Genomic DNA, 72,089 nt, shown 5'->3' with positions numbered 1-72,089 from the left:
TGAAAACCAGTAGCCTCTTAGAACCGGTCCACTAGCACGGTCCACGCCAATCCCTCGCTGACACAGCGGATCCACAACCCGTAAGCCGAATCGTGACAGTAGATCCGGCCATGGATCCCGCTGAGGTGCCGCTGCCAAGTCTCGCTGACCTTACCACGGTGGTCGCTCAGCAATCGCAGCAAATTGCCCAACAAGGACAGCAGCTGTCGCAGTTGACCGCCACGTTACAGCAACTTCTGCCTCTGCTACAGCAACAACCATCTCCTCCGCCAGCTCCTGCACCTCCTCCGCAGCGAGTGGCCGCTCCTAGCCTCCGCTTGTCCCTGCCGGACAAATTTGATGGGGACTCCAGACTCTGCCGTGGATTTTTGTCTCAGTGTTCCCTGCATATGGAGATGTTGTCGGACTTTTTTCCTACAGAAAGGTCTAAGGTGGCGTTCGTAGTAAGCCTTCTTTCAGGAAAGGCCTTGTCTTGGGCCACATCGCTCTGGGACCGCAATGATCCTGCCACAGCCTCAGTCCAGTCCTTCTTCGCTGAAGTCCGAAGTGTCTTTGAGGAACCTGCCCGAGCCTCTTCTGCTGAGACTGCCTTGCTGAACCTGGTCCAGGGTAATTCTTCCGTTGGCGAGTACGCCATACAATTCCGTACTCTTGCTTCTGAACTATCCTGGAATAACGAGGCTCTCTGCGCGACCTTTAAAAAAGGCCTATCCAGTCGCATCAAGGATGTGCTGGCCGCACGAGAGATTCCTGCCAACCTCCAAGAACTCATCCATTTGGCTACCCGCATTGACATGCGTTTTTCTGAGCGACACCAAGAGCTCCGCCAGGAAAAAGACTTAGATCTCTGGGCACCTCTCCCACAGCATCCTTTGCAGTCTACGCCTGGGCCTCCCGCCGAGGAGGCCATGCAAGTGGATCGGTCTCGCCTGACCCAGGAAGAGAGGAATCGCCGTAGAGAAGAAAATCTCTGTCTGTACTGTGCCAGTACCGAGCATTTCTTGGTGGATTGCCCTATCCGTCCTCCACGCCTGGGAAACGCACGCACGCACCCAGCTCACGTGGGTGTGGCGTCTCTTGGTTCTAAGTCTGCTTCTCCACGTCTCACGGTGCCCGTGCGGATTTCTCCTTCAGCCAACTCCTCCCTCTCAGCCGTGGCCTGCTTGGACTCTGGTGCCTCTGGAAATTTTATATTGGAGTCCTTTGTGAATAAGTTCAGCATCCCGGTGACCCGTCTCGTCAAGCCGCTCTACATTTCTGCGGTCAACGGAGCCAGATTGGACTGCACCGTGCGTTACCGCACAGAACCCCTCCTGATGTCTATTGGACCCCACCTCGAGAGGATTGAGCTCTTCGTTCTCCCCGGCTGTACCTCTGAGGTCCTCCTCGGTCTGCCATGGCTCCGGCTTCATTCCCCCACCCTTGATTGGACCACCGGGGAGATCAAGAACTGGGACTCTGCCTGCCATGGGAAGTGCCTCTCCCCCCCTCCCAGTCCCGTCAGGCAAGCCTCTGTGCCTCCTCATGGCCCCCGTCCTGGTGTCACACTGCCCCGTGCCAGGCTTCGCCCTCTGCCCTCCCTTCCCATTCCCACTCCTGCTGTGCTGCCTCCCGTTGAGGAAAACCTCCATTCTTTCACGGTGTCCTCATCCCAGGGGAGGCAGTTACCGGACAAAGAAAGGGGGAGACCTAAGGGGGGGGGTACTGTTACGCCTAGCGCTCCGGGTCCCCGCTCCTCCCTGGAGCGCTCACGGCGTCTCTCTCCCCGCAGCGCCCCGGTCAGTCCCGCTGACCGGGAGCGCTGCACTGTCATGGCCGTCGGGATGCGATTCGCACAGCGGGACGCGCCCGCTCGCGAATCGCATCCCAGGTCACTTACCCGTCCCGGTCCCCTGCTGTCATGTGCTGGCGCGCGCGGCTCCGCTCTCTAGGGCGCGCGCGCGCCAGCTCTCTGAGACTTAAAGGGCCAGTGCACCAATGATTGGTGCCTGGCCCAATTAGCTTAATTGGCTTCCACCTGCTCCCAGACTATATCTGATCTCCTCCCATGCACTCCCTTGCCGGATCTTGTTGCCTTGTGCCAGTGAAAGCGTTTAGTGTGTCCAAAGCCTGTGTACCTGAACTTCTGCTATCCATCCTGACTACGAACCTTGCCGCCTGCCCCCGACCTTCTGCTACGTCTGACCTTGCCTCTGCCTTGTCCTTCTGTCCCACGCCTTCTCAGCAGTCAGCGAGGTTAAGCCGTTGCTAGTGGATACGACCTGGTTGCTACTGCCGCAGCAAGACCATCCCGCTTTGCGGCGGGCTCTGGTGAAAACCAGTAGCCTCTTAGAACCGGTCCACTAGCACGGTCCACGCCAATCCCTCGCTGACACAGCGGATCCACAACCCGTAAGCCGAATCGTGACAGTGCCAAACAGATTTAAGGCACTGCTCCCCAGTTACAAACATTCCTCTGTATCAGACCTTTTTTCACCCTCCTTTGTCACTGGGTACTATTATTGCCACCCACCACACCACTCTGTCACCGGGTCACTTTCAGGACTCCTGATGCTGCTGCTGCCACCTCCAGGCTGTCTCATTCTGCCACCATATGTTCTCCTCATGCTGCTGCCACCTCCAGGCTGTGCCATTCAGCCACTATATGGTCTTATTATGCTGCCGCCACCTCCACGCTGTGTCATTCAGCCACTATATGTTCACCTCATGCTGCTGCCAACTTCAGGCTGTGCCATTCAGCCACTATATGGTCTCCTTGTGCTTCTGCCAATTTCAGGCTGTGTCATTCTGCCAGATTATGGTCTTCTCATGCTGCTGCCACCTCTAGGCTCTGTCATTGTGCCACCATGTGTCTGCTTGTTAGATTGGGTTTTGTGGTCATACAGTATTAGTTCAAAGTAAACGCCGAGACATTAAACTTGGGAATCTAATATAACTCTTAAATTTAAAAAAATCTATGTAATCTTTTCAAGACTGAGGCTCTATGGTTGTTGCCGTCATATTACCTGTTGAATTGTCACAAGAATCCAATGAAACAGCTTGGAGGGATAACAATGAACCATAACTGATTAAATAAAGCATTCGTACTTTCACAGTCAGGGAGGCAGGGGATGGAACAGATGGTATCTCGCAAGCACGATGCTCACCAGAATGGGTAATCAATTTTTTAAAATAAATTGTATTTAAATTAAATTAAAATTACATAAAAAATCTGCCACATCCAGATGCTCTATGGCAGTGATTCTATTAGTGATGCCTGTAATCTGCATGTCATACTGAATAACAATATTATTTCACAAACACAGTACACTCCATATGCATGTTAAGACAAGGCAAAGTGTTCTACACCCCTATTGAGCCTCTCTGTAGGCCAGAAATAGCCGTTTTTAATAGCGATTCGCCGCAAATAAATTCGGACTAAACCAAATTTTTTCGGAAAATTCAGCGAATTGGCCGAATCCAATTTTTCAAAAATTCGCTCATCTCTAATTATATCCTATCCTATCATTATATACACAGATATTTATAATAAGCATATTTGCATTATCTGTAGCTCACTTCTGCTGTCAATGATTGGCAGTTGAGAGCAGTCCAATGTTTGCCAGTCTAGATGTCTAGAAAATGTTTTTAAAAATATAACCCCATAATGAAAAAAAAATAAAAAAACATATGTGAAGGGTGGTTAAAACATGTAAATTTGCCAGGTTGGAAAGTGGTTGAATATAGGTTAACTTAAAAAAATGTAATTGAAGTATACCTGTTAAAAACAAAAGTTAATAATTCCTTAGGCCCTTGTAGGTGTACAGCAATCAAGCTGTAATCTGGATCTCTTAATATTTTAAGAGTCCAGCTGTGTAGTTTGGACAGCACCCCAAAGGAGGGGTAAAATTGTGTAGTCTTACCACCTCCTGCCTTTTAGACTGGATACACTATAAAACTAAAACAGCCTGGCTAGGTAGTCTGGGTCTTTCCTTTTGCAGTAAATTTGTGCACTCTGTATCCTCTTCTATAACAGCAGTCTATTTATGTAATCGGGATCTCTCCCTATAACAACAATATGGCTATGTAGTCTGGACAGCCCACTATAACAGCAGTACAGTTGTAAAGTCTGTACTAGGGATGTCTCTATACCGAGTATATAGGACCGAGTACGAGTACCGATACTTCTTTTTAAGTACTCGCTGATACCAATCACCGATACTTTTTTATACGTCATGTGACAGTTTTTTTTTTTTACAGGAAAAAGTTTTTTTTTTTCTTTTTAGTTTTTATTAGCGGAAGGGCTTTTTCATATTTAAAAAAATATTTTATTTTATTGAAAAGGGGGGGATTCATACTTTTATTAGGGAAGGGGTTAATTGGCATTTATTTAGTTTTTAAAAATTCCTTTTTTTTTATGTTTTTGTCCCCATATGGCACTATTACATGCAATCAGATTCCATATACTGACGAATGATATGCCATGGCATAGCAATGATCAGTGTCATGGGCGCTCCTTTACTACTGCCTGCCATGGATGGCTGCAGTAAAGGAGTAACAATTGGACAGCACAGAGCAAGTAAGGGAACTCTGGCTGTACTCCCAGCTGATCGGGACACCGCGATTTCACTACGGTTATCCTGATCAGCATCCGTGAGCTAACTGGCAGTTAAATGGGTACTCCAGTGGAATTTTTTTTTTTTTATCTACTGGTGCCAGAAAGTTAAACGAATTAAAGATTTGTAAATGACTTCTATTAAAAAATCTTAATCCTTCCAGTACTTATAAGCTGCTGAATACTACAGAGTAAATTATTTTCTTTTTGGAACACAGAGCTGACATCACGAGCACAGTGCTCTCTGCTGACATCTCTGTCCATTTTAAGAACTGTCAAGAGTAGGAGAAAATCCCCATAGCAAACATATGCTGCTCTGGACAGTTCCTAAAATGGACAGAGATGTCAGCAGAGAGCACTGTGTTCCAAAAAGAAAAGAATTTCCTCTGTAGTATTCAGCAGCTAATAAGTACTGGAATGATTAAGATTTTTATCTTTTTCTTGCACCAGTTGATTTAAAAAAAAAAAAAAGTTTTCCTCCGGAGTACCCCTTTAACTTCAGGACTTTTAGATGCTGTGATCAACTTTGATTGCGGCATCTATAGGGTCAATGCCAGACATCCCCGCGATAAGTGATGTTCGGCATCAGCCACAGGTCCCGGCTATCATGCGTGCTGGGCACACTGCAATGTTCGGCACCTCCGTGATACCTGCCAGCTTTGGTCCTGCCGCGAGTACTGGATTAGGTATTGGAGACATTTGCACAAGTGCAAATACTCGTGCAAATGTCCGGTATCAGGACATACCTTTTCTGTACCCAGCTCATCACAGATCTGTGTATTATGGACCATGTTCTATAAGTACATTCTTTATGTAACAAAGGGCTTCGTTCTATAACGTGTGTCACCTCAGAGCTTGTAGAAAGGGAACTGTCAAGTTTTTTTTAATATCTATGAATGCTCACTTGTGAACTATAGCCATTAAATATAAGAAATGCATTTTTACATTTTAATGGTTAATAGAGCAATGTGTTCCAAACTCCTTCAAAGGATCGGCCTTTGTTACACAAGCTTTACTCTGTACATAATTTTCCCTTTACTAATGTGGCATGTTGATTCAACGTACAATATACTCTGCAAACAGAAGTTTTATTTGTTGCTAATGTCCATTTGCAGGAGATGTGAAGACAATAAAGAAAAATCTTAAATGATTTGAAACTTAAATAAATATTCTAAAATATGGAATGTAAAGTAATAAAATCCTATAAGATAGGTTATATTACATTCTACTGTGTGTTTTATGTGTTCTATTTATTGACTGTAAAATGAATCTACTGAAGGAATAAAATGTTAATATCAAAGTTCCCAGAGTAACGTGCAGAATTGTGATGAATCCTGCTTAAGTAAACTGTAAGGCTGTATTGAACATATTATCTTTTAATCCCTACTGAAGAAAGGGTTGTGCGTTATCCAGCGAAAGAACCCTGAAACGCGTCTAGGATATACATTTATGCACTATCGCACCGCATAACCATTTACTAGGTGTGAACCTGGCACCATTACCTGCGATCTATTGAAAGAGACCGCGATTGGCAACCATTCCAGCTTTATCTGTTCCGGATCTTCACTATGCCTGCCACAGCCTGAACCTGCTGGGAGAGATCCACCTATCCATCCTCCCAGGACTCCATCCATTTACAACGAGGGACGCCACACCATCCAGCGTTGCCCGCACTATAATAACACCAGCGCGGAGGTCACAAGAGGCGCTGTGCCAAGCGCATATCTGCAAAAGTCCATCTCTGCAGCAGTGACAGCGTTGCCCGCACCATAATTACATCAGCGCGGAGGTCGCAAGAGGCGCTGCGCCAAGCGCATACCCGCAAAAATCCATCCCTGCAGGAGCAACAGCCTTGCCAACGCTGTTGGTACGTGGTGAATGGAGAGGATATCGTATACAGAGTCCCACAAGAGCGGGTGAGATACAATATTACCAGCAGTGTTCTATTGGGCTCAACAAAGAGACTATAATACTTAGAGAAAGACACAAGTTACAATACTTATGTTACATCATTTGCTACAATATTTATTGCAAAGATTCTAATAACAGTCACATATAAGAGGACTTTCAATAACTCTTATAGACCGGAACTATTCAGCAAACTATACTTACATTATAAAGTTGCCAGATTACGGAACATTATTTATATATTTTTATTTATTTTATATACATATTTTTTGATATTTTTTGTTATTTTTATAGGTGATTATTACCACTAGAGCCCAGTGGTTTTTTCACCCCCTTTTATTACATATGTGCCAGAGTACTAAATAGTGCAATTTATTCTATTGATTTTATATATTTAATAGAATTGTTAACTAAAGCAAACCTATTTTATTTGAATATCATTATGTACCTTTTGGGGTAAAATCCTTGAGGATTGGTTATACATTTCTTCTTCTATATTTTATTCTCAGCCGTTGGGTTTCGGCTTATAACCAAATATATCCTCGGATTGTGGTTTGTGAGCTGCACACACATTGAATTTTTGTACTGAACATTAGGCCAATGTTTTTCTACTGGGGCTTTGCCAGTCAGAACATGGTGATACCTCAACTTTATATTTGGTCACAGTGAATGTAAAACTTTTCAAAGATGACCTCAGTTTATTTAAAAATTCATCTTATTGACCCAGTATAAAATTTTAAGAAATAACAAATGAGACATACCCTTGAAGGGGTTTTCTGGCCTTATTCGTCCCAGCCTGTCATATAAAATAACAAACAACTTAAATCTCTTGTAGCTCGTAGTTATGGGGGTGGCTGATCTGTGGCTGGTGACCTGCTTTCTCTTGAGCTGCAGAGCATAGCATCAACGGCCGGGGGAACTGACTGAGGTGAGACACTGCTGTGGCCAGTGATTGGCTGAGCAGTGCTGTGATGTCACACCTACAGCTCCAGTTGGCTTCATAAAGCAGACATTCAGCAGAGACCGGACGAAGACTGGAAGTCCTGATTCTGGGACTAGGAAGAAGCGGAGAAAGACAAGTTAAAGTGTTAAAGAAAATATGAAAATCCTGTTCACACAGACAGATCCGCAGTGTATTTTACGCTGTGGATCTGCTGACGATGGACCCTACAGTCTGCCTTCAAATGTGCCTGCTTGGAGCGGCAATCCGTAGCTACGAGCAGATACACTGCGATGTGTGAGTCACTGCACTCATGCACAATACACTTTCGCACATCACGGCTTCTCTAGGCCTAGCTCAGGGGCAGGGAGAGGGGCCATGATGTTTGCAAGTACATTTCTTCCAAACTGCATCCCCAGCTGTGCATCACCATTAACTAGGGGGTACCCCACAGTTTTGGTAGCACTGGGTTTGGGTTCCACAAACATTTTACAAAATTAGTACCTTTAAAATCATTCTATTTTGACCAACTATATCTTTCAAATTTTTCCGTACACGGGGCTTTACGAGGGCTCATTTTTTGCGATGTGATCCATTCTTTTTATTGGTATTACTTTTGCATATATGTAACTTTTTAATCGCTTTAAAAAAAATGGAATATAAGTTGACAAAAAAAGCAGCAATTTCGGACTTTTTTTTTACTTTTACGCCGCTCACCATAACGGATAATTAACATTATATTTTGATATTTTGGACATTTACGCATGCGGAGATACCAAATATGTTTATTTAGTTTTTTTTACACTTTTTCATTGGGGAGGGGCTTTTTCCCATTTTTTCTTTTTACAATTCTTTTCACACTTTTTATGTCCCCATATGTACAGAAATCCTTAGATTACATATGCATAGTACTGATCAGTATTATCGGCAATCTTGTTCTCTGGTTTGTTCGATGTCAGACCAGAGAAGAAGACTCTGGGATGATGGCCGGAGAAGGTGAGTGGACCTCCGGCCATCATGTTTAATGAGCGGTAGCGCCGCAGGCGATCCAATAATACATTCAAGCATCCGCAGTGCCGCAGATGCCGTGATCTGTATTGATCACGGCATCTGACGGATTAATGGGTCGAAATCAGGGCGATAGCTGCTGTCCGCCATTACCATCAGGTCCCTGGCAGCTGGGACCTGTCGTGCATGATGCGAGCACTGCTCCGGTGCTCACGTCATGTACAGGACATAAATGTATGTCCTAGTGAGTTAAGTACCAGGACACCAGGATGTACATTTATGTCCTGTGTCTTTAACCCCTTAAGGACCAAGCCCATTTTGACCTTAACCCCTTGGGGACGGAGCCCATTATGACCCTAAGGACGGGAGCATTTTTTGCAAATCTGACCACTGTCACTTTAAACATTAATAACTCTGGGAAGCTTTTACTTATAAATTTGATTCCAATATTGTTTTTTCGTGACATTTTCTACTTTATGTTAGTGGTAAATTTTCGGCGATACTTGCATCCTTTCTTGGTGAAAAATTCTAAAATTTCATGAAAAATTAGAAAATTTTGCATTTTTCTAACTTTGAAGCTCTCTGCTTATAAGGAATATGGATATTCCAAATAAATTATATATTGATTCACATATACAATATGTCTACTTTATGTTTGCATCATAAAATTGATGAGATTTTACTTTTGGAAGACACCAGAGGGCTTCAAAGTTCAGCAACAATTTTCCAATTTTTCGCAAATTTTTCAAAATCGGAATTTTTCAGGGACCAGTTCAGGTTTGAAGTGGATTTGAAGGGTCTTCTGGTTAGAAATACCTGATAAATGACCCCATTATAAAAACTGCACCCCTCAAAGTATTCAAAATGACATTCAGTCAGCGTTTTAACCCTTTAGGTGTTTCACAGGAATAGCAGCAAAGTGAAGGAGAAAATTCAAAATCTTCATTTTTTACACTGGCCTGTTTTTGTAGACCCAATTTTTGAATTTTTACAAGGGGTAAAAGGAAAAAAATCCTCTCAAAATTTGTAACCTAATTTCTCTCGAGTAAGAAAATACCTCATATGTGTATGTCAAGTGTTCGGCGGGTGCACTAGAGGGCTCAGAAGCGAAGGAGCAACAATGGGATTTAGGAGAGTGAGTTTTCTGAAATGGTTTTTGGGGGGGCATGTCCCATTTAGGAAGCCCCTATGGTGCCAGAACAGCAAAAAACCCCACATTGCACACTATTATGGAAACGACACCCCTTAAGGAACGTAACAAGGGGTACGGTGAGCCTTAACACCCCACAGGTGTTTGACAACTTTTTGTTAAAGTCGGATGTGTAAATGAAAAAAAAATATTTTTCCACTAAAATGCTGGTTTTTCCCCAAATTTTACTTCTTTACAAAGGGTAGTAGGAGAAAATGCCCCCCAAAATTTGTAACCCCATTTCTTCTGAGTATGGAAATACCCCATGTTTGGACGTCAAGTGCACTGCGAGCGAACTACAATGCTCAGATGAGAAGGAGCGCCATTGAGCTTTTAGATAGATAATTTGTTTGGAATGGAAGTCGGGGGCCATGTGCATTTACAAAGCCCCCCGTGGTGCCAGAACAGTGGACCCCCCACATATGACCCCATTTTGGAAACTATACCCCTCACAGAATGTAATAAGGGGTACAGTGAGCATTTACACCCCACTGGCGTTTGACAGATCTTTGGAACAGTGGGCTGTGCAAACAAAAACATTAAATTTTTCATTTTCACCTACCACTGTTCCAAAAATCTTTCAGACCCCTGTGGGGCGTAAATGCTCACTGTACCCCTTATTACATTACACGAGGGGTGTAGTTTCCAAAATGGGGTCACATGTGGGTATTTATTTTTTTGTATTTATGTCAGAACCACTGTAAAATCAGCCACCCCTGTGCAAATCACCAATTTAGGCCTCAAATGTACATAGAGCGCACTCACTCCTGAGCCTTGTTGTGCGCCCCCAGAGCATTTTACGCCCACATATGGGGTATTTCCGTACTCAGGAGAAATTGCGTTACAAATTTTGGGGGTCTTTTTTTCCTTTTACCTCTTGTGAAAATAAAAAGTAAAGGGCAACACCAGCATGTTAGTGTAAAAAAATTTTTTTTTTACACTAACAGGCTGGTGTAGACCCCAACTTTTCCTTTTCATAAGGGGTAAAAGGAGAAAAAGCCCCCCAAAATTTGTAGTGTAATTTCTCCCGAGTACAGCGATACCCCATATGTGACCCTAAACTGTTTCCTTGAAATACGACAGGGCTCCAAAGTGAGAGAGCGCCATGCGCATTTGAGGACTAAATTAGGGATTGCATAGGGGTGGACATAGGGGTATTCTACGCCAGTGATTCCCAAACAGGGTGCCTCCAGCTGTTGCTAAACTCCCAGCATGCCTGGACATTCAGATGCTGGGAGTTGTTGTTTTGCAACAGCTGGAGGCTCCGTTTTGGAAACACTGCTGTACAATACGTTTTTCATTTTTATTGGGGGGGACAGTGTAAGGGGGTGTTTATGTAGTGTTTTACTCTTTATTATGTGTTAGTATAGTGTAGTGTTTTTAGGGTACATTCACACTGGCGGGTTACGGTGAGTTTCCCGCTAGGAATTTGCGCTGCGGCGAAAAATTTGCCGCAGCTCATACTTGAAGCAGGAAACTTGCTGTAAACCCGCCAGTGTGAATGTACCCTGTACGTTCACATGGGGGGGGGGCAAACCTCCAGCTGTTTCAAAACTACAACTCCCAGCATGCACGGTCTGTCAGTACATGCTGGGAGTTGTAGTTTTGCAACAACTGGAGGCACACTGGTTGGAAAACCTTCAGTTAGGTTCTGTTACCTAACTCAGTATTTTCCAACCAGTGAGCCTCCAGCTGTTGCAAAACTACAACTGCCAGCATGCACGGTCTGTCAGTACATGCTGGGAGTTGTAGTTTTGAAACAGCTGGAGGCACACTGGTTGGAAAATACTGAGTTGGGTTCTGTTACCTAACTCACTATTTTCCAACCAGTGTGCCTCCAGCTGTTGCAAAACTACAATTCCCAGCATGTCTGATCACAGAAGGGCATGCTGGAAGATGTAGTTATGCAACAGCTGGAGGTACGCAACTACAACTCCCAGCATGCCGAGACAGCTGTTTTCTGTGTGGGCATGCTGGAATTTGTAGTTTTGCAACATCTGGAGTGCTACAATTTAGAGACCACTGAACAGTGATCTCCAAACTGTGGACCTCCAGATGTTGCAAAACTACAACTCCCAGCATGCCCAGACAGCAAACAGCTGTGTGGGCATGCTAGGAGTTGTAGTTTTGCAAGATCTAGAGGGCAGTATAGAGATCACTGTGCAGTGGTCTCTAAACTGCAGACCTCCAGCTGTTGCAAAACTACAAATTCCAGCATGCCCACGCAGCAAACAGCTGTCTGGGCATCCCGGGAGTTGTAGTTTTGCAACATCTGGAGGGCTACAGTCTAGAGACCACTATAGTGGTCTCAGACTGTAGCCCTCTAGATGTTGCTATGCAAATACTCACCGGCTTCCGTCGCATCCGGGAGCCGTCCTCTTCTGCCGCACGCCGCCGCAGATCTCCGTCGCTGCCCGCTCCGCTGCCTCCGGAGGGGTAAGTGGACTCCGGCGCCGCTCCTCTTCGTTTTCCCCGTTCTGCCCCGCCTATTGTGGGAGGGCAGGACTGGAAAAACGAAAGTAAACCCCTCCGCCCCAGATCTGCTATTTGTGGTCGCGTCTAGACCACCAATAGCAGAGATAGGAGGGGTGGCAACCCTGCCACCTCACTCCTATCGCTTTAGGGGGATCGTGGGTGTCTTAGACACCCGCGATCCTCCTTCTATTCCGGGTCACCGGGTCACTATAGACCCGTAATGACCCGGAATCGGCGCAAATCGCAAGTGTGAATTCACTTGCGATTTGCGCCGATCCCCGACATGGGGGGGTCTAATGACCCCCCTGGGCATTTGCACGGGGTGCCTGCTGATAGATATCTTCGCCCTTCGTCTCCAACAGGTTAAGGACCAGGCTAATTTTATTTTTGCATTTTCCTTTTTTCCTCCTCTTCTTCTAAAAATCGTAACTCTTTTATATTTTAATCCACAGACTAGTATGAGGACTTGTTTTTTGCGGGACCAGTTGTCCTGCATAATGACATCACTCATTTTTCCACAAAAATGTATGGCGCAACCAAAAAAATACTATTTGCGTGGGGAAATTGAAAAGAAAACCGCAATGTTTTCACACCGTACAATTTACGGTAAAAATTACATATGCATTTTATTCTTTGGATCAATACGATTAAAATGATACCCGTGATTATAAACTTTTCTATTATTGTTGCGTTTAAAATAGATCGCAAACTTTTTAACCAAATTCGTATGTTTAAAATCCTTCTATTTTGACGACCTATAACTTTTTCGTTTTTCTGTATAAGTGGAGGTATGAGGGCTATTTTTTTGTGCCATGATCTATTCTTTTTATTGATACCACATTTGTGTATATAATTAACATTATATTTTAATAGTTCGGACATTTATGCACAAATACCGTATATCTCGGCGTATAAGATGACTTTTTAACCCCGAATTTTCTTCTGAAAAGTCGGGGGTCGTCTTATACGCCGGGTATTGAGGTCCGGGATAGGAAAACTTCTGGGCCGCCTCCCGTGTGTGGCTGCAGGTGGGAGCCGGCCAGAGCAAGTAAAAACTAATACTGTATACTAAAAACCAGGGTGCCTCCAGCTGTTGTAAAACTACAACTCCCAGCAAAGGCTGTCCGGGCATGCTGGGAGTTGTAGTTTTACAACAGCTGGAGGCCCCCTGGTTTTTAGTATACAGTATTAGTTTTTACTTGCTCTGGCCGGCCCCGCCTGCAGCCACACACGGGAGCCGGCCCGGGCAGATAATCATAGGTATTCCTATGCCGGACATCCCTGTGTCCCGAAAAATGTTTTTGGGACATAAGGATGTCCGCGGGTCACTTACCATTCCCCGGCGTCCTCCTGCGATCCTCCTTCGGTCCTCCTGCGGTCCGGTCCTCTGTCTCTATGGTTGTACGCACGGGACGTCAGTGACGTCACGTGCCTACAACCATAGAGGCAGAGGAGCGCAGGACCAGGAGGACCGCAGGAGGACACGCGCCGACCGGGGCCTGGTGAGTGACCTGCCGTGCTATCTTAAGTGATCCGGTCACCGCTCCCCGGTCCCGACACCTACTGCTATGGTCCATAGGCCATAGCAGTAGATGGTGACCCGGGCCGGAGGAGCGGTGATCGGAACACTGTGGGGGCAGTACAGACATACAGCCTGCAGCCATACACTCTATATGGCTGGAAGCTGTATGTCTGTTGGGGGGAGCTGCCAATCTAATGTGGGGGGAGCTGCCTACTATTGTGGGGGAACTGCTGACCTAATGTGGGGGGAGCTGCCTACAAATGTGGGGGGAGCTGCCTACAAATGTGGGGGGAGCTGCCTACTATTGTGGGGGAGCTGCCTACAAATGTGGGGGGAGCTGCCTACTATTGTGGGGGTGCTGCCTACAAATGTGGGGGGAGCTGCCTACTATTGTGGGGGAACTGCTGACCAAATGTGGGGGGAGCTGCCTACAAATGGGGGGAGCTGCCTACAAATGTGGGGGAGCTGCCTACTATTGTGGGGGAACTGCTACTAATGTGGGTGAGCTGCCTACTAATGTCGGGTAACTGCTCACCTAATGTGGGTTAACTCCCGACCTATTGTGGGGGAGCTGCCTACTATTGTGGGGGAACTGCCGACCTAATGTGGGGGAACTGCCGACCTGATGTGGGGGAGCTGGCAATCTAATGTGGGAGAACTGGCAACCTAATGTGGGGGAACTGCCAACTTAATGTGGGGGGAACTATACTGCCTACCTAATGTGGGGGGAACTATACTGCCTACCTAATGTGGGGGGAACTATACTGCCTACCTAATGTGGGGGAACATGATGCCTACCTAATGTGGGGGGAACTACAAGGTACCGTACATCGTGGTAGGAGGGGTAATCTTATATGGCGAGTATATCCCAAACTATATTTTAACTGTAAAAGTTGGGGATCGTCTTATACGCCAAGTCGTCTTATACGCCAAGTCGTCTTATACGCCGGCATATACGGTATGTAATAACAAATATGTCTATTAATAATTTTAAAAAAATTACACTTTACGGGGTTAAAATGGGAAAAAAAGGACATTTTAAAACTTTTATTGGGGGAGGGGATTTTTCAATATTTTTTTTACTTTCTTTAAAAACTGTTTATACTTTTATTTTTACACTTTAATAGTCCCCATAGGGGACTATTTATAGCAATCCTTTGATTGCTAATACTATTCAGTGCTATGCATAGAGCATAGCACTGATCAGTGTTATCGGTCATCTTCTGCTCTGGTCTGCTTGATCTCAGACCAGAGCAGAAGACCCATGGAAGGCGGCGGAGGCAATTGAGGGGATCTCCGTGCACCATTCTGGATGATCGGATCGCCACGGCAGAGCTGCGGGCGATCCGATCATTCATATTTCTGACAGCACTCCCGCAGATGCCATGATCTGTATTGATCACGGCATCTGAGGGGTTAATGGCAGACATCCACGCGATCGCGGATGTCAGCCTTTACTGGCAGGTACCTGGCTGTGATCAGCAGCCGGGACCAGTCGCGCATGATCCGAGCATCGCTCCGATGCTCGCAGTCATGTACAGGATATAAATGTACGTCCTGGTGCACTAAGTACCGCAGCACCAGGATGTAAATTTACATCCTTGGTCGCTAAGGGGTTAAAAAATGCGTTTAGGATCAATTTGCAAAAATGTAGGACCTAAACAAATATTTGTGTAGTGTTCAAGTCATCAGAAATGGTTTTGCATTGGTAAATAATTAAAATATGAGGGCAAACATAGAGCACGAGTTTATTAACTTTATAGATATTATTGTACATCAGTACCATGGACAGCAATTGTTAAAGAAAATTATTAAGTAAAAAGGCCTAAATTTATTAACAGTATGATAGAAAAAGTGCCTTAAAGGGGTTATCCAGTGTTTTACTAAATCTAATATGGTGCTGGGGTACTGGATAAAAGAAAAAAACATATACTTGCCAAGCTACGGTTCACCACTGGTCCACTGCAGCTCCCATTTGCCTCTGTCTAGTTCCCATGTCTTCTCTTTTTCCTGCTTCTGGTATGAGAACTCATCGCAGGACCTGTCTGCCCAGCCAATCACTGGCTGAAATAGGACACTGCTGGACAGAGCTAAACAGGAGCTAGAGGGGACCAGTGGGGGAACATGGCTAGGTAAGTATCATATTTTTTAGATTTCCTCAGAGCTCTAGCACTATTATCCATTTTGTAACACTCCAAATGTTGTAACCCTTTCAATATTTTTACTTAGGGCCCTAAGCAGAACAATTACTTAGATCCATGATGACCAATCATCAAAAAATTATCCAGAACATATCAATGTCTCCACAATTCATTAAACAACTATTATATGCAATGTTATGGAGTTTGCAACCATTGTTGGGCCAGGTTCTAGTTCAGGAACTGATGAGCTTTACAATTCCATATAAAAACAGACAATTACTGAAATGGTAAAACAGATACAAAATATTTATTTACTTTTCAGGTTAATGTGACTGCATGGGGCCTTGTGTTTTTGCATGACATGTTGTACCTTATATGTGTTCCTTGTTTCGCTACTTATACATTAGCATTTCTTGGTAATCCTTTAAATTATGGAAAATATGCAGAGAAAAGTAAATTACAGAACAATCATTCATCATACATGATGTTGTTATTATTTCTTAATGTAACAGCTGTAATTTCAACTTTTATTTAATACATTCTATTTAAAATAACATTTATTTGTATGCTTATGATAAGAGCTAGAGATGAGCAAATTTTTTTTTAAACTTGATTCGGCCGATTCACCGAATTTTCCCCAAAAAATCTGTTCGGTCCGAATTATTTTGCGGCGAATCTGTATTAAAACGGCTATTTCTGGGCTGCAGAGAGCCTCAATAGGTGTGTAGAAAGCTTTGCCTTGCTGTAACATGCATAGGGAGTGTACTGTGTTAGTGAAATAATACTTTTATTCAGTATGACATGCAGATTAGAGGTGTCGCTATTAGAATCACTGTCGCAGAGTGACACAATGACAGAGCCTGGAGTTGGCATCAGTATGAGGAGAACATAAATTGGCTGAATGACACAGTGTGGAGGTGGTGGCAGCACGACAAAACCATATGGTGCCTGAATGACACAGCGTGAAGGTGGCTGCACCATGAGGAGACCATATAGTGGCTGAATGACATACAAACACTGCCATTTTCCAGGGTTTTTAGGTGGAAATAGGGAGATGTTCCTGTGTGGGGCCACCCTTTTTAAGCTGAGTAACACTTTTCTCGAAAAGGTTGGGGAACAATGTATTGTCCATTGTAGCAGGTGGGGGTAAAAACATCCCCTATAAGGCCCTACTCTCGCCCTATTAATTCCCTTCTTGGCAAGTGTTACTCGCCCTAAAAAGGGCAGCCCCACAGAGGAAAATCTCCCTAGTTCCACTTAAAAACCCTGAGAAATGGCAGTGTTTGAAGGTGGAAATAGGGAGAGGTTCCTGTAAGGGGGTGCCCTTTTTAGGGTGAGTAACACTTGCCAAGAAGGGAATTAATAATGCAAGAGTAGGGCCTTACAAGGTACATTTTTACCCCCACCAGTTACAATGGACCATACGTTGTTCGCTTCCACCTGGTGTACGTTGTTCCCTTCCACCTGGTGGTGTAGGTGGCACATGGTGTTTTTTGCACACCTTTCTTTTTCTTAGATATAAAAAAAAATTGGGGTCCATATATTTTATCCTAAGAAAAGTTAAGTTTTAGCTAATGCATATCCTCAATACTTACTTGTGGTCTGATGGGGAGGAATTTCTGTAACTGGGGAGCAGCACCTTAACTATGTTTTGCACTATCCATATTTGTTAATTTTTGGTGTGGCACCATGGTCAATCTACTCTGAGGCATCTTGCATTGGTGGGTGGAAATCCTGGCTGATCCATGCCTGATTCATCTTCACAAAGGTCAGTCTCTCCACATTTTTGGTGAATAGAGGAGTTATCCTTGGGGTTACTATGGCCCCGCCGCACTAAACACCTGCTCTGATGGCACACTATTGACCAGGCAGGACAGCGTTTCTAGAGCAAACTCTGCTAGTTGCGGCCACAAATCAAGTTTGGCCGCCCAGAAGCCCAGCGGATCTTCAAAGTGTGTTGGCAGCAGATGTGTGAGGACAAAATTACAGCGGCATGACGTAGGTTGCTGCTGAGGGGAAGATTGAGGGCTTCGGCCCCCGTATGGACCTGTGCATGCCGGCTTTGAGGAGGACCAGTGGGAAAGGAGATCTGGAGTCGGATCTGCTGGACCCTGTGTGTGGAATGCTGTGGTCACCCCTGGTGTGATTGTCCTGTCGGCCTGGTTTGGATTGAGGTGCTGGGAGGGAGGGGGATGAAGGCGGCTCAGCTTGCTCTCTGTGGACTTGAAGGGGGTGGCCTCAGCACCTACTAATCCCAAAAAGGCAAGGTATTGGAATCTTTATTTTAATAAAAGTCACCTCTGCTTATGGAATGTATTATGAGGGAAGGCTTGGGGGTCCCATATGGAACAGAGTGAACTGAATTATTTATTTTATGTTGTAGGCAGCGGAGGATGCTGAGGAGACTGTAATCCTATCCAGCTGGACTGGTGTACTACCTCTCTCCACCCTGCAATTTTATCAACATAATTCAAGATGAAGGGGGATTTTTCTCTGGTATGTGTTTGAGGCATATGTGGAAGGATGCTGAGTTGGCTCCAACTGACTATGAGGAATTATACCTTATCTTGCAGGCAGCAGAAGCTTCTGAGAAGAAAAGTGTGTTGCCAGGGTCATGTCAAGGCATGCCACCACCTGCTGGTTAAGGTCCTGCTCCAGGTCTACCTGCTGAGGAGTTGCTTCCCTATGCAGGTGAGGAAAGCTACTCATCAGCGACTGTAGACTCAGGCTGCTGCTGATGGAGCTGGTACTGCTCCTGCCACCCCACCAGCCATGGCAGTGGAAGGTGAGGGCAGAGGGCCCCCGAGTCAGACCTGTGAGAGAATGGACAGATAGGCATTGGCCAACTGACTTTGTAGGATGTCTCTGTAGAAGGTCAGTTTGTCCTCCCTCTCAGTGGGTGTAAAAAAGGCCCCCATTTTGTGCCGGTAGCGAAGGTCCAATAAGGTGGAGAGACAGAAGTCATACCACTGCCGAATGGTGACAATTCAACGGTCACTACGGAAGCAAGTGAGCATGCATCGTATTCATTTGGGCAAGTGACTCGGAGGGACTCCCTGCCTACATCTCCACTGCATACTGCCATGGTGTGTCTGGATGTCTGGGTCCTCTGTCTCACCTTCGTCATAACCCTCTAGCTCCTCTGGCTGCTTCTGCTCCTCCTCTCCTGTCAGATGACTATAAAAAAAACACCCATTTTGCAAAACCTAAACTATGCTCCACTGTCCCACTCCTCTTAAAGTTCAGCCCCCACAGGGCTCATGTGGCCCTGAGATGTAGGAGCCACGTCTCCAGTGCCCTGATCATCCATCATTTCCAACACATGCTGTAGTAAATGAAGTTGTGGAGTGATGTCGTTCATCCTGTAATCTTGGCGACTGACTAATAATGTGGCTTCCTCAAAGGGCCTGAGCAAACGGCAGGTGTCACGTATGAGCTGCCACTGGTTGACATTGAAGTTACACAGTGTAGTCCCCCTATCCACTTGGATCATCAAGAAATCGGTGATGTCTTTTCTCTGTTCATATAGTCAGTTCAACATAAGGAGGGTGGAATTCCAATGTGTGGAAACATCGCAAGTCAGACTATGTTGGGTTATACGGTTCTGAAGCTGCAGCTCAAGGAGGGTGTGCTTTGCGTGTACAAGTGGCTGAAGTGCATGCAAAGATTCCTTCCCATTGTCAGGATGTCTTGCAGATGGGGGGAACACTTCAGGAACCACTTGACAACAAGATTGAACACGTGTGCCATGCAGGGCGCATGGCTCAGGCCTCCTTGTCGCAGCGCAGAAAAGATGTTCTTCCCGTTGTTGGTCACCATGGTTCCCATTTCCAGTTTTCGTGGAATAAGCCATGATTGGATTTCTTGATAAATTACTTTTAGCAGTTACTCGCGTTTGACTCCGCTCGCTGAGACAAACCATGTGAAGAAAAGCGTGACACCGCCATGCCCGGCACACATGGTATGCTGGAGGGGCACTGCGACTTGTCCGTGAAATGGAGGCTGAGGAACGGTGGAGGATGAGGAGGCGGAGTCGCACACTGTCACAGGACCAACGGCCTGAGAGCGTGGAGGCGAAAGCGGCGTGACCTGTCCAAGTTGCTGTTGTGGCTGTGCAGGAACCACATTTAACCAGTGGGCATTAAAGGACATTTCTTGTCCCTGAAAGAAGTTACAGCTCCAGACGTCGGCACTGACATGCACTTTGGTACACATCGACAGGCTCAAGGATTTGCCCACCTTCTCTTCCACAAAATTGTGCATGGCTGGTACTGCCTTTTTCGCAAAGAAATGACGGCTTGGTACTCTCCTCGGCTCGGCACAGGCCAGCAGTTCAGAGTCCACCACTTGAAAAGGGAGGGACTGCAGCACCAGCAACTTGGACAGGAGCACATTCAGCTTTTGTGCCGTTGGAAGAGTGGGCGCATAATGTTGTCTCTTGGACATGGCTTTGCCTATGGATTGCTGGAGGAATGACTGACTCGAAGAAGGAGGAGCAGGAGCATCTGGAGCGACAGAAGATGGGTATGACAGACAGCTCATTTCGGCTGAGGTGGTGGGGCCTTGGATGGCCGAAACAGGGAGCGGCATGCCACTGGGTGATGCAGTAGGCTGGACCACTGCATCGGAGCCACGGTTCTCCCAGGCCGCTTTATGGATCTGCATATGTTGACGCAGGGCCGTGGTGCCAACATTGGGACCCTGGCAACGCTTCACCTTCTGCTGACACATATTGCATGTGGCCAGGTTAACATCCTCTGGATGTTTGATGATAAACTTCCACACCGCCGAGTAGCTGATTTCCCCCCCCCCCCCCACAGTCCGCACTGATTAACTGCTACTGCTGCCGACTCCTGGAACCCCTGTTCCACTACCTCCCGGGCAGGTAGGCTTCCGTGAAGCAGGTGGTCTACCCCGGGCACATTTGGCTCCAGACTTCCCACTTCTGCCACCTTGCTGGCTCAGCTGCTGCCTCACGGGCAACCTGCAACCCTCTTCTCCTGATGATGAGGAAGCCCCTTCTGCACCCGGCTCCCATATGGAATCAGCTTCATCATCATCGAGTTGTGTCTGCACGTCACTGATGTTCTCCTCAGGTTCCTCAACAGTGTCTGCTTCAGGAGCCTGAACGCTTGCAACACCACTTCCCACGCCACTCTCCTCATCACTACTTATCAGCCTAGCAGAGGAAGTGGCGGATGTCTCCTCCACTTCTTAGCTGGGTAGTAGCTGCTGACTGTCCTCTAGTAGATCGTCCTCTAGTGGAGCTGAATCTACAGCATACAATACTTCAGTGTGGGAGGGAACAGAATAGGACAGAGGCAATGGGAGGACAGGGACTGCTCCCGGTCCATGCCAACTGAGAGTTGTGTCTGAGAAACCCACCGACTGTTAACTGGGGGTGTCAGATGTCACTTTTGATGAAGTGGATGACCGTGTTAACCAATTGATGAGGGCAGATGGGTTGCTGTTTGAGACATGACCACTAGCTTATAACGAGAGCTCAGGCCTCTCGCTGCTGCTGCCACTAGCCCCTAGTCTGCTGTTACCTCTGCCTGCGCCTGAGGAATTTAGGCCTCTGCCACTCCTCTGTGCACGTCCTGGCACTTCTCTGCCTGACATAGTGCGTATATGAGGATAGGACAACACGCTCCACTATGCCTAAAACAATATTTGTCTACAACACCAGCAGGCAGGTACTTTTGGCTGGCCTTTCACAGTAACTAGGCCCTTAGGACTATAACAGGAACAAAATGGTACACCATGTAGATGTACGTACGTGGTATGCACTTTTGAGGGTACAATACACTCCTCTACACTTAAGACAGTATTTGTCTAGAGCAGCCGCAGGTGTGCACTTTTGGCTGGCCTTTCACAGTAACTAGGTTCCTAAGACCTTAACAGGAATAAAATGGTACACCACCTATGTACGCACAGGTTACACTTAATAGAGGACAATACACTCCGCTACGCAACCTGTATTAGGCACTAATAGCAGGTGATTATGGCTTTTAGTGCTCTGCTCACCCCAACTGACTGGCTAGTATTAGCTTTTCCGTTCTTGTACACACCAGTGCTGCAGCACACAACCGCTGTGTACTACACCCAAAATTTCACCCTCTCTCTCTATCAATCTCTCTCCCTTCCCTTTCAGTGCTTCTAGGCTGGACTTGGGCTTTAGGTGAATCGCTGCTGTAAAAAATGCTTTTCTGTGCAAGACACACTGCTCTCTGTCCCTCTCTCTCTCTCTCTCTCTCTCTCTCTCTCTCTGCAATAGAACGCTGGAATGGCTGGCCTGCAAGATGGCTGCCGATTATATAGGGCTCGGAGATCACAGGGGTGGCAGGCTACTGATAGGCTGTATGTCGGTCATCCTGCCTACCCGTGTTCCCACCTTCCCAGCGTTCCTCGCCCCATGACTTGACATGTGGAGCCGCCATCTTAGATGCCATGGAGCCTGGAGCGCACTAAATGGAGTTTAATGAAGAGATTTGTGCTATCGAATTGTGGCGATATTCGAATTTGTTGCAAAGCAAATTTTTCATAAAATTCGCAACAAATTCGGATTCGTCAGATTTCATTCGCTCATCCCTAATAAGAGCTTAATCTTGAAGATCTGAGGTTTCTTTGTCTATATGTGTCCACAAATATCTCTGTCCTCTGTTGTTTTAACTTAATGATGATAAACAAGAGTGTAGTGTACTGTAAATATCATTCTTGCCATATATTACCTTATGAAAGGGGCATTCAGAGATACTAAATGTATCCTCTATCTACAGATGGGAGGATGAGTATCAAATTGTAGAGTGTCCGACTGCTTGTACAAACCTACAGAAACTTCAGTTGCTGTCATATATAACCTACAGAAGACTCACACTCAGCATCAATACAAAACCACAAGAAATTAGTGGTCCAAAATAAAGATACACAACAGAAAAGCCCTTCCATTCAAATATAACTTTAATAAAAAACAAAATAAAAAAGCACTAACCCCAAGAAAAGAACAGATGGGGAGCATTCACATAAATACCAAGAACCTTGTAACATCTGCGCTCCGGCCAGACACGCTGACCATGAGCGCTCTCTTGTCATGTCTCTGCTGCTGGAGGGGCTGGAATTTGCATAGCGGGACGTGACCACATGCGAATCCCAGTCCGTCACCCATCCCCTTGGTCTTCGTATCCATGCAGCCCCGGCGCGGGTGCCCCCACCTCCTAGGGAGCGCGCGCCGAAGCTCTTGCATTTAAAGAGCCAGTACTCATTTAATTAAGTGTCTACACCTACACCCTGTCTTTAAGTATGAGCTCCTCCCTTTGTTCCCTGCTAGATCTTTGTTGCCTTTGTGCCCTAGAGAAAGCTACTATATTTCTGTGTTCCTGATATCTGTGTAACAGATCCTTTTTCTATCTTTAGGGGATCCGTGTTGTACTTTGAATACCCCAATAATGGACTAATTTGATGTAGATATTGAAAAGTATATATTTTTTTTACTTAAACAGTCTTTTCAGTGTTAATTTGTCTATGAGTTATTAAAGATTACTAAACTTTAGAAACTTTTGTGAAAAACATCCAGTGATTCAGGCACATACAGTAATAAAGCCGGCTCGCCTCATGTTTTTATGGGTACTGAATGTAAATAGTGCATTGTATTTTGGTGTGTATTTTTTGCTATACTGTTGGTGTTTTTTTTTTTTGTTTTTAAAGATCTGATGCATAATATTAATTGTGTGTGTGTTTGTGTGTAGCCTTCAAAGATTGTGAAATTACATATAATAAGGGGGAGTTAGTAACCTAGTATGAAGGAAAGTAATGAGGAGAGCAGTACCGGGAAAAGTAAGGCAATTCTTAATACAGGTGGTGATTTTAATTGTAACTATTTTAACCTAATCATCGTAACAGACACCTGCGGATCAGCAAGGTTAGGAGCAGACATATCACAGATGCCTCAGAGGTGACGAGAGACGAATATATTATTTTCCCACAGCCATGTTTTATAGGAGTTCCACTTGCTTAGCTAAGGGTAAAGTTCCTTAAGAGTATTTCTCACCAAATCATAAACCTTTGACTGCTAGTTTATGGGAGACCATTTAACCATAGACCGCTCTCATTCAGATGCAGAACATCCACTGGCCCATAAAGAACTACTTTGATTCAAAAAACACCATAACAGTTAGGATGGTCAAACATTCTTAATATTGGAGTAAATGGCAGGAAGTAAAGTTTTGCTCACACTTTCTTTTTGCTCTCTAGTAAATATAAACATGAGGTTTTATGTAATGAAGCTAAATAATTAACCAAAAAGGAAAAGAAAAAAAGACTGAAAAAAAAATAGTTGTTAATTTTAGGCAATGGTGGTGAGAACATTATCAGTTGATCTGTAATGTTAGATGCCGGGTGGAATGTACGACAAACACAATTTCTCATGAATTATACATAATAATGAAAATGATACTTAATAGAAGGCTGGAAAGAGGGCAGGTATTTTCATCACCTAGGGGTGAAAGACCTGCAAATTAACAACAAGACGGTTCATTGAAGCAGGTAATGGACTAGTGTGTGAACACAAGGAGTCTTTGTGGGAAGGATTGTGATTATTAATTTACTCCATGATAATTATTGCTAGTATGAACATTAAGTGGTGCTACAGTAACATTTCAATAGAACATTTCTTATGCTAACACACAGATAATTTTTTTCTGCTATGCAATGATAAATTGGTGACTAAAACTGTTACTGGGGTTCATGATAATATGATATTTTATAAAGCACACATAAAATGTTATCTATACTGAGCCTAGATAACTAACAATAACCCTGAACCTCTAGAACCCTGCAAGGACATGTAAGGAAAGGGCAGACTTTAAAGTTTATTCTCAAAAATAGCAACACATTTCTTATTACTCATATTGCATCTATTTTACAATACAGTGATCCCTCAACTTGCAATGGCCTCAAAATACAATATTTTCAACATACAATGGTCTTTTCTGGACCATTGTAACTTGAAACCAGACTCAACATACAATGTACAGACAGTCCAGATCTGCAAAACGTGTCAATGACTGGATGAACCAACCAATCAGGATGGGCATTTCACTGGTAAAACCCCTGTATTCCTGCATGCACTGACTGGCTGTCTGGTAGCGCCCCCTACAGTACAGGGAGGTACTACATGTTCTGTACTTCTCTTTACCTGTGCCAGGGATAGCTGCTTCAGGTGAGGGCGGCTCCATGTTACTTTTTTTTGGGACAGTGTGTGTACTGTACTGTACTCCTCACTTTTTCCTATTTTTGGATGACATTTTGGTTGTTTCAGAACCAAATACCAGGTTTCCATTGAGTTATAGTCTCAACATACAATGGTTTCAGCATACAATGGTTGCCCTGGAACCAATAAATATTGTAACTTGAGGGACTACTGTATCTAAAAAAAACTATACAATATTCGTTTAGCAAATCTCTGCAGACAGATTGTTGTGCATGGATGCACTGGGTCCAGCACAACAAGAGCTGCTCTTACAAAGCAGGTCTAAAGGCAGATAGAGGTGGATCCAGAGAAAGGTGATGCTCATATGCTCCTTTACATAGACAGGTTTTTGTTTTAATAAGTCTTCCCCAATTACTTATGACATAATGCTAAAATATGCACTGTATGCAAAATTTGGCTACATAAGTCTTTTTTTCACAGTGGGGCTCACAATATAATTACACCATTATATACAAACTAATACACATATGCTGGGTGCCAATGTCATGAAACACTGATGTCTTATGTATCAAAAAGGTTCAAGATAAAGTTGGCTGAATTCCTGGCTATAATGTACATAGGAATGTATTCTTTGGAGATTAGCCTTAGTTACCAATATTGTGTCACAACTGGGCAGGACCACCATATATGTAAATGAGCTCCAGTAAGTAAGGGTGGGCTGGCACTCATCTGTGCTCTATCTTGTCTGATAGTACTCCTATGTGCTCTCTCCTGTACTATCACCCTCAAAGTTTTTGAATCTGACAGTGCCCATTTAAGCCATGCGTCCTTAACACCCTAAGGACACAGGACATAAAAGTACACCCAGCGCTCAGAAGCAGAGTGCTTGTCATGACAGGATAGTCCCGGCTGCTATCAGCCCCATTTTACTGAGGACTTTAAAAGTGTTAATATATGACTACCCACTAACCACTTTAAAATGCTACGTTATTTTTTATATTTCTATTTGTTGCTAAGTTTAGCGGTTTTACAATTTACCTGCTTGGAGGTAGACCGCTCTGAGTATGCTGTTCTCTACTGAAATATGTTGTGCTGAATGTTTTGGATGCTTACTACTGTTTATTGGCCTCTACTACTTATGCGTTCTGCAAGACAAACTCATACTAGCACAATTTGTCTGTGTTTGTGTTGTCTTTATTAAAAACTCAATAAAAATATTTGCAAAAAAAGTTTAAATATATTATACATTTTAAAATAAACCCTCCATTAATAAATACTAAAATCCCCCCTTTTTTCATTAAATAAGTGAATGAAATAAAAAATAAACATAATAAGTATTGCTGTCTACTGAATTTTTCAACCTATTGAATTGTGTTTTTGTTTTTTTTGCAGTTTTTTTGTTTAATTTTTACTCCACATATAATCCACATATAATTTGTTGGGGGTGACATCATTAAAAAGTACAATTTGTCCCAAATAAAACAAGCCCTTATATGGCCCTTTAGATGGGAAATTGAGAGAGTTATGGCTTTTAAAAAAACAAGGGGGGAGGGGGAATGAAAAAAAACGAGAAATTATAAATGATAATTGATATTATTATTATTATTTATTTGTTAAAAGTTTAAAAATGTATCGTTCCATTTGTTCCCCTGTAGTTGTTTTTGAAAAACTGTTTATTGTCCAACTTGTAAAATAAATATAGAAAATGTATTTTCTTTTTTATTGTACATCAAAGTAAAAGCAGCATTTTTATATTACTGGAAGAAAAATGTGTACATGATTCAACACAAAGGCAGAAAACAGTTCAGCTCAGTGAAGACTTTCCACCTTTTAATGTTGGCAGGGTCACCATTTGCAAAGCTAAGCTTGGGTTATACACTGTGTAAAGTGCCAAGCGCACAGAATAAACTAGCCTTGGGTGTTTATAGTTATCTATTCTGTTGTCAGTAAATGAATCCAAGTGCTTTATGCTTGTTTCAGCATTCCTGATTCCTTATGCTTATGTTTTTTGAACTGGCTGAAATGCAAAGGTTATCTTAAGACCAGACAAGCATCCATTTTTCCAAACTTTAATTTCGGAATACTGAAGACTGCAGAGTCGGGGCTCGGCGTGACGATTTTCACTAGTCAGCAATGCGTTCTTAGATGAGTTTAAATTAAAAGTCATATACAGTAATAGTATGGCTTCATTGTGTGTGTTCTGTTATCACAGATAAGTTAAAAGATGTCATCAATATAAAGAAACATTGACACTACTGAGTACATGTCAAGTTAGCCACTCATTCTGAAATATTAATAAGTTTTTACTTTTGTTACCGAAATTACAAAAACATTTTTTCTCTAATATTATACACTTTACTCGATGTGCATAGAGAATGGCTACTTTTATAATACCTCACTATATTGTAAGCAGCTGTAATGGCTTCAAATGCCTCCAAAAACCATAGACAAATACGGACAACAGAACAGACCTAAACAAACAAATATCATGAACACTACAGCTGCTAAACAATACAGACTACATACCACATCCGCTAAAAATAGAGATTACACACCAGACCCCCCGGTTCCCTAAAAAAAAATCAGACCATGAGATAAACATAACCTCATAGTGGCATAAACTTTGTAGAGGGAATCCTTGAGTCATGTCCCTGAAGTAGTCTCTAAAAGCGACTCATAACAGCTTGCAGATAGCATTCTGAGGCAAATTTTACAGAAGAGTATTATGGCCAACAGTCCATGTTTTTTCTTACCTAAACTCAAAATATCATAAAATCCCTATATGCTGCTGTGAGTTTAGGTGATCAAACCACAGTTCAGGCTGGGTAACTTTGCCATAATACAGGTACATACATGTGCACCTACTGGACTTGTAGTAACCCCTTAAGGACTCAGGGTTTTTTCCATTTTTGCACTTTCGTTTTATTTCCTCCTCACCTTCTAAAACTCATAACGCTTTCAGATTTCCCCCTAGAGACCTATATGAGGGCTTTTTTAATGCGCAACCAATTTTACTTGGTACAGCTATTGAAAAAGAGACAGATGAACGTCTCGAAACGCGTCTAGCCTCTACACATACCAGCAATCTATTATACCATACTCACCACCATAGAAACCAGGATCTTAACAAACCAACTTGCAACTGCTGGAGGCCCCGAGTGAGCGGCCCACTGTTACATGCGCAGCAACACAGGACATCAGCACTGTTACGTACGCTTCTACACAGGACGCCAGCATCCACTGCCGACCTCCCTTACATCATCACTCCCACAGTCACCTGTTGAAGCCCGGACATTTCACATCGGCCAGACGCCAGCTGTGCCAGTCCGGCACCACAGGACCACGCGGAGAAGTGCGGCTTTCCCTCCAGATGGGCACATACAACTGTGCCGGATGCTAGCCAAGCCAGCTCGTGCTGTGCACCATTGCATATTGCTTACCCACTGTACTACCAATGATCATAGGAGTATAATTCCATTATATCACCAACGGTCGTAAAATACTATTACTGTACCACCAATGAGCATAGGAGTATAACTCCAATATACCACCAACGACGTACTACCAACTGCTGCTTATTTATTTTATATCCTGGACATATAACAATAAGCTGGTTTATGTTTATTACTATTTTTATTTCATTTTCATATTTTAACCTATATTTTACTTATATATCTGTATTAATTCCTGCCCCCTGCAAGGGCCCTGCGGGGGTAGGTGATTATAACTGTATTAATAATTGTTTTATGATCACACTGAATCTCCTACAATCTTTTTAATATCACATTTACATATATATAGAAACATTACATTTACACACACACATACACACTTCTATACACACATTAAAATCCATATAGACATCAGCACATATTTATATGGTCCATACATATTTATCCATATCACACAAACCCAATTCTAGCATTTAATACATTACATAAGCCCAGATTTGAGGACACACGTACACAGTATATACATTGTATATACACAATTTTCATATATTTATCCAGGTTGTACGGGCTACACAACCTTCACGCTAGTACTCGTCTGGCAAATATCCCATATAATCACTGTCTTGGTTGTAGCTACCTACTTTTTTCCAATTTTACTTTGTAATGACATCAATCATTTCACCACAAAATCTAAAGCAAAGCCCAAAAAAAAAAAAAAAAAAAAAAATGTGTATATATGTATATATATATATATATATAGATATATATATAGATATATGTGTATGTGTGTGTGTGTGTGTATGGAGCAGGGGTCTGCAACCTTTAAGACAAAAAGAGCCACTTGGACCCATTTCCGAAGAAAAAAAAAACTGGGAGCCGCAAAACCATTGCAACATTTAAAACAAATATAGCACTGCATATATTGTTTCTTACCTTAATGCTATATATACAGGATCATGCAGTCAGCTGTCAATCTGAAGAAAAAAAGGACTTTCACTTAACAATGTAAAATGTATTTTTGCTGGGGTGGGCTTTTTTTTTGGGCCCAGGCCTGGGGTGGGCTTTTTTTCGGCCCAGGCCTGGGGTGGGCTTTTTTGGGGCCCAGGTCTGGGGTGGGCTTTTTTGGGCCCAGGCCTGGGGTGGGCTTTTTTGGGCCCAGGCCTGGGGTGGGCTGGGGAGAGGGGGGTTAATGCACTGGGGAGAGTGGGGTTAATGCTGCCGCGGGGTGAGGGGTTAACGCTACCGCTGCCATGGGGTGAGGGGTCACATTGTCACATGACAGTGAGGATCCGCGCGGCCCCGGAAGAAGAGACTCCGCTCCGATGGCACCAGGGCAGGTAAGTAAACCGACGATGCAGTGACGGCGGCTCACAGGCTCAGATCATTCCGGGACACTGCATTGTCCTGGAATGAGGGTGACCGGGACAGACTCGCGGAGCCGCGGCAAAGGAGTAAAAGAGCCACATGCGTCTCCGGAGCTGCGGGTTGTCGACCCCTGGTATAGAGTATACAAAAAAAGAGGATTGCAGCAGCACACATTGGTTAAAAAATTGAGGCTCTTAGTGAAATTTTTGATCAAAACTTGTCCCCCATCCACCACGGGGAGGTGGCCTCATTTAGGATGGGACCCTAACACAAATTCTGAGCCTTACACTCCTATCCACTCACCTCTGTTGAGCATATAGCCTCTGACTGGGTGAAATGCTTGATCCATTAACAATTAATAAAATACCACCTGTGAAAAAGGGGGAGGGGTGAACAGCTAAAGAGGGTGCCATCCCCCCTGAGTTGTACAAACAAGCAAAAAGAAAAATAGCTAGCACAACAACCTAATACACGGGTGCACACTGCTGTGGCAAATACAGAGTATACAAAAAAAAAGAGGATTGCAGCAGCACACATTGGTCAAAAAATTGAGGCTCTTAGCGCACTTTTTGATCAAAACGTGTCCCCCATCCACCATGCGCAGGTGGCATCATTTAGGATGGAACCCTAACACAAATTCTGAGCCTCATATCCACTCACCTCTGTTGGGCATATAGCCTCTGACTGAGTGACATGCTGGATCCATTAACAATGTAAAATACCTCCTGTGAAAAGGGGGGAGGGGAGCACAGCTAAAGAGGGTGCCATTCCCCCTGAGTTTTGGGACAAAAAAAAAAAAAAAAGAGGCCATTTTGCAATTTTTGGCATCTTTTGTTTCTACGCATTTCATTTCTATACATTCTGTATATGGGGATGTATGAAGGCAAATTTTTAGTACTATAATCTGTAGTTTTTATTGGTACCATTTTTGTTTTGATGGGACCTTTTGATCACTTTTTATAAATTTTTAGGGTATACGAAGTGACCAAAAATACACAATATTGGACGTATTTTTTACATGTATGCCTTTGACCATACAATTTAATTAAAATTATATTTTAATAGTTCAGACATTTATGAATGTGGGGATACCACATGTTAATTTCATTTTTGTTTACATATTTTTTTATGGGAAAATGGAGGGGATTCAAACTTTTATTAGGGAAGGGGCTCATTCACATTTATTCTTTACACAATTTTTTGGTCTCCATAAGGGACTATTACATGTAATCCATAGATTGCATACACTGATCAATGGTATGCCATAGCATAGCATTGATCAGTGTTATCTCTGCTCAATTGCTCCAGCCTGCCATGGTTCGAGCTTCAGATCACCGATCGGACAGCGTGGAGGCAGGTAAGGGCCCTCCTGCCATCCTCTCACTTGACCAGGACTACACGGTTTTACTGTGGTGGTCACAATCAGCTCCGCTGAGCTGCCAGGACAGTTGTTTCACTTTTAAGGGGTTAATGCCAGGCATGACCGCGATCGGTGATGTCCGGCATTAGACACGGGTCCCGGTGGGACCACCCCACTATGATGAGCCCTCAGCTCCTAAACGTGATCACGCCCTGCGTCCTTAAGGAGTTAAACAGGCCTTAAAGGGGTACTTTGGCGCTTAGACATCTTATCCCCCTATCCAAAGGATTGGGGCTAAGATGCCTGATCGCGGGGGTCCCGCCGACTGATTTCAACTGGGGTGCTGCATGCAAGATCACGTTGGGCCCGAGCGGCGGGACCCCCGTGATCAGGCATCTTATCCCCTATCTCTTGGATAGGGGATAAGATGTCTAAGCGCCAGAGTACACCTTTAAGCATGGCCATACAAAACCAAGGTCAATAGACAAATACAGCTGAGGGCATGAAACCTCAGGCTTACTTGGTGAATGGTGTACATGTGAATACTTAAAAACTTGATATAGAAATATCCCTTTTTGCTAATCTCTGACTTGTTCTATGGCAGGATACTAAGAAAAATAATGTGCCGTTCTCCACAGATCAGTTCAGCTGACGCTGTACCGTTGCCATGACAATCGAACAACACCCAGAGAGTTCCATGCACCAGCCCTTACTTGATGAGTGTGACTCACGAATCCACAAAACTTGCTGGGTGTTACACGGTGCCTCAGCTACAGTACCCCACTGTGTCAGCTGCTTATCACTGCACCAATCTTTTCAGAATGGGAGAGCAGCTCTAGATTTACCTTCAAAGATATCAATGAAAAACATGATAATATTATGGTAGGTATAAATTAAAGGGGTACTCCAGCCCTAAGACATGTTGTCCTCTATCCAAAGGATAGGGGATAAGATGTCTGATCGCAGGGGTCCCGCCACTGGGGACCCCTGCAATCTCTCATCCAGCACCCACCTGTCTCAGCTGCACGAAGTGATGATCGCTCCATGTTTGAAGCCTCACGACCACGGGGCCGGAGTATTGTGACATCATGACCCCACCCCCTTGTGACGTCATGCCATGCTCCCCTCGATGCAAGTCTATGGAAGGGGGCGTGACGGCAGTCAGGCCCCCTCCCATAGACTTGCATTGAGGGGGCAGGGCGTGTCATCACAGGGGATCAGAGTCCTCAGGTCATGATACTCCAGCCCCGTGGTCGTGAAGCTTCAGACCTGGAGCGATCATCACTTTGTGCAGCTGAGACAGGTGTGTGCTGGATGAGAGATTGCAGGGGTCCCACCGCTGGATAGGGGATAACATGTCTCAGGGCCAGAGTACCCCTTTAAGTTTAGTTTTTCTTAAAATGCCAGCAATTCACCATTTTCACAACTGTGAGAGGGGTTACATTAAACACCAAGGCAGTACCTCATAGCTGTTGATCTATCCGATCCACAAATAGAAAGAAAAAAAATCTGGAAAAAATATATATAATTGTTGTTCCAAGCAGTTGTGTTCTTCCTTGTTCAGAGGAGATAACCTGAACAATAACCTTTGGGTTCCCTCAATTCCCTTATAATTCTCTATCAAGATAAAGACTATTACCATCAAATGTTGGGAGATTGCCATCCCCTGCCATGTTCTTAAATTCCTAATAGAAAAAGCAAAGGATGGAATAATGTATAGGTCACAACTCCAATTATATTTCAAAATGCTTTATTGAGGCATACAGTTAGTTACATTAAAACCTCTGTATACAGTATGGTCTACACTAAACCTCCTACCCTGTACAATTACCAGCCTCCTATATCTAACCAGCTAGCAATGCTCGATCACAATATTTTATTAAATACAGAAAGCCAGCAAGGTAGTATATGCAATAAAGTGCTACCAAACACAGCAAATACAACTGCAAAAATATTAGATAGTCAAAAACTCCGTTGCTTACAGTATTTCTACAACATAAAATATATATATATATATTTTAACATTATATAACCAACATGAAAAACCTGCTATTTTTAAAACTTTATGCATTTTTCTTCATGCGCATGAAGCTGAACGTGGCCTGCTGGGATTTTTGTAGTTTGCAGCCCAGCCAGAAAAAGGAAATAGAAGCTGCTGTACAAAAACAAACTGGTGGAAAAAAAGACCACAAAGAATAGAAAGAGAGTAGCCAAGACACCAAAAAAAAGAAGGAAACAACACAGAAAGGGTTAGTTAGGAACGCAAAAACACATTGACCACCGGAGTTCCCCTTTAAAGGGGTACTCCACCCATAGACATTTTATCCCCTATCCAAAGGATTTCGGCTGCGGCACATCAGACATTCCATGTACAGAGCGAACTCCGTGCCAGATGACTGGCGATGCGGGAAGGAGGCTCATGATGTCACAGCCATGCCCCCTCAATGCAGTTCTATGGGAGGGGGCATGACGGCCGTCACTCCCCCTCGCATAGACTTGCATTGAGGGGGCATGGCCGCGACGTCACGAGCCTCCGGCACTGCACCCAACGCTCTAAACGAATGCCGGGTGCAGCAGGGAGATCGTGGGGGTCCCCAGTGGCGGGATCCCAGCGGTCAAAGATCATATCCATTATCCTTTGTATAGGGGATAAGATGTCTAGGAGCGGAGTACCGCTTTAAGAGAATGATAGGCAATGGATCACAGGAAGGTACCCCCTTTGAACATTAAGCAGCACTAGGTGCATACATGCTGAGAGGTCGAAGATTTTTGAGCAAAAATGAAGATTTATTTGAAGCAGAATTGCTATTTCTGCATATAAATATTTCTGCACATAAATCTGCAACATTTGCCAACCACATGCGTGTGCAATGCCAGTCTTTGTTAATGAACCCAGAATATTTATTTGTCAATAAGGGTTTGCCAACAAAAAAGATGCCTGATCAAGTACAACCAATGTACCTTATTTTAATCCACAGGTAACAATTAAAACAAAGTTTTGCTAGCATCCCCTAAAATCCTAATGGGGGACATATTGAAAAACTACTTACATTTGTGTTACAGTAATATCAATCACATATTTTTTTTTCTCCTCACATTTTCCAAGGTCTCTTGTGCTGCTTTGAAAATATGTGAGAGTTGTTACAACTAGCGCTCCGGCCAGACACGCTGGCCGCAAGCACTCCCCTGCCCCTTCCTCCTCTGTCGCATGCGAACGCCGGGCCATTACTCACCTCCTTCTTCCTCCGCGTGTGTGAACACACCCTCTAGGGCATGCGCGCACCGGTTCTCCTTGATTTAAAGGGCCAGTATGCCCCTAATTGGCTACTGCTGCTCTCTGACAATATAAGTGTCAGCACTTCCTGTTTCCACTTGCCAGATCTTTGTGCTCACTTGCCTAAGAGAAAGCGTTTCCATTGTATATTGCCTTACTGTGTACCTGACCACTTTCTCTGTGACCTGACCTTGCTCCTGTGCCGTCTGCCCTCTGACCTCCTAGCTACATTCCTGACTACGCTTCTGTGCCGCCTGCCCTGACCTCTTGCCTGTCCAGACTTCAAATTGCCTTATCCTTCCTGTGCCACGCTTCACCACGGCAGCCTGTGTGGACGAGTCGTACTAGGGGTAGCGACCTGGGTGCCATCTGCCGCAGCAAGTCCATCCGCTTTGTGGCGGGCTCTGGTGAAAACCAGGCACCTTAGACTCTGCTCCCTGATACGGCCCACTCCATCTTCCACACATATAGAATATAGCTAATTATATTCGTTATGACGAATATTCGTATTTTTTTTCACAGTACACATCACAATGATGTGTACTGTGTAAATAAAAAGTGAGCATCCCTCCCTGCTTCCAGCTTGTGGTCCAAAGAAGGCGAAGATACGAAAAATCACAAATATCATCACTTTCAGAGGACACTGATCCCTCCCTTCTTTTAGCTTGACAAATACAGTTGTCAGAGGTTAACAACATCCCTTGCAACCAATAGGAAAGTAGTTTTGCGAATTTCATTACGTATATTACGAATCTAGGATGAATATTTGTCCATATATTTGTGAAATATCGCAAATTCGAATATGGCCTATGCCGCTCAACACTAGCGGACATTAGCGTGATCGCTCATGTCCACCATTAGTGACAGGTCCCTGGATTCTAGACCCACAGTCTATGAACCAAGCACAGCTTACCTGCATCCTCTCCATTTAATTGGCGAACTTATGCTCCAGGAAGCCATGGCAGGCTGGAGCAATTGAGCGCTGATAACACTGATCAGTGCTGCTCTATGGAGCAGCATTGTTCAGTGTTTGCAATTCAAAGATTGCATGTAATAGTCCCCTTTTACAAAAAAAATTTAAAAAATGGTTAATAAATGTGAAGAAGCCCCCTTATAATAAAAGTTTGAATCCCCCCCCCCCCCATATTATCCCTCATACAGCCCTATATATGCAAAATTAGAAAGTTATAGGGGTCAGCAGAGGACAATTTTAAGCATACTCCTTTGGTGAAAAAAAAAAGTTTGACTTTACAGCAAATAATACAATAGTACAATAATAGAAAACTATATAAATTGGGTATTGTTTAAATAACATAAGAGAACATGCCATTGTTACCATAAAGTTGCAAAATACAATTTTAAAATAATAATAATTTTGTGCCATACAAGATGTCATTCAAAATACAATTGGTCGCGCAAAAAAACAAACCCTCATATGGGTCTGTTGATGGAAAAATAAAAAAGAGTTGTGGCTCTTAAAAAACAAGAAGCAAAAATGAAACTTGGCGATGTCCTCAAGGCCAAAATGGGCTGTGTCCTCAAAAGGGTACTCCGTTGCTAAACATCCTATCTCCTATCCAAAGGATAGGGGATATGATATCTGATTGTGGGGATCCTACTTTGGGAACTCTGTGCAGACGCCCTGTGTTCTGAGCATTATGTTCAGAATGCTGGGTACGGTAAGCTGTGGTCGTGACATCACACCACACCCCTTTGTGACATCATACCACACCCTCTCCCTTCATGTCTATGGGAGGAGGGGTGACGGCTGTCACGCCCCTCCCATAGACATGAATGGAAGGGGAGTGGTGTGACATCACAAGGGGGCATGGTGTGAGACGTCACGACCACGGCCTCCCGAACCCAGTGTTCTGAACATAGGGGGGAGATTTATCAAAACCTGTCCAGAGGAAAGATCGCTTTGTTTATATTTCAGACGCCTTTTCAATAATGAAAAAAGCAATTTGATTGGCTGTTATGGGCAACTCAGCAACTTTTCTCTACACAGGTTTTGATAAATCTCCCCCATAATGTTCAGAACATTGGGTGTCTGCATGGAGATCGCAGTGAGTCCCAGCTGCCAGCCCCCTGCGATCAGACATCTTATCCCCTATCCTCTGGATAGGGGATAAGATGTCTAGCAATGGAGTCCCCCTTTAAGGGGCTAAGGAAGGGCATTGTGTCATGACCGACTGGGGGGGACAGGGAGAGTGAGCCCTAAACTGACTCTAGAAAAACTCTCCCTGCCTACTTGCCCATCCACCCTAAATGGTGTATCGACAACTTGGAGCCAGTCCCTTCCTGCGATAAAGTGCAGTGGCGTAAAAGCAAAAAATAGACATAATCGGTCACAGGCCAGAAACAGAATGGGAAAACTACCAGATATACCAGACAGAATATAAACTCACAAACAGGGCAGAATATTGTATATAAACAAACAGTTCATAAACCGGAATCCAGATAAATGGCAGATATGATAAAAAGAACAAGACTAGCTATGCAACAAGTATACAGCAGAATCCAAGAGATGCAGGGGATGAATGGGTGAACTGAATGTAAAAACACTAAACTGATCAGGAACATAAAACACTGTTCACACTGGGACACAGAACAAACAAATGCGACACCCACTCCACAAAAGGAGTAGACAGTATAATAAAGCCAAATAGACTACTAGCCAGCGGGCATACTCCCCCATGTGATCAGGATGCTGACCTAGCAGGAAACAGAATTATAATACACAAACCTCTAGACTAAAACCAGATGAGTCAGAATTGACTCCAGGATACCACACATGAATTAATACATACGGAGCGCGGGTAACAAGCAAAACTCAGTGTGCACAGAGACTAAGCAGAACAGACATAAATATCTTAAAAACCGACAGATGAAACACAGACTAAAATCTTCAATAAACAAGACTATTTAACATGGCTAAAACTCAGAAAATATCACAAGATAAATACAAGGTGCATGCTCAAGCAGACTTGGAAGTGTATTGCACAAATAACCAGTGGAGAATGAAGGAGAACTCTGGTTTCAATAGACCCATGCAAGTTCTCATTGGATCTGAGCATTAACTATTCCCAATCCAGGGAGAATAGACTACTGCTCAGAACACATTGTAATGAGGTTTTTGGCTTTTCTGTCCATTTACTTCACAGAAGAAATCATTTAAAGAATGCCTGTCACCAAATCAAACTTTTAATATAGTGTTTCTTGTATAATATGCAGACACTTTCCCATTCACTTGCATTTAAAATTGTCAACATAAATATGTTTAAAATGTAATAGAAAAAACTGCTACTAGGTAGCTCTGTTCTGTTCCCTGCCACAGTTAATACAGTGAGTTCGGTCTCCTCCCGGCCTTGCAGGAGTCCAAACTCAGGAAGTATTTCTCTACTCTGAGCTTGATTGACAGCTGCACAGAAAGTAAAAGCTCCACAGATTCTCACAGAAAGCTGAACAGACAGAAACCTGCAAGAGAGACTCACTGAAACATGCACAGAGCCTGAGGTCTTCTATTCAGAAAAGCACTGTGAGGGTGGAAGTGGTCCCCCAGCAGGCTTCAGTGAAGGCATGCCTGCTTGGAAACGCCCACTTTCTCCTGCTGGGAAATTGCACTATGTGAGCAAGAAGAAAGGTATGATACAGAGCTTTTTAAGGGTGTTAGGAGTAGTTAGGGAACATTGCCTGATTTAGTTTAGAACAGTTTATTTGGTGACAGGCTCTCTTTAAGAATATTTCAAATTTCATTCTACAAGTGTAATCCTAAATTAATTTACTAAAATAATTTACTTAAATACACGCCTCATGTTGCATGTCTTTTTTATGCTTATTTCTCACCTCTAACACAATTGCTAAACTTACTGGCTACACATCTACTCTACAAACAGAGCATTAAAAGAATATCACCTTCTAAACATGCCTGGCTTTGTGTCTATTGTGAAAATAGTTTCATTACTAGTCATGAGAACATTTCTGAGATAAAACTTGGGCAGCAGTCAGCTTTGTGCATATGCATATGCCTGCACATCAAACTGTCTCTCCACAGGATAGGCAGCTACTGACATCACTTCCTTTGACAGTAAACATGCCATTTTACTTTAACATTCAGGTCTGGATTATTTTACAGCAGCTGAAGAGATATCATTGGGAACAGTTACAAAGAATTTGTTGTAACATATCCATGGGATATACATAGACTTAGATTATTTTCTACTTTAAAGGAAGTGATGTCATATGAGATATTATTATAGTAGATAAGCTGCAGTTTGTATTTATGCACAGCAAGAAAATGGACTTGAGTATTATTATGTTTTCTGAATTTCTTCCGTTGATTGATATCAGAACAGTATTCTTTACAGAAGTAGCGCTGGCATGAGAGAGCAGCACTGTGCCCATAAAGGGACTCTTTTGTATGTCTGGTTGCCAATATTAATGTCACTGTTGGATAAAGCTGTGGTTTAATACTCAAGTGATTAAAGAGGTTTTTTTTCCTCCCTCTTTCCTTTTTTTTTTTTTTCCTTCTATGCGCATTTTAAAAAGGTTTTCACAGAACATTATTCCGAGCAGACTATGAGACTCTTTGCAAATCATTCCATTTCAGTATCAATAATAGAAAAAAGCTGCATAAAATATCAATCTGTTTTCTATTCTCAGACTAAAATTGATTTAAGTTGTGGAAGTTTATGATCCAATATTTTTGTCTTTTTAACCTGTTCAAGAATAAAGGTAAAGAATCTGAACCTCAAAAAAACATTAACTCAGAATAAAATATTATTTTATCAGTTATCAATATTCTTAATGTTCTGTTTGAAATCTGAAGATGCATTTACAGTATGTTATACCACAAATGTATTTATTTACAGTACTGAAAATGTATTTAACAGTAGTGCTAATTTATTTATTTACAGTACTAAAAATGTATTTATATTGTATACCGCAAATGTATTTATTTACAGTACTGAAAATGTATTTAACAGTAGTTCTAATTTATTTATTTACAGTACTAAAAATGTATTTATATTGTATACTGCAAATGTATTTATTTACAGTACTGAAAATGTATTTAACAGTAGTTCTAATTTATTTATTTACAGTACTGAAAATGTATTTAACAGTATTTCTAATTTATTTATTTACAGTACTGAAAATGTATTTAACAGTAGTTCTAATTTATTTATTTACAGTACTAAAAATGTATTCATATTGTATACCACAAATGTATTTATTTACAGTACTGAAAATGTATTTAACAGTAGTTCTAATTTATTCATTTACAGTACTAAAAATGTATTTATATTGTATACTGCAAATGTATTTATTTACAGTACAGCAAATGTATTTACAGTATGTTGCATACAAAAAAGAAAAACTTTTTAAGCATATGAGACATATTAATATGGAGCATTTTCATTATTTTACCACTATATGGTATGTAATGTAAAGCCTTAACTACATACAAGATTATCTATTTATATTTCTGAAACATTTATTTTACCTCATATTCTTCTTCTAGACTATTCAATTCAAGCAATAAAACGACCCATAAAGTATATTGCCTACTTTTACTAGGGCAGCATTCCAGTTGTATAAAGAAGCACCCACCACTTCAGCATGTATAGGGCAAGTAACCCAGGAGCACACATATGCACCATCTATAAGACAGATGCTTTTCACAAATACATATGAAAAAAATCAGGGACTTCTCACAACTGAGCATCCATTAATGAGGGACACAGTTCTATACACAGTTTGCTTGACTTAAATGGGATATCCAGGATTGGGAAATAAACATTGCTTTCTTCTAAAAACAGTGCCACGCTTGTGCTCAGGTTGTGTGTGGTATTTCAACTTGGTTCCATGTACAATACCACTCCCAAACTGAGGGCAAGAAGTAGCGCTGCTTCTTGAAGTTATGATTCTCAAATCCTGAATAACTCCTTTAACTAAGGAAACAATTGGGTGGAAGCTATAAAAAGATTCTTGCTGTCCTGAATTCCATGGGGGGGAGGGGGAGGGGAATAGCATTCCCTGTGCCAGAATATATGATCAAAATGTTTTTGGCAAAGTTTGGGGGGAAAAGACGGGGGGATTATTAAGAAAACTCTGCTTTGAAGATTTACTACTGTGTGCTCTTGACATTTCTGTAATATTGTTAAGATGTATAGATCTGTGAGAATTTGCAAGACACTGTACTTGGGAACATTATCATTTGGGAATGCATGGGAACAGTACACAGTACACTTGTTTATGGCCATGTTGCCATGTCTTTTTGTCATTAATTAATCATAAGGAACACTCATGACGCCCAGTGTTTGCCAAAGATGCCTGCTTGTACAAATAGGGTTTGTCACCATGCTGAAGCATTCCTGAGATCCACCATGCTCACACATTGACAACCATGGTCTTGGACATCAGCACTGTGGCTTCTGTATTAATGGAAACAAGATCACTGTGCTGGATCCATTTTTCAAGAGAATGGTTATATAACTAGCATCAGTAAGGACAAATATAATAATCTAGATCCCAGATAAACAATATGTTAATTTAAGTTGAACGGTTAATAGTAGGTCAGTCACATTTGGATTGGGCGCCAGTGCCAAGTATCACTTGCAACTTAATCTGCATCCCAAGTTTAAGTTGATAATTACCGTAGAGCTCAGAGCCATCAGCACTGTGTCCCATCCATCACCCTTCTAAACCACAACCAAGTTTAGTCCTGTGACCTATAAGCGGGCAGGTCTCCAGCATAGGCAGACACAATGGTATCAACATGTCTGCCTGTGCCATTGTGTGTCCCATGGGAATGAGAGGTGTACTGTCATAGATATATTACATATAAATAATAATAATTAAATGTCACCTGTGGTTACTAAAAAATCGAAAGAAAAAAATGATTAAAAAAATTTCTTGCCACAATGTAGTGTGTAAATATGATATTTCTGACCTATACAATAAGAATTATGGCCTGTGGTTAACATTTTTTCTTAATTTTAACTTGAACATTTTACACATTCTCTCACTATATATCTAACATATATCCATACAGAAAATTTAAGTGAAAAAAAAAATATACAACCCCTGTTCCCAAAGTTGAGAGGTATTACTATATGATTGTTCTTTTCACTAAAAAGTCAGATGTTTGGGAACTTTATTACAATATTGGGTGTAAATGTAGGTTGGGGTGTTATTAGGAGTTTCACAATCACTACCATTTATTTATGTGCAAATAGGAAGCATAACCATAAAAAACACTATACATTACACGTTTTGGTATGCTCTTCTTGCCTTTTAACCTGCTTACTTGCAGATAAAGAAGCAAGCTCTCTCAGCAGATCAGACCCAGGACTTGCACAGAGCAGGTTAGGGAACTTCTGGCAGACAATCAAACCAATCAGACCCCCGCATGCATACGTGTTGCAGAGGTGTAGATTGGTTAGAGGGTGTCACGATGCCGGCTGGCAGGAGGTGGATCCTCTGTGCCAGAGAGGGATTGGCGAGGACCGTGCTAGTGGACCGGTTCTAAGTCACTACTGGTTTTCACCAGAGCCCGCCGCAAAGCGGGATGGTCTTGCTGCGGCGGTAGTGACCAGGTCGTATCCACTAGCAACGGCTCAACCTCTCTGACTGCTGAAGATAGGCGCGGTACAAGGGAGTAGACAGAAGCGAGGTCGGACGTAGCAGAAGGTCGGGGGCAGGCGGCAAGGTTCGTAGTCAGGGTGGATAGCAGAAGTTCAGGTACACAGGCTTTGGACACACTAAACGCTTTCACTGGCACAAGGCAACAAGATCCGGCAAGGGAGTGCAAGGGAGGAGATCAGATATAGCCAGGGAGCAGGTGGAAGCCAATTAAGCTAATTGGGCCAGGCACCAATCATTGGTGCACTGGCCCTTTAAGTCTCAGGGAGCTGGCGCGCGCGCGCCCTAGAGAGCGGAGCCGCGCGCGCCAGCACATGACAGCAGGGGACGGGAACGGGTAAGTGACCTGGGATGCGATTCGCGAGCGGGCGCGTCCCGCTGTGCGAATCGCATCCCCGACGGCCATGACAGTGCAGCGCTCCCGGTCAGCGGGACCGACCGGGGCGCTGCGGAGAGAGAGACGCCGTACGCGCTCCGGGGAGGAGCGGGGACCCGGAGCGCTAGGCGTAACAGTACCCCCCCCCCTTAGGTCTCCCCTTCTCTTTGTCCGGTAACTGCCTCCCCTGGGATGAGGACACCGGGAAAGGATGGAGGGATTCCTCAACGGCAGGCAGTACAGCAGGAGTGGGAATGGGGAGGGAGGGCAGAGGGCGAGGCCTGGCACGGGGCAGTGTGACACCAGGACGAGGGCCATGAGGAGGCACCGAGGCTTGCCTGACTGGACTGGGAGGGGGGGAGAGGCACTTCTTATGGCAGGCAGAGTCCATAAAGACCTTAGGGAGACCGGATACAGGGGGAACCACAGGGTCACGGCAGGGAGTACTGGGAACCGGTTTAAGGCAGTCCTTGAAGCAAGAGGTACCCCAGCTCTTGATCTCCCCTGTGGACCAATCCAGGGTTGGGGAATGGTGTTGAAGCCAGGGTAGTCCAAGGAGAATTTCGGAAGTGCAATTGGAGAGGACCAAAAACTAAATTTTTTCGTGATGAGTTCCGATGCACATTAGGAGGGGCTCCGTGCGGTAACGCACGGTGCAATCCAACCTGGCTCCGTTGACCGCGGAAATGTGGAGTGGCTTGACGAGACGGGTCACCGGGATGCGGAATTTATTCACCAAGGACTCCCGAATAAAATTCCCAGAGCGGTGTGGCCCATGACAGGGCTTTTCCAGACAGAAGGCTGACTACGAAAGCCACCTTAGACCTTTCAGTAGGAAACTGGTCCGACATCATCTCCAAGTGCAGGGAACATTGCGAAAGAAAGCCACGGCAAAACTTAGAGTCCCCATTAAATTTGTCCGGCAAGGACAGGCAGAGGCTAGGAGTGGCCACTCGCTGCGGAAGGGGTGCAGGAGCTGGCGGAGGAGATGGTTGCTGCTGTAGCAGAGGCAGAAGTTGCGACTGAAGTTGCTGCACCATGGTGGACACTTCCGACAGCTGGTGGGTTAGATGGGCGATCTGTCGGGATTGCTGGGCGACCACCGTGGTGATATCAGAGATATAAGGCAGAGGAACCTCAGCGGGATCCATGGCCGGATCTACTGTCACGATGCCGGCTGGCAGGAGGTGGATCCTCTGTGCCAGAGAGGGATTGGCGAGGACCGTGCTAGTGGACCGGTTCTAAGTCACTACTGGTTTTCACCAGAGCCCGCCGCAAAGCGGGATGGTCTTGCTGCGGCGGTAGTGACCAGGTCGTATCCACTAGCAACGGCTCAACCTCTCTGACTGCTGAAGATAGGCGCGGTACAAGGGAGTAGACAGAAGCAAGGTCGGACGTAGCAGAAGGTCGGGGGCAGGCGGCAAGGTTCGTAGTCAGGGTGGATAGCAGAAGTTCAGGTACACAGGCTTTGGACACACTAAACGCTTTCACTGGCACAAGGCAACAAGATCCGGCAAGGGAGTGCAAGGGAGGAGATCAGATATAGCCAGGGAGCAGGTGGAAGCCAATTAAGCTAATTGGGCCAGGCACCAATCATTGGTGCACTGGCCCTTTAAGTCTCAGGGAGCTGGCGCGCGCGCGCCCTAGAGAGCGGAGCCGCGCGCGCCAGCACATGACAGCAGGGGACGGGAACGGGTAAGTGACCTGGGATGCGATTCGCGAGCGGGCGCGTCCCGCTGTGCGAATCGCATCCCCGACGGCCATGACAGTGCAGCGCTCCCGGTCAGCGGGACCGACCGGGGCGCTGCGGAGAGAGAGACGCCGTACGCGCTCCGGGGAGGAGCGGGGACCCGGAGCGCTAGGCGTAACAGAGGGACAGTCATTGCTCCTCTTAAGTACAATGAACGATGTTTATCAAGGCACTTAAGGTTTTAATGACTGAGAATGGCAAGATCCCCATTCTCCATCATTGACTGTAAGTGCTTGGCTGCTGATAGCACTTACCATCACTTACAGGCTATGAGGCAAACGCAGCTCCTGCGCTCACATCATAGTCTGAATGTCGCTCAGGATGTAAATATTTATCTTGATGCATGAAGTACGAGTAACAGGATGCAAATTTATGTCCAATGTCCTTATGGGGTTCAAAAATATACATTAAGATACAGAATGTACTGGAAAATACCTGTATACCAGTACGTTAGCCCATATACTTAGGCAGACAATGAGCACCGATCCTCACAAGGCTCAATTGATCATGCGGCCTATCAAATTCATCTCTTTCTGCCACTCATGTGTCGCCGATAGCGATAATTTAAATTGCTGCACAAATGATCCAGTCAGCTGGCTAAAGAGTTAGTCGGCTAATTGCTGACCCTTTTACACTGATAATCGGCCTGAGTAAAATGGCCTTAAATGGACCGGTCAGCATGTTTTTGGTGTATTACTTAAGACCATGGCTTTATAGTATAGGGCTTGTAACCGTAAATACGTGTACTTGTTAGCAATGCCTCTCGAGCTGCTTTTAACCTATTCTGAGGCTTTTTGCATATGAATTCAAAGCATCATTTCTTGGTGCTGGAGGGGTTAATTATCAAGACAAATGTATGTTTGGATTCAGGGCCAAAAACCCCATAAAGCCCTATAGTTTATACACTGAAAAAATTGCTTACTTGTCTGCTTTAGGTCTCTCACTATGAATAAGTGTTCACCATGGAGGACAAAGTTTTAAACAGTCAAAATTAAAGGTTCTTCTGATTTCCACCAGTAGATCGGGTTCACACAGAAAAATAATAAGTGGCATATTTTTATCCATAATCAGACATGTAGCTTGTAGCTTCTGGGCCCCGATGCAAAATCAGAAACAGGGACCCATATGCCAATTATAATACTGGTCTCTTATGGGGCAGATTTGCTTTGGGGTCAAGCTGTTTCCTCAAAACCAGCCCCGGAACGCCCTGATACACCTGCCCCTTACCATGCAGCACCCATCCCCACCAGCTCCACACCAGCGTCGCCTGCCACCGGCATGAAACTGATAAGAACAGATACATCAGCCTTTTGGCTAAGATCAAGTGTAGTATCCGTTCTTATCAGTTTTATGCCGGTGGCAGGCGACGCTGGTGTGGAGCTGGTGGGGATGGGTGCTGCATGGTAGGCCGTGTACCAGGGCGTTCCGGGGCTGGTCCAGAGAAACAGCTCGACGGCTGCCCCGATGTGACCTGTTTCTTCTGGGTCTCATCATGAGGCTGAGAAGGTCTAGAGCCGAGGTACTTTAGTGCCTCGGGGAGTGGTGACCCCGAGGTGCCGAAACTCACTGGGAGTATAGGCTCACTGAGTGGAAGCATGGGCACCATGAACTCTTCACCTTGTGTCACTCACCTCTTGATTCCTGGCCTTCTGGCTAGGATCAGAGAAATTTTTATAGATCCGGCCGGATGTCCAGGCAGTATACCTGCGCACATTCACTTATTTATTTATTTTTTGTCACTGTGTCACTTTTTACGTGTTGTGTGTTCACAGTAAAGTTAGGATGCGGTAGCTCTTCTGAGTGTCCCTCCGAGCGGTCTAGGGGAGGTTTGTGTGGCCATCAGGTTCCTCACCTCCCTGCAAAAACCCTGGCTACTCCTGCATGGGCAGGGTACCAAACGTATACGGCTCTGCAGGCAGATACCTTGGCTAACGCCAAGGGGGATGCCAAGAGCATTTGTGGTCCCATAGTAGCTTTGGCGAAAAGGGACATTGAACCTGGAACCTTGCAGGTACCTTTTGGTCCGGAAACGAAGGGTAAGGTTTGTTGGGGGGCCTCTCTCCTGTCGGAGAAGGGCTTGCAATAGACCACATTCTTTGTGCACATTTTTTAGTGTAACACGTTTGCACTTTTTCTTGCACTTTGCGGGATTCAAGCGCTCGTTCCTCGGCTCTTAGATAAAGAAATAAAAAAATTACCAAAATTTTGCTTTGGGGCCCCTTAGGGACCAGAGCCCCGGTGCGACTGCTACCTCTATAGCTACACCCCTGTCCATAATCGACGATGAAACAGCAGCAAAGAATGCAGATTTTATTGCCAGTTATAAAGATCTGCACATAAAACAAGATACGCTGCTGATTTTTCCTCTACATGAACCCTGCTTTACAGTGCAACTGTGTCATGGCTAGAGGTGGTTTAAAAAATAAAAAAGGAGCTACATTCACCTATCCCAAGCCCCACAGCTGTCGTACTGATGCTCCTCAGGCAGTGACTGGGAGCACTCATCACTGCTATTTCCTGGTGAAGCATCATCCTTACAAAAAGTTCTCACTCAGCCAATCACTGCCTGAGGCTGGACACTGCTTCATTCATTGATTGGCTGAACAGGGCAGACCCCGCAGGGATGATAAGCTGCTGGGAACCAGGAAGTAGAAGTGATCAGCAGGAGCAAGGAGCATCAGCGTGGCAGCTGCAGGGGCTCTGTGTAGGTGAATATAGCTTCTTTTTTATTTCAACACCACCCCTAGCCACATATAAAATTGTATTAATCCCCTGACAACCCCTTTAATATATGCTACAACTGCAACTCCAAAAGCATATGAAGACAGATAACAAAGCCATCTGTCTGAACAAAGAGACTTAGGATTTTCACAAGATCCTGTTAATAAGTCTTGTATTCAGAACCCTAATGGAAGTATATGAGCATCCTGTCTTATTGTCCAGTGTCATGCATGGTGCTACAGTGCCAACTAGACTCTTGTTTTTACAGTATTTCAAGCAGAACAAGGCTTCCCCTTTTAACATCCAATAAATTAAAGAGCAATTTCAAGCAGAAAACAACATATGCAACCCAATTTAGCTGAAACCTTTCATTTTAATCAGACATCCATTTCAGGATTATTAAACTTCTTCTTTTTCAAAGGGAACAAAAGACTCTTTGCCAAAGTACAATGTTTGATAGTAATTTCTGTATATATCCGAAAGCAAACAATAACTGTCCTTTTATATGATTCTCACAAATTGAAGGCCCAATAAAAGCAAGGAGAAATGGAAATTAGATTTACTGATGATTATGACTGAACTAAAACGATGCTGTGTGACTAAAAGGTGTGATAATGAACGATAAATGTACATTAATGCATATTACAATATGTGGGAAAAATGTGGTTAGAAACAGACATCAGGCTTGATGGCCCTTTACACTCCCATAACCTACAAACATCAATGTAATCTCCTTTATATACCCCAAGGCTCTTACTAGCTGCTAAATGCCTGTCCATGACAATTTTGTCTAAACAATAATAATACATGATAGATCAATGACAATGAAGTTTTGCTGTGATAATCCGATATAGATTTGCTAACTTTTGTATGAAATTCAATTTTGTTTGATCGCATCTTTATATGTTTTATTTCGGCGTGCAGTATTGATTCAGCAGCTTAGGTGCCAGCTGCAAAGCCAAAAATAAATAAATAAAAACCCCATAGGAAATGGCATTAAAAAACATATTTTCTATTTCTATTAATGCGGGCACATGAAGCAGTCATAATTTGTAGTATTATACCCTTCATACACTTGTGATTTACCATTACGTATTTTTTTGAGGTGTGAAGATTTTAAGTAAACGTGTTCATTTCTATGGTTTTCAAGGGATGACAAATTTTGACATCAGTCTGACTGCATTCTGCTGGTGTCAAACTTCTTTACTATATTATGCAAATTGTGGCACACTGTGTTTTTAGAATAAGTAAAAAAAAATAAAAAATAGGATCAAATGATAAAGAATTGGGCAACTGATCGAAAATATATTTTCATTTGCCTACTTAAATTGTGATTAAATGACAACTGCAGCGCAATATACACTTATCCCCTATCTACGCGCCTTAGCACTCACTATGAGCGCTAATGGCGGCGCCCCGTTAGGGAGATTTCAGGGGGTCCCAGCAGTCGGACCCCCGCGATCAAATACTTATCCCCTATCTTGTAGATAGGGGATAAGTGTATATTGCGCTGTAGTTGTCCTTTAATGGAATAACGTATTGAAAAACATGTATTTTGTTTATTATATACACACATACACACACCAATCAGCCATAACCACTGACAGATGAAGTGAAAATCATTAATTCCTAATCTTAAAAGTATATGTAAAAAAAAAAATCTGCAATAAACTGTAAAAAAAATAATTTTAAAACTCCAGATTTTTTTAAAGGCTACAAAAAAAGTAAAAAAAATAAAAAATAAAAACTGTGTGTGAAATCACTGATGAGTGTTGGGAGCAACAACTATCCCATTTGGTTTGGTCCCATGGACAATTGCTGAAAAATGTATGCTGGCTATGATGAGAAGGTGTCAGTATATTGGTAACCTGCTCCCTTGTGAGGCTGTGTTGCTACAAACTGATAAGAGTGCCCATGTTAACCCTTGTCCAGTGTTAAAAGAAAGTCCAATGGCGACTTAAACTTGGTCCATGGGGACTAGATAAAGATGGTGGTCTGGTCTAATGAATCATGTTTTTTATTTATTTTTTTCACTTGTGTGTTGGTTGAAGGGGAACTCTGGTGAAAACCTTTTTTTTTTTTTTTAAATCAGCTGGTGTCAGCAAGATAAACAGATTTGTAAATCAAACAGAGAGGGTGCAGACCTTCTAGGTAGATGTACCGGAGTGTGTAAAGTGTAAAGATATGAATAATACGGCTCAGTGCATACAAATTATTTATTCATATAAATTAATAAAAATTAATAAAACTAACCCACTATCATTGCGTCCAATGTAGGGGTTATAGCAATGTAAAATAATAGATAATAATATATAAAAAATAAAATGCGCAATATGCATAAGGGGATACCAACTAGAAAGATAGCATAAAATCTCTGTATAGTGGCAATTAATACAGTTATCTTCGGTAGTCATTGGTAATATGGAAGGAGATTTATGAAGCTCCATAGAAGAATTTTTTTGCGTAAAAAAGTTTTAGCTTTTTGCTAATTCCAAAGCACATTTCTGAAATCTGATTTTTTTTTACTTTGCAGTGGTCATGTATTTATCAAATGCGATAGTCGCTATTTATGAATAAAATAAGTTGCATCTCCATTTAAAAGTCGCATATGTATTCCAGGTCCAACCTTACAGAAAAGGACATTAAAACCAACTTTAACAACTGTTCTTGTTCCACATAATGAAACAAAGCTACTACATTAATGTTAATGTTAATTATAGAAAAAATGTATTATAAAATTAACTTTAACCCCTTCCCGCAGAATGGCATATATAAACGCCGGGTTGTGCAGTGCGTTCGCGCATCCCGGCGTTTATAAATGACATTCAGTTAACCCGGCGATGCGCAGCATCGCACGGGTTAACTGGCAGAACTCCCGCTGTTTCCAGCAGGGGACAACTTCTGCTTCACCCCCAGGACCATCCATTGATGGTCCTGGTCAGCGATCACTGTGATTGGTCCCTGTGGACCAATCACAGTGATCTAGGGTGAAAGTTCAGATCCCCCGCACTGCCCGCCCCTTGAAGTTGGGCAGAACGGGGGACGATGGCTGCGGGGGCTCGCGGCATAGGTGGGGGAACACGTGGGGACCGGCAGCCTTACCCGAACCAGCGGCGGGACCGAGGAGCAGCGCGGGACCGGCCACGTGGACGAGCAGCGACGGGACGGCAGGTGAGTAAATGGTCCTCAGAAGCAGCAGTGAAGAACTTCACTGCTGCTTCTAGGAGTCTGAAAACTACAACTCCCAGCATGCCTAGACAGCCTTTGGCTGTCTGGGCATGCTGGGAGTTGTAGTTTTGCAACATCTGGAGGGCCCCAGTTTGGAGACCATTGGATAATGGTCTCCAATCTGTGCTCTTCCAGCTGTTGCAAAACTACAACTCCCAGCATGCACTGACTGTCCAGGCATGCTGGGAGTTTTAGTTCAGAAACATCTGGCCCTTCAGATATTGCCGAACTACAACTCCCAGCATGCCCTTCAGCTGTCTGGGCATGCTGGGAGTTGTAGTTTTGACACAACTGGAGACACACTGGTTGGGAAACATTGTTTCTAACTCAGTGTTTCCTAACCTGTGTGCCTCCAGCTGTTGCAAAACTATAACTCCCAGCATGCACTAACAGACCATGCATGCTGGGAGTTGTAGTTTTGCAACATCTGGAGGGCCCCAGTTTGGAGACCATTGTATGATGGTCTCCAATCTGTGCTCTTCCAGCTGTTGCAAAACTACAACTCCCAGTATGCACTGACTATCCAGGCATGCTGGGAGTTTTAGTTCAGCAACATCTGGCCCTTCAAATGTTGCCGAACTACAACTCCCAGCATGCCCTTCAGCTGTCTGGGCATGCTGGGAGTTGTAGTTTTGCAACAACTGGAGACACACTGGTTGGGAAACATTGTCTGTTTCTAACTCAGTGTTTCCTAACCTGTGTGCCTCCATCTGTTGCAAAACTATAACTCCCAGCATGCACTAACAGACCATGCATGCTGGGAGTTGTGGTTTTGCAACAGCTGGTGCACCCCCCCCCCCCCCCCCCCCCCTGTGAATGTACAGGGTACATTCACATGGGCGAGGCTTTTACAGTGGGTTTCTCGCTGCAAGTTTGAGATGCAGCAAATTTTGCGCTGGGAAACTCACTATAATCCCCCGCCCATGTGACTGTACCCTAAAAACACTACACTACACCTACACAAAATAAAATAAGAAGTTAAAAACACTACATATACACATACCCCTACACAGCCCCCCTCCCCCAATAAGAACGTCCGGTACACCACTGTTTCCAAAGCAATGCCTCCAGCTGTTGAAAAACAACAACTCCCAGTATTGCCGGACAGCCGTTGACTGTCCACGCATGCTGGGAGTTTTGCAACAGCTGGAGGCACCCTGTTTGGGAATCACTGGCCTAGAATACCCCTATGTCCACCCCTTTTCAAATCCCTAATTTAGGCCTCAAATGCACATGGCGCTCTCACTTTGGAGCCCTGTCGTATTTCAGGGCAACAGTTTAGGGTCACATATGGGGTTTCGCCGTACTCGGGAGAAATTGCGTTACAAGGTTTGGGGGGTATTTTCTTCTTTAACCCTTCATGAAAAGGAAATGTTGGGGTCTACACCAGAATGTTAGTGTAAAAAATGTTAATTTTTTACACTAACATGCTGATGTTGCCCTATACTTTACATTTTCACAAGAGGTAAAAGGGAAAAAAGCCCCCCAAAATTTGTAACGCAATTTCTCCCGACTACGGAGATACTCCATATGTGGGCGCAAAGTGCTCTGGGGGCGCACAACAAGGCCCAGAAGGGAGAGCGCACCATGTACATTTGAGGTGATTTGCACAGGGGTGGCTGATTGTTACAGCGGTTTTGACAAACGCAAAAAAAAAAACACATGTGACCCCATTTCGGAAACGACACCCCTCACGGAATGTAATGAGGGGTGCAGTGAGAATTTACCCCCCACAGGTGTCTGGCTGATCTTTGGAACAGTGGTCCATGAAAATGAAAACTTGTACAGCCCACTGTTCCAAAGATCTGTCAGACACCAGTGGGGGGCAAATGCTCACTGTACCCCTTGTTACGTTCCTCAAGGGGTCTAGTTTCCAAAATGGTATGCCATGTGTTTTTTTTTTTGCTGTCCTGGCACCATAGGGGCTTCCTAAATGCGACATGCTCCCCGAGCAAAATTTGCTCTCAAAAAGCCAAATATGACTCCTTCTCTTCTGAGCATTGTAATTCGCCCGTAGTGCACTTCAGGTCAACTTATGGGGTACCTCCATACTCAGAAGAGAAGGGGTTACAAATATTGGGGGGGGGTATTTCCTGCTGTTAACCCTTGGAAAAATGTGAAATTTGGTGGCAAACACACATTTTAGTGAAAAAATATATTTTTTTTTTTACATATGCAAAAGTCGTGAAACACCTGTGGGGTATTAAAGCTCACTTTATTCCTTGTTATGTTCCTCAAGGGGTCTAGTTTCCAAAATGGTATGCCATGTGAGGGTTTTTTTGCTGTTCTGGCACCATAGGGGCTTCCTAAATGCAACATGCCCCCCAAAAACCATTTCAGAAAAACGTACTCTCCAAAATCCCCTTGTCGCTCTTTCCCTTCTGAGCCCTCTACTGCGCCCGCCGAACACTTTACATAGACATATGAGGTATGTGCTTACTCAAGAGAAATTGGGCTACAAATATAAGTATACATTTTCTCCTTTTACCCCTTGTAAAAATTCAAAAATTGGGTCTACAAGAACATGCGAGTGTAAAAAATGAAGATTGTGAATTTTCTCCTTCACTTTGCTTCTATTCCTGTTGATGACTGAATGTCATTTTGAATACTTTGGGGTGCAGTTTTTATAATGGGGTCTTTTGTGGGGTATTTCTAATATGAAGACCCTTCAAATCCACTTCAAACCTGAACTGGTCCCTGAAAAATAGTGAGTTTGAAAATTTTGTGAAAAATTGGAAAATTTCTGCTGAACTTTGAAGCCCTCTGGTGTCTTCCAAAAGTAAAAACTCGTCACTTTTATGATGCAAACATAAAGTAGACATATTGTATATGTGAATAAAAAATTTTTTTATTTGAAATATACATTTTCCTTACAAGCAGAGAGCTTCAAAGTTAGAAAAATGCAAAATTTTCAAATTTTTCATCAAATTTTAGGATTTTTCACAAGGAAAGGATGCAAGTTACCACAACATTTTACCACCATGTTAAAGTAGAATATGTCACGAAAAAACAGGAATCAGAATGTCACGGAATCAAAATGATAACTAAAAGCATTCCAGAGTTATTAATGTTTAAAGTGACAGTGGTCAGATGTGCAAAAAACGCTCTGGTCCTTAAGGCCAAAACGGGCTTGGTCCTGAAGGGGTTAAGGTTGAAAATACACACTGCACACCTTGTTAATATTAGGGCACGTACCTGCTGGCATACCCACTAAATTTTTAAGTTAATATTGTGTTAAAATAGAATGAGGCAGAAAATTTTTGTGTAAGAATTTTTACAGACTACGTAAATAACCCATATGTGGCACAAAAATTTTTCCTTAAAAAAAAAAACATCCATAGTAATACAGCTTCATGCTGGCTCAAAATGCGGGCTCAAAATGAAACAAAAAAGCCTCCAGAGTACGGATAATCATGGTGCGGCATAGTATGTTTTTAATATTTTTAAATTTCTGAGGAGGGTGGATGGGTTGTTGCGGGATTGTTGGAATGCAGGTATTTAGTGCCAGGCCGGCCAGTCAGGGCGTCACCTGATGCGATACGCCCCCTCTCCCCCCCTTCCTGTCACTCTCTAGCAACGCTACTGGTAATAAAGGGTTGATAAAGAACTTCAGCTATTAACATAAGGGAAAAATATTCTACTTTAAAAAATGCTTTTGTAAGTGGGTTTCCCGGGTTTTGCTTATGTGTGGTTTATTTATCAAGGTCTTGCGACTATTTGATAAATAGGTCACATGCAAGCAAAAGTACGTTTTAACAAATTGTCATATAAAAGACTGCGTCCGGCCCATCAGGAGATGATACCTATGACTGGGAGGCTTTGGTTGAAGACAGCGGTGAGAGCTCGGTGGTACGGGAGTGGCGGTTGGTACCCGACTTGGGGGCTTCCAGCTGTTGCGATAATTCAATGAATGTAAGTAGTTGATAAAATCTTGTTGGGGTACAAAGTTTGGATGGCTAAATGCGTTTCGGGAGAGTCCCCTTCTTCAGTAGCGATATAGTGTACCTCTATGGAGCAGAAGGTTCTATTTATAGGAACTTTTTGACTGTAGCTAGTTGGTAAAATCCAAGAAATGGACTGGATTCACAATAATTGAGTGGAAATCATGAAATGGATCATTACATTCTCAATTGCTTTTGCATATATAAAGTAGAAAAAATATATATATATAATAAAATAAAGCAGATGATCATATAACATAAACACTAGCCATGTAGACTAGTGTTAAGAAAGAGTATATGTAAGGAAAAAAAAGGGGAAATGAACTGGGTGTTGTAGTGATGAATGTGCAGCCAATATAGAAATGCTTGTTAGAAGAGTGACCAAATGAAAATAAAAATGAATAAATACAGGAGACCATCTGGAAATGAGTACAACATAGGTGTGACTATATGAAAAATAAAGATAAAAATAGAATTAAAATAAATCTAAAAATGTAATTAAAAATAAATTATGGAAATAAAAATATACATAAAAATAAAACAAAAATAGAAATAAAAATAGGAAAAATGAAATATAAAAAGCCAACAGTAGGTAAAAAATAGTGGGTTAAAATAAATAGATATGAATCTAGGATCTCAATGCCGAGTGGTAATGTCACAAGGGACTCTTTCTATAATATTCTTCATACGGAAGGTGATATACCCTGTGGGCTATAACCCTTAAGGTAATATACCCTGTGGGCTAAGACCCTGGGACCGTCCGGCGCTGAGAAAACAGCCTGGCACCAGACTGGCAGAGAGTCAGAGCTCCTCAGGGATATGGATTTAGAGGAAACCAAATAATTCTAGTTCTGCATTTAATCATTTGTGGTATATCGTCTCAAATTTGTATATCTTCCTGGCTTCCATGTGGAACATTTTAGTAATAAAATTTTCACCTCTCCAGTCTTTCTTCACTACTTGTATGCCAAAAAACTGTAGCAAACTGGGGTCTTGATTATGAAATTTGTGGAAGTGTGCTGATAGAGGGTGTTTGGTGTTGCCCTTCTTGATGTTGTATAGATGTTCAGAGATACGTACTTTGTGGGGGTGTTTTGTTCTCCCTACATATTGCTTTTTACAACTGCATTGCAGTATGTAAATAACCCCCTTTGTGTTACAGGTGATTGAGTCTGTGATAGTCCAAATGAATTTGTTAACCATGGAATTAACTTCTAATATTTTTGGGGGGAATTTAGTGGTCTTACCATTTGAACAGACTCTGCAATGATGAAAGTTTGGTCTGAGTGTAATGTTTTTTATTTTGTATGGTAGGGGCGACTTTAAGGCCCAAGTTTGGGGCCTTAGTGTAGATTATGGAAGGGGTGGCCGTCAGTATGCAGTCCAATAATCGGTATTGTAATAGCAGATGCCATTTTATTTAATGATTTTTTCTACTTTTTTGTTTTGGCTGTTAAAGGGTAAAATTAGGTGTAATTGGTTATCTTCTGGTTTTGGATCTGGAGGAGTAGTTGTTAGAAAGGAAGGTCTATCTAGTTCTGACACTTTTTGTTGCGCTTCGTGTAGGATTTGTTGGTGATAACCTTTTTCTCAGAATTTTTTTAAATTGATTGTGATTCTGCCACATACTGTTCTTGCATTGTGCAATTCCTCTTGAGTCTTCTATACTGACCCATAGGTATGTTTAGAAGCCACCTGGGGAGGTGGCAGCTGGAAAATAATATAACACTGTTCTTGGAAGTAGGTTTATGGTATGTGTGCCAAACTAATTAACCAGATGTACTTGAAATATTGAGATCTAAACATTTAATTGGTTGGTGGATGCTGTGAATTTAAGGTTCCAATTGTTAATGTTTAGTTGGTGTATAAACTGTTCTAACTCCTGTGGTGAATGATCCCAGATTAATATAATGTCATCTATGTAGCACCACCACAGGATCAAGACCGTGCCTAGGTGGGGGGTGATGGTGGATACTTCCCATGCCGACAAAAATAAATTGGCATAGCTAGGAACAAACTTGGTCCCCATGGCAGTACCTGTCTTCTGTAAATAATAATCACTGTTAAAATAAAATAAAATTTTATTAAATAAGAATGAAAAGAATACTGTCCAGGATAAATTGTATTTGAACTGGTGGGAGGTTTCCTTTGAGCAGATGCTTGTGGACGGAACCTATGCCTAAATCATGTTAAATGACCGTGTACAGTGATCTGACATATAATGTGGTTAATAAATAATTATCTTTCCATTCTATATTCTGCAGAAGGGAGATGATTTGGGTGGTATCTTTAACACAATGTGAAGTGGCCTGTACAAAATCTGTCTATATAGTGTGATAAATTAGATGGATCCAATGCCTGAAACTATAGGACGGCCAGGTTCTATACATATATCCAAATTCATGGTTGAGCACCATTACCTATTTTCTCTTCTCCCTTTTTTCTACATATTTTTCTTTTTCTATTCTCAACATGGACATCTAGAAACATTTAAAAACCAAAAAATTTACTATATAAAATTTTCAATTTACCAATAATACAACACCTATATACCAAACAGTACAAGAAGATCCACCGGAACCCATGGCAGACCTCTTTAAAAAATTGGAACATGTCTCCATGCATGTGGAGTTTACGGCATTTTTTAACAATAGACATTATACCCAAAGGTTTAAGATTGCAAAAAAAACCTGCGTGTGATATGAACAGCGAGGAGTTTGATCTTAAATGGAATAACTCTCTAAAGGAACACTTTAGGATCTTGATGCAACTAATTATTGAGAGAAGGACACAAATACTCACTGATCATGACATCAGTAGACAAAAAATGTAAGAAGTATTAGAGAAATATGATAAAAATACCAATCATCTGAATTGTCAAGAACAGTTATGTCATAAATTTAATAAACTAGAATTAGAGATTATAAACAAAAAATCCAAAAAATTACAGTGGCTTTCAAGTAATAGGTTAACTACAAGTGGAAATCTACCCCAGAGATCTTCAGCTAATCATGGATCACGAACACAATCAGCAGCTAAATATCACACAAAACAATACACTAAACCAAACTACACCCCAAATTATAATATTCATACACAAAACTGATTTTCTCAACTTTTTGAAGATTTTTTTAGGCAGACACAAACTATCACCCTATCCCCCCCCCCCACAACACCCAAGGCCCGTGTCCCCCAAACACAATCCAAAATACACAAGACCACCCCCACTCCTCCCTACACCTGTGCCTTCTCACCTGACTCACCCTCCAATGGCACGTCCCAACAAACACACATTTTCAGCAGACATACACCCTGTCTCAATAAACACCAACCTGAGACACATACCCAACAACCAGACTCACACCCCACAAAACAGAAGTTTCATATAAGAGGTAGAAGAAGAAATCAGAACACCAATTCCACCACCCAGCAAAGTAGGCAAAGGGATATTAAGAGAGCCAGAAACTATTTTCAATCTGAGCTCCACCCCACTTACATTACCACAGAGTCAATTATTGAATAAAGAGAGCCTGTATAGGGGGGAAAAAAACAAGAGACCATAGGGGGTGCCTCTTGTGATACCATTTGGGTGGTATAGGGAAGGGGAAATGGAGAAAGGTGAGGGGCTTGCAGGCCCCTTAGTTAGTAGCTGCTCACCTTAGAGCAAGTATTAAACTTGCATATCAACCCACATCAACCCTGATGACTAAAGGAGACTGCAGGGGAATAAAGTAATACAAAATGTGAAAATGCAAAGTGAGATATACACTTAGGTGGTCCATTAGTAACCGTAACCGGGTGCTGCAGGTACGATGGGGAATAAGGTAGGTAACTGGCATAGTAGGTATCTGACACAGAAGCAGAAGTGCTGACTCGGGCAGAATAAATGGGTATATTAGGACGGAGTTGGAATGGAAGATATGGCTGAGGGGATAAAGAGTTGATGTGAATTATTATGTCTAGTAAGACATGAGGGTAAATGCATACATGCACATATGGGCAATAGTGCTCATGCGCTCAAACTGATGTATGCGTGCATACAGATTACAGATATACAAATATACATGCCAAGGTGTATCAGTATACAAATATACATGCCAAGGTGTATATCAGTATGGTACTGTATTAGAGGTTTATGGGAATGGTGGATGCATCAGGAAGTGTATGTGACAATGCATGCATCAAGAGGTGGATGCATCAGGATGTGTTAGTAGGAATGAAATGCAAGGGTAGTTGGAAATTAAGTAGAATTATTGATGAATTAAAATTAGATGGTCCGGGGAGTGCGTGGATGGGTAAGTTAGAGATTGCATTCAATCATTTCATTAAGACCCCCAGGTGAGATGGTACGGAGGGAATGAATCCAAAAATGTTCACGCCTTCTGAGAGTATTGTATCTCTGGTTGACATCTCTGTTGATATGTTCTATAGGGGTACCCTACATATTGCAGTAACCTCGGTACCCTGTACTCCCTTACATATGTAGTGTGAAAAGCCTACACCCCCCCCCAGATTTGTAAATTACTTCTATTCAAAAATCTTAATCCTTCCTGTACTTATCAGCTGCTGTATACTACAGAGGAAGTTCTTTTCTTTCTGAATTTCTTTTCTGTCTGACCACAGTGCTCTCTGCTGACACTTTTGTCTATGTCAGGAACTTTCCAGAGCAAGATAGGTTTGTTATGGGGATTAGTTCCTGCTCTGGACAGTTCCTGAAATGGACAAAGGTGTCAGCAGAGAGCACTGTGGTCAGACAGAAAAGAAATTAAAAAAAGATGCTGACACCACTGTCTACGTCAGGAACTGTCCAGAGTACAAGCAAATCCCCAAAGCAAACCTCTCCTTTTCTGGACAATTCTTGATATGGACATGGGTGTCAGCAGAAAGCACTGAGGTCAGACTGGAAAGAACTCCAGAAAGACCTATACGCCCTCCACCCACTCCCTTTCTATAACGTGGACCACGGCTAACAATGGCCAGGACCCGTGGCTAAAAGCTATTAACCAGGGGCTGTTCGGGATCGCTGTGATGAAATCGCGGCATCCTGAACAGCTTAAAGGACAGCAGGAGGGCCCCTACTTTCCCCCTCGCTGTCCGATTGCTGATTGACTGCTCAGTGCCCGAGATCCAGGCATGAGCAGTCAAGCGGCAGAATCATTGATCAATGGTTTCCTATGAGAAACCATTGATCAATGTAAAAGATCAGTGTGTGCAGTGTTATAGCCCCCTATGGGAGCTATAACATTGCAAAAAAAAAAGTGAAAAAAAAAGTGAAAAAAAAAGTGAATAAAGATCATTTAAACCCTTCCCTTATAAAAGTTTAAATCACCCTCCTTTTCCCATTAAAAAAAAACTATGTAAATAAAAAAATAAACATATATGATATCGCCGCATGTGGAAATGTCCGAATTATAAAAATATATCGCTAATTAAACCACACGGTCAACGGCGTATGCGCAAAAAAATTCCAAAGTCAAAATAGCGCATTTTTGTCACTTTTTATATCATGAAAAAATGAATAAAAAGTTAGCAAAAAGTCCGATCAATAGATAAATGGTACCGCTAAAAACTTCAGATCACGGTGCAAAAAATTAGTTCTCATACCACCTCATACACGGAAAAATAAAAAGTTATACGGGTCAGAAGATGACAATTTTAAAAGTATACATTTTCCTGAATGTAGTTATGATTTTTTCAAGAAGTACAGGGTGGGCCATTTATATGGATACACCTTAATAAAGTGGGAATGGTTGGTGATATTAACTTCCTGATTGTGGCACATTAGTATATGTGAGGGGAGAAACTTTTCAAGATGGGTGGTGACCATGGCGGACATTTTAAAGTCGGCTATTTTGAATCCAACTTTTGTTTTTTCAATAGGAAGAGGGTCATGTGACACATCAAACTTATTGGGAATTTCACAAGAAAAACAATGATGTGCTTGGTTTTAACGTAACTTTATTCTTTCATGTGTTATTTACAAGTTTCTGACCACTTATAAAATGTGTTCAATGTGCTGCCCATTGTGTTGGATTTCAATGCAACCCTCTTCTCCCACTCTTCACACACTGATAGAAACACCGCAGGAGAAATGCTAGCACAGGCTTCCAGTATCCGTAGTTTACGGTGTTGCAGAATGGGAAAAACAAAAATTGGAAGAGGACCCTCAGTTTATGCAGAAGATTTTGTTCAGTGATGAGGCAAACTTTTATATGAATGGTGAAGTTAACAAACAAAACCAGTGCTATTGGTCTGACACTAACCCACATTGGATAGATCCCTCCAAGACTGTTGGAACACAAAAATTGATGGTATGATGTGGTATATGGGGTACAAAGATATTGGGGCCATTCTTCATCAATGGAAACCTCAAGGCCACTGGATATGTGAAATTGCTACATGATAATGTGTTTCCCTCTTTATGCACTGAAGCTGGCACGTTACCTGAGTTTTTCCAGCAAGATGGTGCACCACCACATTATGGGTGTCAGGTCCGAGCATTCCTAGATGAACAGTTTCCTGGAAAGTGCATTGGTCGTCGTGGGCCAGGTGAATGGCTCCCAAGGTCTCCCGATCTGACCCCCTTAGACTTTTATCTTTGGGTTCATCTGAAGGCAATTGTCTATGCTGTGAAGATACGAGATGTGCAGCACCTGAAACTACGGATACTGGAAGCCTGTGCTAGCATTTCTCCTGCGGTGTTGCTATCAGTGTGTGAAGAGTGGGAGAAGAGGGTTGCATTGACAATCCAACACAATGGGCAGCACATTGAACACATTTTATAAGTGGTCAGAAACTTGTAAATTACTAATGAAAGAATAAAGTTATGTTAAAACCAAGCACATCATTGTTTTTCTTGTGAAATTCCCAATAAGTTTGATGTGTCACATGACCCTCTTCCTATTGAAAAAACAAAAGTTGAATTCAAAATGGCCGACTTCAAAATGGCCGCCATGGTCACCACCCATCTTGAAAAGATTCCCCCCTCACATATACTAATGTGCCACAAACAGGAAGTTAATGTCACCAACCATTCCCATTTTATTAAGGTGTATCCATATGAATTTCCCACCCTGTACTACAAAATCAAACCTATATAAGTAGGGTATCATTTTAATCATATGGACCTACAGAATAAAGATAAGGGGTCATTTTTACCGAAACATTTACTGCGTAGAAACGGAAGCCCCCAAAACTTACAAAAAGGCATTTTTTCTTCAATTTTGTCGCACCATGATTTTTTTTTCCGTTTCGCTGTAGATTCTTGGGCAAAATGACTGATGTCACTGCAAAGTAGAATTGGTAGCGCAAACAATAAGCCATCATATGGATTTTTAGGTGCAAAGAGTTATGATTTTTTAAATGCAAGGAGGAAAAAACTAAATTGAAAAAACTAAATCGCAAAAATGGGAAAGCCCTCCGTTCCCGAGGTGTTAAGATTTAAAAAAAAAAAAGTAATTTACAAATCTGATTTAAAAAAATTATAATTTCCACCGGAGTACCCCTTTAACCCCATTTGGGCCTTAAGGACTTTATTTTTGCATTTTCGTTTTTTCCTCCTCGCCTTAAAAAAATCATAACTCTTTTATATTTTCATCCATAAACTAGTAGGAGGGCTTAATTTTTGCGCGACAAGTTGTCTGTGGAAATGCCATCACTCGCTTTACCATTAAATGTATGGCGCAACAAAAAAAAAATACAATGTGTGTGTGGAAATTAAAAAGAAAAACGCAAGTTTTCGTTTTCACACCGTACAATTTACGGTAAAAATTACATGTGATCTTTATTCTTTGGGTCAATACGATTAAAATGATACCCATGATAATATAATTTTCTATTACTGTTGCGCTTAAAAAAAATCGCAAAATGTTTAACCAAATTAGTACGTTTAAAATCCCCCTATTTTGACCTATAACTTTTTCATTTTTCCGTATGAGGCGGTATGAGGGCTCATTTTTTGCGCCGTGATCTGAACTTTTTATTGATAACATATTTGCTTATATAAAACTTTTAATACTTTTTTTATTAATTTTTTGGGGAATAAAATGTTATAAAAAAAAAGCAGCTATTTTGGCCTTTTTTTTTTTTTTTACGTTCACGCCGTTCACCGCACGGTATCATTAACATCTTATCTTAACAGTTGGTGTATTTATGCATGGGGCGATACCAAATATGTATATAAAAAAATTTTTTTACACTTTTTGAAGCTGAAATAGGGAAAATGGGACAATTTTCGTTTTTATTGGGGGAGGGGGTTTTTCACATTTTTTTTTACTTTTATTTTTTACTTTTACACTTTAATAGTCCCCATAGGGGACTAATTATAGCAATCATTTGATTGCTAATACTGTTCAGTGCTATACATAGGACATAGCACTGAGCAGTATTATCGGTCATCTTCTGCTCTGGTCTGCTCGATCGCAGACCAGAGCAGAAGACCCTGGAAGACGGCCGGAGCCAGGTGAGGGGACCTCCGTCCGCCATGCTGGATGATCTGATCGCCACGGCAGCGCTGCGGGCGATCCGATCATCCATTCAAAGTACCGCGATGGTGCAGATGCCGTCATATGTATTGATCACGGCATCTGATGGGTTAATGGCAGACATCCGCGCGATCGTGGATGTCTGCCATTACAGGCGGGTTCCTGACTGCTATACGATGCTCGCGGTTATGCATAGGACGTAAATGTATGTCCTGGTGAGTTAAGTACCAGCTCACCAGGACGTACATTTACGTCCTGCGTCGTTAAGGGGTTACGTAAGGAAGAAATGGCACCAGTGTGCATTGTGGGAATTAAGCAAATTAGTGCAGGTAGTGGGATACATGGGATACTGGTGAGCATTGTATCCTGGCACTCAAATAGATATTACTTTGAAATAAACCCCTTAACTAAATATTGTTGCACGTCAAGTACACACCTACATGACAATGGTATTCCCTTATAACAATACGTCTCTTTCTGCAGGAAAACCTGCTCTACCACAATGCAAAAATTGTTCAGGAATGGTTTAACAAACATGACAAAGAGTTCAAGTTCAAATAGCGACCAGAAGGATGCAAAAGATCTTCTGCTAACATAGAAGTATGAAAAACCACTTAAAATAAAACCACCTGCCCAATGAAGAGACATCATCATAGGGCAGGCAGTGTTAATGTTTAAGCTGATTAGTGTGTGGAGATATATAAATATATATACATTTAGTATTAGATATTAGCTTTTGTCCCTTATTTGAGTAGTACATACTGCAGATCCAACGCAGTGCAGTTGAAATATAACTATATATTATATACACGTGCACGCACACACATGCATAAACACTCCTAGATGATGCATCTACTCTACAGTTATTGATCAAGTGCAGATGTGCTATTATTGTGAATATTGACAATGGCTGACAGTGGAACACATCAATAGTCAGCCTTGTCACACATGGGAATAATTAGCTTGCAAATCTTCAAAATGTGGTACATATCAAGAAAATGAGCCATTCATTTCAATGTATTATTCAATAGAAAAAGTGTTTACTTCCAATCACTTTGAATATTTATAGGTGAGAGAAAGCAGCTTGTGCCATAGTTTATCATCCACGTCTTTTTATTGTAGATTCAGCTACTTGCAGTTCACGACAGAATAATTTCGAAATATTTAGTTAACAGCAACAGGCATAAGGCAATTAATGCAATATTTAACCTTCCTCTCCCCGGTCTAAAAATAACAGCAGATTCTGGCTTAAACTCAACAGGAGAAATTATACAGCAGACAGCGTGATATGTTTGCTCTTTTTAATTTCACTTTTTCCTGCACAACACAAACCCCATGAAGAAACAGCTCATAAAAGAGCGCTGGGCGAGAGAAAAGCTATGCACAGATAAGAAATGGCCTGAAATAAGATGATTCTTTGGTATTTAATTTACCAAATATGTATAAAGGGGAAAATCAAGTTAAAGGGTTACTACCGTGCTGACAACTTATCCCCTATCTAAAGGATAGGGGATAAGTTGGCTGAATGAGCGGGGTCCCGCCGCTGGGGACCCCCGCGATCACGCACGCAGCACCCCGCTCTCATCCGCTCCGGGTCCGGTGATGGTGATGTCACATCTCCACCCTCATGTGATGTCACGCTCCGCCCCTCAATGCAAGTCTATGGCATGGGTGAGAAAGCTCCGGCCCCGTGATCTGCAGTAATCAGACCCGGAGCGATGTTCGCTCCGGGGCCTGATGAGAGCGGGGTGCTGCGTGCGAGATCATGGGGTCCCCAGCGGCGGGAAACCCTTTTTTTTTTTTTTATTAACTGGTGTCAGAAAGTTAAACAGATATGTAAGTTACTTCTATTAAAAAATATTAATCATTCCAGTACTTATCAGCTGCTGTATACTACAAAGGAAGTTCATTTCTTTTTGAATTTCTTTTCTGTCTGACCACAGTGCTCTCTGCTGACACCTCTGTCCATCTCAGGAACTGTCCAGAGCAGGAGCAAATTCCCATAGCAAACCTATCCTGCTCTGGATAGTTCCTGACATGGACAGAGGTGTCAGCAGAGAGCACTGTGGTCAGACTGAAAATAAATTCAAAAAGAAAAGAACTTCCTCTGTAGTATACAGCAGCTGATAAGTATTATGATTTTTAAACAGAAGTCATTTACAAATCTGTTTAACTTTCAGGCATCAGTTGATTTGAAAATATATATGTTTTTCAGCAGAGTACCCCTTTATGTGTATGTTTTACGTTCACAATAACATGACACAGTGCACATTCGCAGCATATTATACAATCCTAATGCACAGAAATATATTTCAGCTCTACACAGCCTTAGAGTTGTACAGAACCTTCCATGATTTCTCACTGTACCTCCATATGTATTTTCTGTTGGATTCTATATAATTTTTACAGATTTCAATTCAGAAAATGTTTAGCAGAATTTTCAGAGACTGAAACTCCATTCCATACAGTTGATGAAATTGTTTCTACAGTATGGATAGGACATTCATAGAAATTTCCGTAAAACATTTTGTGAACGTGTGAACTTATCCTCATTCGTTCATTCGAGCGCACCATGGCTGCAAGTCCTGGCCTAACCATAAATCTAATCATCTGGGTTGGAAGCGTCATAATTCCCTATAATGATTTCAGTTCACGTTATTGAAACAATAATCAGATAAGGAATGTTGGCCATATTAAACCTGTCTGAAAACCGTTGTACAGTTATCGGCTATCATAGAGGTGTATATGCCCTCTACTGTAACTCTGTGGCCCTACAATTTAAAATAGATTGATATATACAGAGGTATTCTAGATCTAACAAAGTCTATAAGAGCATCTATAGTGGCTCAGAACGTTTGAAAATCTGAAGCATCTTTAAAATTGTCTAGTCTAATTTCACACCACTATTAAATTGTCTAACTTGTACGAATCCCCTCATACCAAAGCCATGCTCACTTTTCCCTAGGACCATCCCCCTTGTTGAGCCTGGTGCGAAACTCCAGTGTTTCTTCCAATTTCTTCTAAAAATCTATATAACATATACACCAGTTTTTGGTGAGGTTTTTGGAGCAAATTGCACCAAGATACAGGCAAAACACACTTTTTTTTTTCTCCCCTATCGCATCAGAGCCTGTATGACTTTACGCACTGCCAAACAGGTTCTACACCAGTATGTATGACAGATACAAGTTTAGGCCAGTTTAACTCTAGCATAATACAGATATATTTTTGTGTCCGTATTACAGTCACAAGTCCTAGCCTGACCACATCGCTGAGCCGGATGCCGCCGCTGGGGACCTCCGCAATCAGACATCTTATTCTATTCACATCACTGGCTGGCCCAGAGTATAGTGCAGAGATGCGAGCGCTGTAAAGAGCCGCTCCACATCTCTGCTTTATTATGGAAGATCGCATCGGGTGTCAGGAGTAACACCCGGGGCGATCTATACATTAGTACCGGTACTAGTACTACCATCATGGAACAGTTTGTTCCATGCTGGGAGTAGTAGTACTTTCTAAAAAATGTTAAAAATAGAGAGAAAAAAAAGTGAAATACACACACTTTATTAAAAATTGCAAAAAATGTAGTTATAAAAAATAAAAATGTTGTTGAATAAATTGCATCCTTTTATACCATAGGGGACAAAAAAGGCAAATTCCACACAAGGGTAAAACCTCCCGAAAAAACGCCAAAACGTAGGGAAAACCAGTGACAGTTTTTCTGGCATTTTTAAGCGTAAAAAAAACGCTGTGCAAAAACCTCAGTGCAATCTTAGCCATACAGAAACCTGAATACTCTCACTGAATAATGTCAGATTAATAAGAAAACCCCTTGAAGACACATGTATTATTATTAGGATTCGTCCATATGGCTGGAGAATAAGCAATTTACCCACAGAGCATTTCCTCTGAACCCCCAGTACAATCCGGTTGTAGGTAGTAAGAGTAAGGAATCGTGGTTGTCACAGTGAGTACTGCCCGTGCCTAGTGTCCTCATACCCTATAGAGCAGTGGATCTTAACCTGGGTTCGATTGAACCCTAGGGGTTCGGTGAGTTAGTCCCGGGGGTTCGGCAGGGGAGGTCGCAACAGGACAGGCAAACCGAGCAATTGCTTGAGGCCCCGAGCTGGCCCGGGGCCCCAATTAAAGCCGGTGTTTGCCCATCCTGTAGCGACGGGGCAATCCCCCCATCACTATTAACTCCCTGTGGCCCCGCGTTAAGTTTAAGAACGCAGGGCCGCCGGGACATAGCTGACGTCCCGTGCGTGCGCAAATGGAAACGAAGGCACTGAGGACCGGAGGTAAGTGACCAGCGGCACGTCATCTTTGGTGCTCCGACCACCGGTCCCGAGACCTACTGCTATAGCCAGAGCGGAGCACTTAAGTGGGCAGTACACAGGCATACAGCCTCCCGCCATACACTGTATATCGCTGGAGGCTGTATGTCTGTGGGGGAACACTGCCTACATCAGTGGTCTTCAACCTGTGGACCTCCAGATGTTGCAAAACTGCAACTCCGAGCATGCCCGGACAGCCGTTGGCTGTCCGGGCATGCTGGGAGTTGTAGTTTTGCAACATCTGGAGGTCCGCAGGTTGAAGACTACTGGCCTAAATAATGTGGGGGAACACTGCCTGCCTAATGTGGGGGAACACTGCCTGCCTAATGTGGGGGGAACACTGCCTGCCTAATGTGGGGGGGGGACACTGCCTGCCTAATGTGGGGGGAACACTGCCTGCCTAATGTGGGGAAACACTGGCTGCCTAATGTGGGGGGAACACTGTCATTGTTGCGAAAATGACATGAGAGTGGCACTTGCCAAGGTAAAGCCGCACATTTCTGAACTGGTCTCTGAAAGACAACAGCAGAAGTCACACTGATTTGCACTAAATATTTATGTTTTTGTGTGAAAATCATGTTTTCATGGTTTTGTTTGTTCTCAATGTTTTTTTTTTTTCTTCATTTTGTGCACCTATGTATAAATATACACTTAAATATATACCTCCTATGTTTTGAATTTGAAAAAAATCCTATTTTATTTTTCCAATTAAGATGAAACTGGTGGGGTTCAGTACCTCCAACAAGGTTAAGAACCACTGCTATAGAGAATTCTCCGGAGCTCTAGTGCAGTCACAACTGTGTGTTCTGTAGGTTGGTATAGTCAAATGCTACTAGCTATAAGGAAAGACAAATCACAAAGGAGTATTGTTCCAGAATGCATGTTTTATTTTACCTATATCTTGTTCAACCGCAGAACACACTGACGAAAAAGCCTCCAGTCCTTCAGGGGAAATGACAGCAAACTGAATTCTGTCATGGACGTTTACGGCCGGCTCTAGCACTGCGCACATCTAAATGCCTATAGCAAGTGTCCTTTTCAGATTCTACTTTATTTTTTTTTTTTCCTGCCTGCATTTGCACTTTCTTTGTAGATTCTATTTTTTTCCCATTTTCCCATTGCCTTTCTATTGTTATTCACCCTGTTTATTGCTTCAAGCATCTCTGACACACTGGACATCATCTGAAACTACAAACGACAGGATGCAATAAGCTTGAGAATAGCAGTAATCTGAGGAAGGTTCTTCATTCACTCTTGCTCCTAACTCTCTGTCTTCTTATCCTACATAGAAAATAAAAAAATCAATACCCCCTCACACAGCTTGATAAAGGCGCTGGACGAGTACAGCAGGCATGCTGGATATAGTAAATTAAAGTGATCAAAATTTTCCAGTCGACTCTGCCTATAGCCTACATAAACTAACAACCCTGTCTGCCCAATACCTGTCACCCTCAAAGCTTTTTTTTTTTTTTAGCCATGTCTTTTATTATTGTGCAAACAATATGTGAATGTATGCGCGGCCATTTTTGTATTATATCCTCGCGGACATTGTTTTGGAGAAAATTGTAGTTTTGCTACATTTGTGTAACATGCGTAAAAAGGAGAAGCATTTTAAAGCAATGTTCTTGGGAAACTTACATTCTTTCATTCTATTTTGTTTCTTCTCACAGTGAAAGGTTTTCCAAATATGAGATTAGGTTTTCTGTTTTTATCTTGGTTCTTTTTAATCCTACTTTGAATTTACTCTACCCTAATACAGTGGTCCCTCAACATACCATGGTAATCCGTTCCAAACGGACCATCGTTTGTTGAAACCATCGTATGTTGAGGGATCCGTGCAATGTAAAGTATAGGACAGTGGTCTACAACCTGCGGACCTCCAGATGTTGCAAAACTACAACACCCAGCATGCCCGGACAGCCAACGGCTGTCCGGGCATGCTGGGAGTTGTAGTTTTGCAACATCTGGAGGTCCGCAGGTTGAAGACCACTGATAGAGGAAGTTGTACTCACCTGTCCCCGCCGGTCCGGACCGTCACCGCTCGTCACCGCTGCCCTGGATGTCGCCCTCCATCGCTGTCCCCGGGGTGTCCCCGACGCTCCGGTAAGGCCTCTGCTTCCCCGGCATCTTCTCTCTCCGTTGCCGCCATCACGTCGATACGCACGCCGCTATTGGATGACGGGACGGCGTGCACACGACGTGATGACGACGATGGAGAGCGCCGACGATGCAGGGGATCCCGAAGAGGACACGACGGAGCCCCGAGGACAGGTAGGAGACCATCACCGGACCACACGGGGCACCGTAAATGGCTATCCGGTGGCAGTTGAAGCAGTCTGCGCTGCCGGATAGCCGTTTATGCGATGGCCCCAACATAGAAAAGCATTGTATGTTGATGCTGTCTTCAACATGCAATGGCCTCTGAGAGGCCATCGTATGTTGAAATGATGGTATGTCGGGGCCATCGTAGGTTGGGGGGTCACTGTACTCATTGGTAGAATGTAGACAAGTCTTGCAGTACTGAGCCATCTAGTGTGTTAGGCTATGTTCACACAGTGTAAAACTAAGTGGCCTATTTTTTACATGCAGCCATAATCTGCAAAAATTCTCCTGCAATTGTTTTCGCGGCCACATTTTTGCAGATTACGGTCAAGAGCAGAAAATAAAATATGCCACAAAATTTTACACTGTGTGAACCTAGCCTTAGGGTATTTTCTGATGTAGCAGATTCAGTGCAGACATTTTGTGAAACCTTCCTTATGGACTGCCGCTGATTTACTATACTGAAACCAACTGTTTTTTGTTGGGTCGCGCACTAGATATTTTATTTGAGTTATTTTATTTTAATTTTTATTTTTTTTCCCTAATTGCTGTTTTGTGTTGATTACCGTATTTTTCGTCCTATAGGACGCACCGGCGTATAAGACGCACCCTATTTTTAGGTGCAAAATGTAAAAAATTTAAGATTTTGAACCCAATAGTGGTCTTCAACCTGCGGACCTCCAGATGTTGCAAAACTACAACTCCCAGCATGCCTGGACAGCCGTTGGCTGTCCGGGCATGCTGGGAGTTGTAGTTTTGCAACATCTGGAGGTCCGCAGATTGAAGACCACTGCATAGGAGGTAATGCTCACGTGTCCCCGCCGCTCCGGACCCGTCACCGCTGCCCTGGATGTCGCTCCATCGCTGTCGCCGTGTCCCCGTCACTCCGGAATGTCTCTGCTGCCGGCCGGGTATCCTCGCTCTCTGTCGCCGTCATCACGTCGTTACGCACGCCGACGCACGTACGCGACGACGTGATGACGAGGAAGGAGAGCGCCGGCCATACAGGGGATCCCTGAACGGAGAAGACACCAAGGAGGCAGGTAAGGTCCCTCCCGGTGTCCTGTAAGCACTAACCCGTCTATTCAGTCGGGCTGTTCGGGACCGCCGCGGTGAAATCGCGGCGGTCCCGAACAGCCCGACTGAACAGCCGGGTTAGTGTCACTTTCCCTTCAGATGCGGCGGTCAGCTTTGATCGCCGCGTCTGAAGGGTTAATACAGGGCATCACCGCGATCAGTGATGTCCTGTATTAGCCGCGGGTCCCGGCCGTTGATGGCCGCAGGGACCGCCGCGATAGGGGTGTATTCGCCGTATAAGACGCACCAACTTTTTCCCAACTGCGTCTTATATGGCGTCTTAAGTGCGTCTTATGCGTCTTATAATATTTTTACAAGGATGTTTCATTTTTTTTTATTTATTTTTTTTATACATTATGGGTAATGCTTCATTTTTTTTTTTTTTACCCTACATGAACACTTTGCTTCCCCTGGTGTAAACATTTGTAAGACCTTTTTAATTATTTTGTTGTTCTGAAGGTATTTTCGCTCTGGAAACCTTTTAGGGCATGTTCCCACCTGGTGTATACGCAGCGTATTTCCGGCTGTGCAAAATCTTCAGAAGCAGCGGGAAATACGCTGCGTATCCCTCGCTCACCATCCACACAAGGCTTTCCGGCAGCAGCCCTATGTGTGCAGTGAGTTTTGGTGGCGGGGCCACGTGTCGGCATGACTGTGACGCACTGCTCCACCTCCAAAACTCACTACACACATAGGGCTGCCGCCAGAAAGTCCTGTGTGAATGGTGAGCGAGGGATACGCAGCGTATTTCCTGCTGCTTCTGCAGATTTTACGCAGCGTGAAATACGCTGCATATACACCAAGTGGGAATGTGCCCTTAAACAAAATAAAATTCGCTCTGTTGCGTTCCTAGGTTCTTTACCAGAAGGAAAGCACTCCTCCGTCTTCCCTTACAAGCGGAGTCCCTGCTAGCAGCCAGAAGTTCAGTGTATAATGTTGTTTTATTGTGCTAACATTTAACATGTTCCACAATTAATTAGGACTGTGCACTGCAATAATAAATAAGAATTATGGGGAGATGGTTGCCTCAAAAATCCTTAAAAAATAAAAAAAAATTATGCAGTTTTGTGGTGTTTTCCAAAATAACGTGTTTTGTACATGCAGGTTTCGCTTGTGTTTTTTTCTGTGGCATTTTCTCCTTTCATGTGATTCAATGCTTTCTGTAAAAAAAAAAAAAAATGCAAAAAAATACCAAAAAAAGCAACATGCAAAAATATAGAAAAATTTTGGCAAAAGACTACCAAGTCCATCCATTCTAATCGCATTATTTTTCTGCAAATTATTGCTGTAACAAAGCACCGAGGGGAAAAAAAACTGAAAACACTGACTCCATTCATCAGAATTGCAGAAAACCATTTACTTGTTGTAAAAACAACCCTATTCAGATATGAAGAACAGATTATTACTCAAAGAAATATATATTTAGAATAGATACAGGACTAGAGCTAGATGCTAAAATAGATTCAGGACTAGAGCAAAGAATTGAACCTGCGATGACATTTTCACTTGAAAAAGCATGCATAAACATGGTGGCCATCAATGGTGAAAGGAGCAAAGAGAGGGAGAAGAGGTAAGGTGGAAAGGGAAATCCTTTCCATGCAGAATACATCTGAGACAGTGGATTCATAACTAAGGGTATGTTCACACTATGGAATTCCCGCAGAATTCCACTTGCGGAATTCCATGGGAATTCCGTAGTGTGAACATACCCTTAGTGTGAACTTAACATTAGTGTGAATGGGTCTCCGCGAGACCTGTTCACACTGCGGAATTT

This window comes from Hyla sarda, chromosome 5 (genome assembly GCF_029499605.1).
Source record: "Hyla sarda isolate aHylSar1 chromosome 5, aHylSar1.hap1, whole genome shotgun sequence".
Taxonomy (NCBI): domain Eukaryota; kingdom Metazoa; phylum Chordata; class Amphibia; order Anura; family Hylidae; genus Hyla; species Hyla sarda.
This window is presented reverse-complemented; position numbering follows the sequence as displayed.